Raw genomic sequence first — 55,141 nt, 5'->3', positions numbered from 1 at the left:
TTTTTTTTTTAAAAAAAAAATTTTTTTTTTTTTTTTTTTTTTTCCTTTTTTTTTAAATTTTTTTTTTTTTTTTTTTTTTTTTTTTTTTTTTTTTGAGACAGAGTCTCGCTCTGTGGCCCAGGCTGGAGTGCAGTGGCCGGATCTCAGCTCACTGCAAGCTCCGCCTCCCGGGTTCACGCCATTCTCCAGCCTCAGCCTCCCGAGTAGCTGGGACTACAGGCGCCCGCCACCTCGCCCGGCTAGTTTTTTGTATTTCTTAATAGAGACGGGGTTTCACCGTGTTAGCCAGGATGGTCTCGATCTCCTGACCTCGTGATCCGCCCGTCTCGGCCTCCCAAAGTGCTGGGATTACAGGCGTGAGCCACCGCGCCCGGCCTCAAGTGTTTTTCATATGGGAGAAGCAAGATTTCAGGGCTCTCACATTCTCCAGTGCAGTGCCGTCTTGAACATTCTTTGAATTGAGGATACTCATTAACTACATTGCTGCCACCAAACCCCCAAAAGCCTTGGCAGGGCCTCTGGGTGTGTGTGGGGAGAGGAGGTTTGGGGGGTGTGGAGGGGGCCTGGAGCCTAGGGCGGGCCCGGCGCCGGGCAGGGGTCTGGGCGTGGGGAGGTGACCAAGGTGTGACAAGGACAGCTGTGAGGAAGGCCCTGGGCATGGGAGAGTCAGATATGGGGTGGGGCCGGGACGTGGGGGTCGGTGGCCAGGGGGTGTGGGGGCCTGGAATGCAGGGGGCTGGGATACTGGGGGATTGGGCATTGGAGAAGTTCCTGGGCACGGGGAAAGGCTGGGCGTGGGAGGAGGCTCAGGCCATGGGGAGTGGGCTTGGGTGGCCTTGGGGAGAGGTTCTGGGTGTGGGGCGGGCGTGGGGTGCAGATAGTGGGCCGGGATCTGAGCTGGGTGGCTGGCTGTGGGTAGGTCGGGCGAGTGAACGGGGGACCGGGCGTGGGTGGGCCTGGCGCGTGGGGTTGAAGCTTCAGAGACTCTAGTAGTGCAGAAATGTTCCCGCCAAGCACTGTCTTTAACAGAAAAAAAACAAAAAAAACAAAAAAACAAGAACGACACATATGTGCACTGACAGAAGAAATGTCTCCAGTAACAGGAGAGACTGTCGCGGCGCCAGAGCGGGTTGGGACGGAATTCGCGGTGACCCAGGCACTGACTGGCACGCGCGGCTGCATGCGGGCACCGAGGAGCTGATGGAACGAGCGCGTGGAGCGCCGTTCACGCTGAGCTCCAAACTCTACAAGGAAGCCCCGAGATGGAGACGATGAAAAACAAGCGCAAGGTTCACTCTGGAGTCCCTTGGAGGCGCAGGAAAGGGAGAGGCGGCGCGCGGGGCGGCCTGCCGGGGTGGCTGTGAGTTGAGATTCGCTGAACACCGGGCACAGCGGCCGCTTGGAGAAGCAGACGCGCGGCTCATTCGGGGAGGGCGCGAAGGTGTTTCATGGGGGCGGCGCAACCAGCTTCTGAAGTGGGAATACAGGGATTGTTTCCAGGATTAGCAGCCATGGAGGGGGTGGGGGTGCAGGCTGGATACGGGGCCATTCTTGCGGATTGGCAGCCAGTTTGGGCAGCTCGGTTGGAGGGGTTGTTCTCCAGTATTACTGGCCATAGTTCGGGCAGCCTGGACTTTATGGGGGAATGCAGGGATTGTTTGGAGCAATCAGCACCCATAGGCTGGGCAGGCTCGATTCTTTTTTGGGGGGTGTCTTGCTATGTTGCCCAGGCTGGACTCAAATTCCTTGGCTTAAGTGATCCTCCCACCTCCTCAACCTCCCAAAGTGCTGGAATTACAAGCGTGAATTGCTGCACCCAGCCTGCTCAGTGACGTTGATGCTAGCAAGATTCCATCTTATCTATGGAAAACGGAAGCACAACAGGTGAAGTTGCCTGCCAAGTCAGCCAGCTGGTATGTGGTGGCACTAGAATTAGATCCAGGCGGTCAGGTTCCAGCATGTGGGTCTCTGGGCACAGGCAACAGAGTGTTTGTGGAAGAATGCTGAATGTGGCCTTGGGGTGGGGGAAGGTAAGAGGAAGATTGTAAGAAAATGTCATCTCCTGACTGAGGAGTTCACATCTCCTCCTTCCTCAGGCCTTACACGATGGACTTCCCAGCCTTCTTCAGGAGGCTGCACTCATGAGGAGGCAGTCCTGGTTCTGCTAATAAAGCCTTGGCCACTGGATGGGGGCAAGATGAGGCCACAGGGCTGTCCAGGCAGGTTGGGACAGGTTCTGTTCCTCAGTCAGGAAGGGGTCTTCATCAAAGCCCAGGAAAAGTCACTGACATTTCCAAGTCACAGTTCTTTAATTTGTATTTTTGTAGAGATAGGGTCTTGCTTTGTTGCCCAACCTGGTCTCAAAGTTTTGGCCTCAAGTGATCCCCCTGTCTCAGCCTCTCAGTGTTGGGATTAGGGGTGTGAGCCATCATGCCCAGCAAAGTTTTGTTTTTGTTTTTGTTTTGAGACAGAGTCTTGCTCTGTCACCCAGGCTGGAGCGCAGTGGCACCATCTCAGCTCACTGCAATGTCTGCGTCCCGGGTTCAAGCGATTCTCCTGCCTCAGGCTACTGAGTAGCTGGGACTACAAGCGTGAGCCACCACACCTGGCTATTTTTTGTATTTTTAATAGAAATGGGGTTTCACCATGTTGGCCAGGCTAGTCTCGAACTCCTGATCTCAAGTGATCCACCCACCTCAGCCTTCCAAAGTGCTGGAATTACAGGCGTGAGCCGCCGCACCCAGCCAGGTTCACAGTTCTTTATCAGCCTCAGTGGGACAGAGCTAGTTGAGAGGAAACCTCTCTCAACACAAAACCTCCATTTTTGTGTGAAAAGGCAAGCATACTCACCAGGAGAATGAGACAGCAAAGAGACATGGCAGTGGAATTTAGGAAACTGAGAAGCCTGCTGCCACAGAGAGAGTCCTAGCTCATCCTGGGGAAAGTCCCACAGCAAGCCCATTTGTACCAACGAATCCCAGAGGACTAGGATACAGAGCTCCTGGGAACTTCTGAAATCAGGTGTTGGGCTGGGGCGGGAGGACTGTCTGGATGCCACAGGATGGGGAGAGGAAGAGCTCTTCCTGCTGGGGGATCCCTGCTTGTCTCCGCTCAGGTCAGAGAAGATGCTTCCTTTTCCACCATGTCTCGGGGTGCCGGGCTGGGGGCCGGGGGGCTTCTGTGTGTCTCAGTCCTTCCGCATCTCTCTGGCTTGGTTGGTATCTGTCTGGGAGAGTCTCTCTCTCTTTCTCTGGGTGTCTCCCTGTCCTTGCTCCGTCTCTCTCTCTCTCTCTCTCTGCTGAACTGTTGTTTCCTTCTTTATCTCTGCATCTTTGCAGTGTCCAGGCATCTCCCAGTAACCCTGCATTTGCTTGTTTCTGAAATTTCTGTGGCTTCAGATGTCTGCCTTTGTGTCCCCTCTCCAGGCCAAACTCAGCAATGCCCCACCCTGGCCACAGCCCCACTAGGAATGAAGCAAGTGGTTAGTGCATCTTGTCACACACACACACAGGGCCCTTCCTGAGGACTGGCCTCAGCCTCTAGCCAAGAGAGGGCGATTTTTGTTCATGGAGACGGCTGAGCCCACCTCCTCTGTCCAGAAGGGGGCGGTCTAGGACAGTTTGGCATCAGTTCCACCCTCCTCACTGCTCTCCCTGGTGCAGACTCCCAGGATACAGGAAGCAGATTTTGGGTGTCTGCACGTTTGCTCAAGCCTGAAGTTTTCTTTAAAAATTCGGACTAGTCCACTAATTCTCATGACATTTTATTTATTTATTTATTTATTTTTGCAGAGACACTCCCAGATTAGGGAGAGTAGATTTTGAGGGTCTGCAAATTTGCTCAAGCCTGAAGTTTTCTTTAAAAATCTGGACTAGCCCACAAATTCTCATGACACTGTAAAGGTTTATAAAGTGGCTGGTGTGGCAGCTTTTCTTTTCTGTTTTTGAGACTGAGTCTCGCTCTGTCACCCAAGCTGGAGTGAAGTGGCAGGATCTCGGCTCACTGCAAGCTCCACCTCCCAGGTTCACACCATTCTCCTGCCTCAGCCTCCCGAGTAGCTGGGACTACAGGCGCCCACCACCACGCCTGGCTAATTTTTTGTATTTTTAGTAGAGACGGGGTTTCACCGTGTTAGCCAGGATGGTCTCGATCTCCTGACTTCGTGATCCGCCCGCTTTGGCCTCCCAAAGTGCTGGGATTACAGGCGTGAGCCACTGCGCCCGGCCGACAGCTTTTCTTTGTTGGGCCCTGGCTTCCTCTACTGTAACTTGGGGATGATGGAATCATCCACCTCAGAGTAGAGAAGATGAGATGAATAATGCCCCTGCAGGACTTAGGCCAGCCCTTCGAACACAGCATGCTCAGTGCACCTCGAATACCATAAACATCACATTCCTGTATTTCCCTTCCCTTCTCCCCACTGGCTGTGCTGCCCCCTCGGTGCCTGCCTCAACAGGCCCTCAGTTTCCCCACTGGCATCTTGATACAGGACTGGACAGGATCATCTGGAGATCTTGGTGGGAAAAGCATGTTTTCCTGGTGTCCAGTGCCTTAACTAAGCTTCCCTAACCATTAAGTATCTTGATATACATTTATTTAATAGCTGTATATATCTTATTTATTAAGAAATGTGTGACTGGGTGCAGTTGCTCACGCCCATAATCCCAGCACTTTGGGAGGCTGAAGCAGGTGGATCACCTGAGGTCAGGAGTTCCAGACCAGCCTGGCCAACATGGCAAAACTCTGTCTCTACTAAAAATACAGAAATTAGCCGGGCATGGTGGTGGGCACCTATAATCTCAGCTACTTGGGAGGCTGAGGCAAGGGAATCTCTTGACTTGGGAGGCGGAGGTTGCAGTGAGCCGAGATCATGCCACTGCACTCCAGCCTGGGTGACAGAGTGAGACTCTGTCGCAAAAAAAAAAAAAAAAAAGAGAGAGAGAAAGAGAATATATAGTATTTTTTTCCTGAAACAAGTTTTTGCTGTCTTGCCCAGGCTGGTCTCAAACTCCTAGGCTCAAGCAATCCTCCCACGTTGGCTTCCCAAGTCTGGGACTACAGTGCAGGCCACTGTGCCCCATGCTTTATAGTATTTCTATAAATAGTGTCCCTTTAAACATTATATTTATCCAACTGCTATATATATGCAAATGTATAACTTAACCACTTTATAGAGAGACATATGTGTGTATATTTGCATATCTATATCTATATCATTTCTCCACTTAGAATTAATTTTAGCACTATTCTACATTTTTTCATCATTCTTTCAATATTTATGTAACCGCTATAGTTATCCATTCTATGTATTTATGCATGGTGATTACTAAACTACTCTACATTTCTACATGTAGGAAGATAGATGTGTAATACATTTCTTGCATAGACAGCATGTAAATTCCCTCCATGTTGTATCCTATGTGCTTTATATCACTGATATGTGCACCTTGCCCTGCTCTTTGTGAGGCTCTCAGCCTTGCATATGTGGGCACTGAACTCTTGTGCTGGAAAGCGGCATTAGGAGCCGTCATCTTCTGGCAGGACCTCATGGCTGATACTATATTTGTATATATATGTGTATGTGTATATATATGAGTGCGTATGTATATACACACACACACTTTTAACTGTTTTATTATTATTATTATGATTGTTATTATTTTGAGACCGAGTTCTGCTCTTGTTGCCCAGGCTGGAGTGCAATGGTGCAATCTTGGCTCACTGCAACCTCTACCTCCTGGGTTCAAGTGATTCTCCTGCTTCAGCCTCCTGAATAGCTGGGATTACAGGTGCCCACCACCATGCCGGTTAATTTTTTTTTTTTTTTTTTTTGTATTTTTAGCAGAGACGGGGTTTCATCATGTTGGCCAGGCTGGTCTCAAACTCCTGACCTCAGGTGATCCACCCGCTTCGGCCTCCCAAAGTGCTGGGATTACAGGCATGAGCCACCACACCTGGTAAAAGTCTTACTCTGTCACCCAGGCTGGAGTGCAATGGCCCACTCTTGGCTCACTGCAACCTGTGCCTCCCAGGTTCAAGCAATTCTCCTGCCTCAGCCTCCTGAGTAGCTGGGATTACAGGCAACTTCCACCACACCTGGCTAATTTTTGTATTTTTAGTAGAGACGGGGTTTCACCATGTTAGCCTGTCTGGTCTCGAACTCCTGACCTCAGGTGATCCGCCTGCCTATGGCTTCCTGAAGTGCTAGGATTACAGGCGTGAGCCACTGCGCTCGGCATTTAACTTTTTTATTTTGAGACAAGGTCTCATTCTGGCTCTCAGGCTGGAGTGCAATAGTGTGATCATGGCTTACTGAAGCTTCAGCCTCCCAGGTTCAAGTGATCCTCTCACCTCAGCCTCTTGAGTGGCCGGGACCATAGGTGTGAACCACCATACCCAACCTTATTTATTTATTTAGCACTTTAATTTCTTTCAACAATGTTTTGTATTTTTCAGAGTACACATTTTGCAATTATTTTGTTAAATTTACTCCTAAGACTCTACTTTTTTTTTTTTTTTTTGAGATGGAGTTTGACTCTTATCACCCAGGCTGGAGTGCCATGGCATGATCTCCACTCACTACAACTTCTGCTTCCTGGGTTCAAGTGATTCTCCTGCCTCAGCCTCCCTAGTAGCTGGAACTACAGGCACCCACCACCATGCCCGGCTAATTTTTGTATTTTTAGTAGAGACAAGGTTTCACTATATTGGCCAGGTTGGTCTCGAACTCCTGACTTCAGGTGATCCACCTGCCTCAGCCTCCCAAAATGCTGGGATTACAGACTTGAGCTGCTGTGCCCGGCTGAGACTGTTATTCTTCTTAATGCTACTGTTAATGTTTTCTTGTTTGTTTTTGGATTTTATTTTATTTTATTTATTTATTTTTGAGACGGAGCCTTGTTCTGTCCCCCAGGCTGGAGTGCAGTGGCGGGATCTCAGATCACTGCAAGTTCAGCCTCCTGGGTTCAAGCGATTTTCCTGCTTCAGCCTCCTGTGATTACAGGTGTGTGCCACCATGCCTGTCTAATTTTTGTATTTTTAGTAGTGACACGGTTTCACCATGTTGATCAGGCTGGTCTCATACTCCTGACTTCATGATCCGCCTGCCTTGGCCTTCCAAAGTGCTGGGATTACAGGCGTGAGCCACTGCACCTGGCTGACACTTTTTTTTTGAGACTGTCACCCGGGCTGGAGTGCAGTGGCACAATTTCAGCTCACTATAAGCTCCGCCTTCCGGGTTCACACCATTCTCCTGCCTCAGCCTCCTGAGTAGTTGGGACTACAGGTGCCCGCCACCATGCCCAGCTAATTTTTTGTATTTTTAGTAGAGACGGGATTTCACCATGTTGGCCAGGATGGTCTTGATCTCCTGACCTCGTGATCCGCCCGCCTTGGCCTCCCAAAGTGTTAGGATTACAGGCATGAGCCACTGCACCTGGCCTGACACTGTTATTCTTCTTGATGCTACTGTTAATGTTTTCTTGTTTCTTGTTGGATTGTTAACTAAAGATGTATAGAAATACAGTTGACATTTGTATGTTGATCTTTTATCCTGTAACATTGCTGAATCCATTTATTGTTTGTTTGGTTTTTTTTAGACAGAGAGACCCTGTTGCCCAGGCTGGAGTGCAGTGGCATGATCATAACTCACTGTAGCCTCAAACTCCTAGGCTCCAGAGATCCTCCTGCCTCAGCCTCCTGAGTAGCTACAACTACAGGCATGTGCCATCATGCCTGGCTAATTTTTAAAATTTTTATTGTAGAGATTGAGTCTCATTATGTTGTCCGGGCTGGTCCTGAACTCCTTGCCTCCACTGTCTTCCCTCCTCAGACTCCCAAAGTGTTGAGATTACAAACATGAGCCACCGTGCCTGGTCCATTTATTTGTTCTAATAGCTTTTTTTAAGTGGTTTCTTTGGGCTTTCCTTCCCCTCCCCTCCTCTCCCCTTCTCTCCCCTCCCCTCCCCTTCTCTCCCCTCCCCTCCCCTTCTCTCCCCTCCCCTCCCTTTCTCTCCCCTCCCCTCCCCTTCTCTCCCCTCCCCTCCCCTCCCCTTCCCTTACCCTTCTCTTCTCTTCTTTTTTTTCAGATAGGGTCTGGCTTTGTTGCCCAGGCTGGAGTTCAGTGGCTTGATCACTGCAATCTCCGCCTCCCAGGTACAAGAGATTCTCCTGCCTCAGCCTCCGGAGTAGCTGGGATTACAGGTGCCCACCACCACACCCAGCTAATTTTTGTATTATTATTATTATTTTATTATTATTATTATATGGAGTCTCACTCTGTTGCCCAGGCTGGAGTGCAATGACACAATCTCGGCTCACTGCAACCTCTGCCTCTTGGATTCAAGCAATTCTCCTGCCTCCCAAGTAGCTGGGATTACAGGCGTGTGCCACCATGTCTGGCTAATTCTTTGTATTATTAGTAGAGGGGGCATTTCACCATGTTGGCCAGCCTGGTCTTGAACTCCTGACCTCAGATGATCCACCTGCCTCGGCCTCCCAAAGTGCTGGCATTTCAGGCATAAGACACCATGCCCGGCCTCCAGGATTTTCTATAAACAAGATTATGTCATCTGCAAATAGAGACAATTTTACTTCTTTTCCTATCTGGATGCCTTCTTTATTTTCCTTGCTAGAATTGCCAGAACAATTTGAATAGAAGTGGCAAAAACAGATATCCTTGTTTTATTTCCCACCTTAGGGGAAAGTAACTCTGAAAACTGATTCTCTTCTTGCCTCTCCTGTTTTGTTTTTGTTGTTGTTTGCTTGTTTATTTATTTTTTTGACTTCACTACTCTATTATAATGGAGTCAATTTCCCCAGCAACATGGAGCCTCTGATGACACTCCTCAGGTAGATAGATAAATACATATTTATAAAGAAATAGGCATTGGGAGGCCAAGGCAGGACAGCTTGAGACCAGCTGGGACAATATACTGAGAGCTCATCTCTAAAAAAAAAATTATCCATGCATGGTGTGGACGCCTGTAGTCCTAGCTACTTCAGGAGATTGAGGTGGGGGGATTCCTTGAGCCCAGGAGTTCGAGGTTGCAGTGAGTTTTGATTGGACCACTATACTCCAGCCTGAGTCATAGAGAGACCCTGTGTCTAAAAAATAAAATTAAATTTAAAAAAAGGCTGGGCATGGTGGCTCACACCTATAATGCCAGAACTTTGAGAGGCTGAGGTGGGCAGATCACTGGAGGTCAGGAGTTCAAAACCAGCCTGGCTAACATGGTGAAACTCCATCTCTAGTAAAAATACACAAATTAGCTGGGCATGGTGGCACACGCCTGTAGTCCCAGCTACTTGGGAGGCTGAGGCAGGAGAATTGCTTGAACCTGGGAGGTGGAGGTTGCAGTGAGCCGAGATCGCACCACTGACTCCAGCCTGGGCGACAGAGCGAGACTACGTATAAGAAAAAAAAAAAAAAAAAAAAAGAAGAAAGAAAGAAAATTAAAAAATTTAAAAAATAATGAAATGTAGATGTTATATATAATTCCATATTCATATGGGCATGTAGACATTCACCCCAGGGTGATCATGGTTTTAGCAGGGCTCTTTTTGACTATCTCTCTCTCTGATTTCTCTGTTAAGATGTTTGCCTCATTTGGTATTACACCCATATGTTAGGCTTCACTAATTACTGTATTATTTTTGGGAGTGTTCTGGGGCATAAATTGCTCAGCAGTCTGATACAATTAAATTTAGGCAAGGTAGTTCATGAGGCTGATCTTTGAGCAGGTGAGCGCTTCTTAGCTGTCTCCATTACTGGCTCTCTCTCGCGAACTACCTAGTTGATGGTTTAGTGCAGTGGTCCCCAGCCTTTTTGGCACCAGGGGCTGGTTTCGTAGGAGGCGGAGCTCAGGCTTGCCTGCCACTCACATCCTGCTGTGAGGCCTGGTTCCTAATAGGCAGCAGACAGGTTTGGGCACCGGTCCGTGGCCTACGGGTTGGGGACTCCTGGTTTAGTGTATTGTCCTTTTTTTTCCTTCCTTCCCCTCTTTTTCTTTTTTTCTTGAGATGGAGTCTTGCTCTGTAGCCCAGGCTGAAGTGCAATGGTGTGATCTTGGCTCACTGCAACCTCTGCCTCCTGGGTTCAAGCGATTCTCCTGCCTCAGCCTCCCGAGTAGCTGAGATTATAGGCACACGCCACTACGCCCAGCTAATTTTTGTATTTTTAGTAGAGACAGGGTTTCACCATGTTGGCCAGGATTGTCTCGAACTCCTAACCTCAGGTGATCCGCCCACCTCAGCCTCCCAAAGTGCTGGGATTACAGGCGTAAGCCCCCACACCTGGTGTATTACTCTTAATTTACAAGGAGCTTGGCCGGGCGTGGTGGCTCACGTCTGTAATCCCAGCACTTTGGGGGGCTGGGGCGGGCAGATCACGAGGTCAAGAGATTGAGACCATCCTGGCCAACATGGTGAAACCCTGTCTCTACCAAAAATACGAAAATTAGCTGGGTGTGGTGGCACACACCTGTAGTCCCAGCTAGTCGGGAGGCTAAGGCAAGAGAATTGCTTGAACCCGGGAGGCAGAGGTTGCAGTGAACCAAGATCACGCCGCTCACCCCAGCCTGGGTCACAGAGCGAGACTCCATCTAAAATAAAATAAAAATAAAAAAAGAGGAGCTTTTGTTTTCTTCCTTCCTTCCTTCCCCCCCTTCCTTCCTATTTATTTATTTATTTATTTATTTATTTATTTATTTATTTTGATAGAGTCTTGCTCTGTCACCCAGGCTGGAATGCAGTGTCACAATCTCAGCTTCCTGCAACCTCTGCCTCCTGGGTTCAAGTGATTCTCCCACCTCAGCCTCCCCAGAAGCTGGGATTACAGGCATGCGCCATCACGCCAGGCTAATTTTGTATTTTTAGTAGAGATGGGGTTTTTCCATGTTGGTCAGGTTGGTCTCAAACTCCGGACCTCAGGTGATCTGCTGGCCTTGGCCTCCCAAAGTGCTGGGATTACAGGCATGAGCCACCGCACCTGGCTTTTTTTTTTTTTTTTAAAGACAGGGTCACCCTGTTGCCCAGGCTGGTCTTGAACTCCTGAATGCAAGCAATCTACCCACCTTGGCCTCCCAAAGTGCTGGGATTACAGGTGTGAGCCACCTAGCCTGGCCAGGAGCTCTTGGTTTCCAGGGTGCCCTTAAACTTGAATTTCTCAATTTCTTTTTTTTTTTTTTTTTTTTTGAGACGGAGTCTTGCGCTGTCGCCCGGGCTGGAGTGCAGTGGCCGGATCTCAGCTCACTGCAACTCCGCCTCCCGGGTTTGCGCCATTCTCCTGCCTCAGCCTCCCGAGTAGCTGGGACTACAGGCGCCTGCCACCTCGCCCAGCTAGATTTTTGTATTTTTTAGTAGAGACGGGGTTTCACTGTGTTAGCCAGGATGGTCTCGATCTCCTGACCTCATGATCCGCCCGTCTCGGCCTCCCAAAGTGCTGGGATTACAGGCTTGAGCCACCGCGCCCGGCCAAATTTCTCAATTTCTTTCTTTTTTCTGGGTTTTTTGTTTTTGTTTTTGTGGTTTTTTGTTTTAGTTTTTTGTTTTGTTTTGTTTTGTTTTGAGATGGAGTCTCGCTCTGTCACCCAGGCTGGAGTGCAGTGGCATGATCTCGGCTCACTGCAACCTGCCTCCCAGGTTCAAGCGATTCTCCTGCCTCAGCCTCCTGAGTAGCTGGGACGTGCCACCATACCCAGCTAATTTTTGTATTTTTAGTAGAGATGGGGTTTCACCGTTGGCCAGGATGGTCTTGATCTCTTGACCTCGTGATCCACCTGCCTCAGCCTCCCAAAGTGCTGGGATTACAGGCCTGAGCCCCAGCGCCCTGCCTTTTTTTTTTTTTTTTCTGACGGAATCTCACTCTGTCGCCAAGGCTGGAGTGCGGTGGCTCGATCTCAGCTCACTGCAGCCTCAACCTCCCAGGCTCAACCAATCCTCCCACCTCAGCCTCCAGAGTAACTGGGATGACATGGACATGCCACCACACTCAGGTATTTTTTATAGAGACAGTGTCTTGCTATGTTGCCCAGATTGGTCTCAAACTCCTGGACTCAAGCAATCCTCCTGTCTCAGCCCCTCAAAGTGCCAGGATCACAGGTGTGAGCCATGGTTCTTGGCCACACATTCTGTTTCAAACAAAGTCAGTTCCTTTGGGAAGAGACTCAGAGCTTACTTTATATTTGTTTATTTAGACAGGATGATAGAGTTCGGATGTGTGTTCCTGCCCAAATCTCATATTGAAATGTAATCCCCTGTGTTGAAGGTGTGGCCTGGTTGGAGATGACTGGATCATAGGGGTGCATTTCTCATGAATGGTTTAGCACCATTCCCCTTGGTACTGCCCTTGAGATAATGACTGAATTATCATGAGATCTGGTAGTTTTTGTTTGTTTGTTTGTTTGTTTTAGACAGAGTCTTGCTCTGTCGCCCAGGCTGGAGTGCAGTGGCACAATCTTGGCTCACTGCAACCTCCACCTCCTGGGTTCAAGCGATTCTCCTGTCTCAGCCTCCCAGCTAGCTGGGACTACAGGTGCCCGCCATCACGCCCGGCTAAATTTTGTATTTTTAGTAGAGATGGGGTTTCACCATATTGGTCAGGTTTGTCTCAAACTCCTGACCTCGGGTGATTCACCTGCCTTGGTCTCCAAAAGTGCTAGGATTACGGGTGTGAGCCACCATGCCTGGCCAAGATCTGGTAGTTTAAAAGTGTGTGGGAACTCCTGCCTCTCTCTTGCTCCAGCTCTGGCCCTGTGACCTGCCTGCTTCCCCTTTACCTTCTGCCATGATTGTAAGTGTATTTTTAGTAGAGACAGGGTTTCACCATATTGGTCAGGCTGATCTCAAACTCCTGACTTCAGGTGATCTACCCACACTTGGCCTCCCAAAGTGCTGGGATTATAGGCATGAGCAAAGTTTTGCTTTATAAGTTATCCAGTCTCAGGTATTTCTTTATGGCAATGCAAGAATGGACTAATACACAGGGTCTCACTATGTTGCCCAGGCTAAGTTTTAACTCCTGGGCTCAAGTGATCCTCCCACCTCAGACTCCCTGGTAGCTGGGACTATAGGCATGTGCTATTGCATCCTTGTGTCTGGCTTCAGAGCTTTCTTTTTTATTTTATTTTATTTTATTTTATTTTAATACGGGGTCTCACTTTGTACCCAGGCTGGAGTGCAGTGGTACAATATCAGCTTGTTGCAATCTCCACCTCCTGGGCTCAAGTGATCCTCTGCTGTCAGCCTGCTGAGTAGCTGGGATTACAAGTGTGTGCCACTGTGCCCTGCTAATTTTTTGTCTCTGTGTGTGTGTGGTTTTTTTTTTTTTTTTTTTTTTGAGACAGTCTCACTCTGTCAGCCAGGCTGGAGTGCAGTGGCGAAATCTTGGCTCACTGCAAACTCCGTCTCTCAGGTTCAAGCGATTCTTGTGCCTCAGCCTCCCAAGTAGCTGGAATTACAGGCGCATGCCATCACACCCAGCTAATATTTGTGGTATTAGGAGAGATGGGGTTTCACCATGTTGGCCAGGTTGATCTAGAACTCCTGACCTCAAATGATCTGCCCATCTCAGCCTCTCAAACTGCTGGGATTACAGTCATGAGCCACTGCGCCTCGCCAATTCTTTGATTTTTTTTGTAGAGATGGTGTTTGCCCAGGCTGGTCTCAAACACTTGGGCTCGTGTGATCAGCCTGCCTTGGCCTCCCATAGTGCTGAGAATACAGGCATGAGCCACTGCACCTGGCCTTCTCTTTTATTTATATTCGTTTATTTATTTGTTTTTAGAAATGGAAGTCTTGGTATGTGCTCAGGCTAGTCTGGAATTCCTGGTCTCAAGCAGTCCTCTAGTCTCAGCCTCACCTCCTGAGTCCCTGGGATTGCAGGCGTGAGCCACAGTGCCCAGCCACAGCTTTCTTATTTAATTGGCTGCATCTCCCCCTGGATATCTGTGACCCACGTCTCAAGTAGCTGCGTGGATGTGGTAGCCTTGGCCTTCTTGGCTTCCTTCTCCTGGAGTGAACCTCTGCCCTGCCAGTGAGCTGGGTAAGGGTTGTCAGAACTTTATATTCTTCACCTGCTGTGCTTGTGGTAGAGCCTCTATCTTACGGGTCAAGAGAGTCCCTCACCTCTTGGTCACACGAAACAAGAATTTTGCCTCTTCACCTTGGAGTTGGAGACAGAAATGATGCTATCCTGCTCCTCCTGGTGAAGTACAGTAGCCCTTGATTGGGAGCTAAGGGGAGAGGGAGCCCTATTTTCTTTTTATTTTCTCTTTCTTTTGACTTTTCTTTTCTTTTCTTCTTCTTTTTTTTTTTTTTTTTTTTTTGAGACAGAGTCTCACTCTATTGCCCAGGCTGGAGTGCAGTGGTGCCATCTCGGCTCACTGCAGCCTCTGCCTCCCAGGTTCAAGTGATTCTCCTGCCACCAGAGCAGCTGGGACTACAGGCACATACTACCACACCTGGCTAATTTTTGTTTTGTATTTTTAGTACAGATGGGGTTTCAGCATGTTGGTCAGGTTAGTCTCAAACTCCTGACCTCAAATGATCCGCCCACTTCGGCCTCCCAAAGTGCTGGGATTACAGGCATGAGCCACTGTACCAGGCGGGAGACCTATTTTCTTGGCCGCAGCTGCCCAGGGTAGAGCTTGTGTCAAGCTGAGTTGGGGCAGGGGAGGGAGCGGGATGTGGTTCAAATGCCATAGACTCTTGCAGCTCTTGGCAAGTTCTAGTAGCTTTTTGTCTTCTTTTCTTTCTTTTTTTTTTTTTTTTTTTTTTTTTTTTTTTTGAGATAGAGTCTTGCTCTGTCGCCCAGGCTGGAATGCAGTGGCGCGATCTCGGCTCACTGCAAGCTCTGCCTCCTGGGTTCATGCCATTCTCCTGCCTCAGCCTCCCGAGTAGCTGGGACTACAGGTGCCTGCCATCATGCCCAGCTAATTTTTTTTTTTGTATTTTTAGTAGAGACGGGGTTTCACCATTTAGCTAGGATGGTCTCGATCTCCTGACCTTGTGATCCGCCCGCCTTGGCCTCCCAAAGTGCTGGGATTACAGGTGTGAGTCACCGCACCTGGCCAGCTTCTCTTGAATAAAGAAAAGAGAGCGATGAGACAGAGAAGCAAATGCCAGCCCAGCTTCAGAGCAGGAAGAGCGAGGAAGCAGGGACAGAGGGGACGCTGGGGGAGTCCGAGGGGGATTTTAGCAGTGCCCATCCCCTTCGCCATCCCACATCAGAAATTCCATGTCTCCTCCAGAGCCCAGGGTCAATTTTCCCTTCTCAGGAATGCCTCCTGATTGCTGGGATCGCACACTGCTCAGCTGTTTGTCTATACCTTTCTCTAATTTTTTTTGAGACAGGGTCTTGCTCTGTCACCCAGGCTGGAGTACAGTGGTGTGATCACAGCTCACTGGAGCCTAAAACTCGTGGGCTCAAGCCTCCTGCTTCAGCCTGCCCAGTTTCTGCACAATAGGCATGCACCACCATGCCTGACTAAGGTAAAAAAAAATTTTTTTTTGGTAGTGACAGGGTCTCACTATGTTGTCCAGGCTGGTCTTGAATTCCTGGCTTCAGGTGATCTTCCTGCCTTAGCCTCCCAAAGTGCTGGGATTATAGGCATGAGCCAGCATGCCCAGACACACTTTTCTCTTAACTTTACTACTCTGTCCTCTGTGACAGGTGGCTGCTTCCTCTGTACACCTCACCCCAAATCTGAAAGCTCTTGGAAGGAGCAGTGCCTCACACACACCACAGCCATTCTGGCGCCAGGTTGGAGCAGCTGCACATTTATAAATGCCTGCCCCATTGCCTGATCTCGGGGTGCCACTGAGGACGAGGGGCCTGTGCACAGCACGCGTGTGACGTGCACTTCTGGGTCACAAGAGTCCTGGGGAGACTCCAGAGGGAAAACCACCCACAGGCATTGTGCTATGACCACACCCATCGAGAACAGGACAGTTGTGACTCAGTCACCAGGGAGAACGCTGGCCAGAGATGAGAGATTCTGAGGCTGATTTTCTTTCCCTGACCTGATGAGCCAGAGCTCGGGTCACAGCGCCATCTCCTGGGGCCAGTTGAGGGAACTCCAGCTGCAGAGGCCCAGAGCCTTGGGCTGGAAGGCTGCCACTTGCAGGGCTTCTATTAAGAAGGAGACCACTACTACTCCTGCTGCCCTCCTGCCCCGACCTTGCCTAGTTCACAAGACAGGAGGAAAGAGAGAAAGCAAATAGTTAAAAAAAAAAAAAAAAAACAAAAGGAAGATAAATAGCCAGACAACCTTGGCACCACCACGCGGTCCTAGGAGTTAAAAAAAAGTAATAATAATAACATCAATCCCTGACCTAAACTACTTGTGTTATCTGTAAATTCCAGACACTGTATGAAAAAAGCATTGTAAAACTTTTTGTTCTGTTAGCTGATGCATGTAGCCCCCAGTCATGTTTGCCATGCTTGCTCGATTTATCATGACCCTTTCACACGGACCCCTTAAAGCTGTAAGCCTTTAAAAAGGCCAAGAATTTCTTTTTCGGAGAGCTCGGCTCTTAAGACGTGAGTCTGCGGAGGCTCCCAGCCAAATAAAAAACCTCTTCCTTCTTTAATCCGGTGACTGAGGAGTTTTGTCTGCGGCTCGTCCTGCTACACTATTAGGGACACAGAGGGCCAAACACCAATAAACTGCCCTCTGCTTGCTGCCATTAGGGTCAGCAGAATCAGTGCTGCTGGGACAACCTCGGCCTGACACACTGTGGACAGTGCCCTGCTTACGGTACTGGGAAGATACCAACATTTGTGAAATATGAGGCATGTTGTTTTCTACACATTTGGGGGCAAATGGCAACTGGAAAAATGACATAATAGGCCGGGCGTGGTGGCTCACGCCTGTAATCCCAGTACTTTGGAGGCCAAGAAGGGCGCATTGCTTGAGCCCAGGGTTTGAGACCAGCGTGGGCAATGTCTCGGAACCCTGTCTCTAAAAAGCATACAAAAATTAGTTGGACAGTGGTGCCTGCCTGTGGTCCTAGCTACTTAGAAGGCTGAGGCGGGAGGATCGCTTGAGCCTGGGAGGTGGCGGTTGCAGTGAACTGAGATCCCACCACTGCACTCCAGCCTGGGGGACAGAGCCAGACCCTGTCTAAGAAAAAAAAAAAAAAAAAAAGTAGCAGAGGGTGGAGCTGGACAGACCTGCTGTCCTGTGTTGGTTCTTATTACTGGTATTATTATTACCAGTGCCCACCTGCTGATTCGGACTCTTAGCGACGCCTCCAAAGCACTGTCCTGAGGGTGAAATGAGATCGGGGACAAAGTGCCACCAACTGGAAAAGGTGAACTCAACACCATCTGGCACCCGCCAGAGCTTCCTACACCGGGAGTGCGTCAGAACCACCCCAGGGTGTGAAAGCGGACACTGTCACACTGTCTTAGGATTCTAAATCATTCACTATTTACAGGAGCACAGAAATAAACTAGAATGAGATGTGTTAATTTTCTGTGTTAATTGTCACAGACCGCACTCTATACCCTGGCGGTTCTGCAGGTCGGAGCTGGGTATGCGCTCCTCCTGAGGCGGGCTCACGGGCCTGGCAGGCCCAGGACAAGGGGTGGGAGTAGGAGAAGGGAGGGCTGGGGCAAAGCAGCCTCTCCCCGGCCTCGCCCGGGCCCACCACGCCTGGCGACCCACCCCGCCACCGTCTCCATGGTGACGGTAAACAAGCCTCGTCGTTCGCCTACCCGGCGCCCCAGTCTCTGGTGGAAACCAATGAGATGGAACCCCGCGGTGAGGCACAGGTCCTGGGTGGTGGTGGAGGGGGAGGTGGGCGGAGGGCCCGGCAGGGCACAGGCGGCCTGGGCCCAGCGCAGCAGGCACTGGGGGAACGGGGCGGGGTGGGGGGGCCAAGCTTAGCCGGGCGAATGGAGGGAGGTGGCAGGGCCGGACCAGCCTGGGCCTCTGTTTTTCTCACCGCCTGCACCTCCTCAACCCCAGGCGCTGCAGCACTCCGCCGGCCCAGCCCCAGGACTCCACCCTGCGCAGCACCGGAGCGCTTGGCAGCCCGCACACGTTGTCCCGGACACCCTTTGCTGGCTTGCCTCAGCCACTCTCCCAAGGCATCTTCCTTCCCGACTCTCTGCACACTCGGTCTTGGTTTCTCCTGAGAGCAGCCATCAGGAGGGCTCCTACTCGCCCGCTGCATCCTCTGCCCACCTTCCTGCCTCTGGCTCCGGACCAGCCCGGTGTCCAGTGCGCCACGCGATGAGCCCCTAGCGCCCGCGTCCGCACAGCCTCCCTCCCTCCCTACCCTCCACTCCATCAGGTCTCCCCAGTCTCCTCACTCCAGGACGTCCTTCCTGCGCTTCTCCCCTTGGCCTTCTCCACGGAGACGGTACCCTCCGCATGGAAATACGCTGCTTTGTTTTCTCTCTCTTTTTTAATTTTTAGTTTTTAAAAGATTTAAGGGCCGGGAATTGTGGCTCACGCCTGTAATCCCAGAACAATTGGAGGCCAAGGGGGATGAATCGCTTGAGGTCAGGAGTTCGAGATTAGCCTGGCCAATATGGTGAAACCCCGTGTCTACTAAAAATACAAAAATTAGCCAGGCTTGGTGGCCGACGCCTGCAATCCCAGCTACTCAGGAGGCCGAGGCAGGAGAATTTCTTGAACCTAGGAGGCGGAGGTTGCAGTGAGCTGAGATCCGACCACTGCACTGGGATTGTCAGGGTTGGAACTTTTCTCTAAAACGTCCACTCCCATTGGTGACCTCATCCCTTCTTCCTGAAGGCACACGTTTCCCAAATGCGCCTCATACTAAAAAAAAAAAAAGAAAGAAAGAAAGAAAAAAAGAAAAAAAAAGATTTAAAAAACGAGGGTTAGATGCCAGAAGTAGGTGGGAGCACCTTAACCCTCTGTGTGTTGTCAGGCCCGAGGGCCTCTTCCATCCCTGTCAAGGGGAATGCCAACCTTCTTTCCCTTCATACAGCACGGTTTTCTCCTAAAACCCTCTCTTGACCCCACTTCCACTTGCAGCGACCACCTCACTGCTTTGTGCCCCTTAACAGCAAAGTCATGCTGTGTTGTCCACCTTCATTGTTTCCACTTTCTCACCTCCCACCCCAAGGCACTCTCCCTCGTTCCACTCCAACTCCATCTGCCTTTTCTGCCTGACCATATCATGGCTGATCATTTCTTTTTTTTTTTTTTTTTTGAGACGGAGTCTTGCTCTGTAGCCCAGGCTAGAGTGCAGTGGCCAGATCTCAGCTCACTGCAAGCCCCGCCTCCCGGGTTCACGCCATTCTCCTGCCTCAGCCTCCCGAGTAGCTGGGACTACAGGCGCCCACCACCTCGCCTGGCTAGTTTTTTGTATTTCTTAGTAGAGACGGGGTTTCACCGTGTTAGCCAGGATGGTCTCAATCTCCTGACCTCGTGATCCACCCGTCTCGGCCTCCCAAAGTGCTGGGATTACAGGCTTGAGCCACCGCGCCCGGCCAGATCATTTCTTTCTGAAATTTTTGTTTGTTTGTTTTTTGAGATGGAGTCTTGCTCTGTTGTCCATGCTGGAGTGCAGTGGCAAGATCTCGGTTCATTGCAGCCTTCGCCTCCCAGGTTCAAGCGATTCTCCTGCCTCAATCTCCTGAGTAGCTGGGATTATAAGCATGTGCCACCATGCCCGGCTAATTTTTTTTTTTTTTTTTTTTTTGAGACAGAGTCTGCTCTGTCGCTAGGCTAGAGTGCAGTGGCACGATCTTGGCTCACTGCAACCTCTGACTCCCTGGTTCAAGGGATTCTCACACCTCAGCCTCCCAAGTAGCTGGGATTACAGGCACACGCCACCACACCAAGCTTATTTTTTGTATTTTTAGTAGAGACAGGGTTTCACCATGTTGGCCAGGATGGTCTCAATCTTCTGACCTCGTGATCCACCCATCTCGGCCTCCCAAAGTGCTGGTATTACAGGTATGAGCCACTGCACCCGGCCTATGCCTGGCTAGTTTTTGTATTTTTAGTAGAGATGGGATTTCACCATGTTGGCCAGGCTGGTCTGGAACTCCTGACCTCAAGTGATTCACCCACGTTGGCCTCCCAAAGTGCTGAAATTACAAGCATGAGCCACTGCTGTTGCCCTGAAATATTTTTTTCTTGGCCTCCAGCACCTCTGTCCCATGGTTCTCTTACCTCGCTGACCAGCCCTTGGTCCTCACTAGTTCCTCATCACTGTCCCAATCTTTTAATGTTGAAACGCCCCCTGGGACTGTCAGGGTTGGAACTTTTCTCTAAAACTTCCACTGACATTGGTGACCTCATCCCTTCTTCCTGAAGACACACAGTTCCCAAATGCTCCTCATATCCTGGGCCTCTCTCCTCAACCCCAGGCTCTAATGCATTTGTTCCCCCAATGTCTCCACCTGGACATCTCCTAGACACCTTGAGCTGAATGTGCAGCTACTGATCTCCTTCAAACCAGTCATCACATTCGCCTAACCAGGATTCTTGCGAACGCCTCATTTCTCACACCGAGCACAGCACCCATAAGCAAATCCTTCCCATCAAGGCTGCAGGTACTTCCAGAAATAGGCCATGGTCACCACATCCCCCACTATGGCCTTAACAATGAGTCACAGTCTGTGCTTCCTGCATTCCCACCGGTTCCTGCCGTAGCCTCCTGACTGAATATCCTGTGTGTGCACTTGCTTTTCTTGTTCAGTTGTCAGCTAAGTCAGCAGCAGCTCAGTCATCCCCAGCCATGTCCCTTCTCAGCTGCAAACCTTCTGAGGGCGCCAACTTGCCTCAGAATCCAACCCGGAGTCTGCACAGTATTTCCCATGACCCTGTGTGAAGTTCATTGTCACCTCTCTGCCTTCACTTCCTCTTCCTCTCGCCTTTGCCCACTCTGTTCCAGCTGCACTTGCTTTTCCAGCCATAGCACCAGGCACCAGGAGCACCAGACCTCTACTGCCTGTAGAGTGTCGACACTGGTTCCCACCCTTGATAGCTCAGCACCTTCACATCTTCCTCTAATATTGCCTGTGAGACCTTTCCTAACTATCCTGTTTTAGAATGGAATTCTGCCACACTCCTCTTCCTTCCCGCCTAATTCTACCCGTAGCATTTTCACCGCCCCACACAACGCCCCAGGCCAGCCTCTCCCGTGGCCAGGGCTCCTGTCTACTGCCTCCTACCCCAGCACTTAAAAACACTCTAATCGTAGGCTGGGCGCGGTGGCTCACACCTGTAATCCTAGTACTTTGCAGGGCAGAGGCAGGCGGATTGCCTGAGCTCAGGAGTTTGAGACCAACCTGGGCAACATGGCAAAACCCTGTCTCTACTAAAAATACAAAAAATTAGCTGGGCATGGTGGTGGGTGCCTGTAAATCCCAGCTACTCAGGAGGCTGAGGCAGGAGAATCGCTTGAACCTGGGAGGCGGAGGTTGCAGTGAGCCGAGATTGTGCCACTGCACTCTAGCCTGAGTGACAGAGCAAGACTCTGTCTCAAAAAAACTACAACAGCAACAACAACAACAACAACAACAAAACCACTCTAATCGTTTCTACTCCAAAGTCCTCCCTCTCTCCCTGACCCTCCCCTACCCCACCCCGACCAAATTTCCCATCTTATTTCTCCGTTGGGCTCCTCATCCCCTTGGCTTTCTTCCTGTCTCTGTGACTCTCCTGCATACACACACGGCCCCTCCGGAGCCCATTGTCCTCCCCTACCCCACCAGCCCCTCCGGCGTGGACGCTTCTCCCCACTTCTGTAACAAGCCCTGTCAGACACTGCCAGCCCCTCAGGCTGCCATATGCATTCTTCTTTCCTTCTTGACACATTTCCGTCCTGAGTGTCTGTTCCCAGCGTGCATCTCCCCTTCTGTCCTCTTGCAGCAGTGTGGTTCCCAGCCCTGGCATCCCTGTGGGCTGTTTTGTCAAGGCTGCTCCTTGGTGCTTCTCGTTCCTGACCTCCTGGCCACCTCAACATGGGCAGTGTGGACTGGTGGTTAGGGAGGTGGTTCTAGCACCAACTCGGGTGCAGGTCCTGACTCCACTGCTGCGTGGGCCAGTCTCCTCCTCCTGGAGAGTCACATTCCCTTGCTGACAGTTGGAGATGAGGCCAGTGCCTCCCCACTGGCCAGCCCTTGGGGCAGGGCCCCCTGGACACACTAGCCAGGAAGCCCTGTGGGTCCCCTCCACGTGGCCCTGCCTCGGACCTCAGCTAGCTGGCACTTGGCCTCACAGTCCTTTCTGCCTCTTATGTGCCTGTGTCGCTCTCCTGACACTCCTGGAGGTTGGAGCTGTTTTTTGTCCCCGCTGGTACAGCCAAAGCTCAGGGAATGCAGAGTTATCCCCTCTTAACATCCATTATGTTAGATGGAATTTTCTCAAGCACTGCTCTAGCCATGTCTGGTCCCCACCAGAAAACCTCCCCCATGGCCTCCTCTTCTCCCAATCAGCTCCAGCCACAGCATCCCTCTGACCCCTCCCTGTCTCATCCACCCTGCTTCCCACCCGTGCAACAGTTCAAACCCACCGTGCGCTCGGTCGGCTTCACCCTTTGTTCTCTCTACAGTGGGTGCTGTCTGCCCGGCTGGTCCCATGGGATTTGGAACTGCTGGCACATCCAAAGCAATACACAGTTTAGGAGCTGCTCAGGGTTAGGCACAGAGGAGTCGTGCTCAGAGGGACTTTCCAAGGCCTCTGGTGCTCTGTTCCCACAGGCAAGATCCTCTCAGGACTGATGCACTCGGTCCCATAGCCACTGGGAAGAGTGGCTACTGGTGGCTCTCAGCTGAGTCCCCTGCAGGAATTGCCCTCGGCCCACAGTCATGCCCCTCCTTTTGCTATCTTAGCACCTCCAGTGGCCTGGAAGGGCAGAGTACCCTTGCCTCAAGGAAGGATGTCCCTGACCAGCCATCACAGCATCAGAGCTCCCCCAGGGATCGGGCGAGGCCTCCGTTGTGGCATCCTGTCTCCTTCATTCTACCATGGGGGTGGCTCCTCCCTGCACAGGACCAGCTTGAGTTTTCCAGAGATCCTGACCTGGGGCTTGGTTCCAGGGTGGGTGGAGGAAGCAGTCTCCACATGGGATGTTCGAGCTGCTTCACATCACTGCTGGCGCCAACCCTGGTGGTGGGTTGCAGGTTGATGCCCCTGGCATGCTGAAGTAGGTGAAATTGTTAGAACCTCCACATTTGGTGAATTAGAATGGGAAAACATGCACTGGGGATGCCATAGCTCAGTTGTCTGAGAGGTCCTGGGGATGGACGTCAATAAAGCCTGGAGTTGGATGGGTGCTGCTGAGACCATCAGTTAGAGAACGACAGTGAAAGGCTAAGCATGATTCACCACCAACCACACCACAGCACAGTGTTGGTCACGGGGCCTTCAGGCTGCAGCTAAAGAGACTATTTCCTGCTGCTGGCGGGCTAAAAATGCTGAGAATTGAGCCCAGGGCATAATTAGAGAAAATTGTGAACTCTCAGTCCTGGTCAGTTTAGCTCCCTCTGTGGGGACAGAGGCTCCCTGAAGTTTGGAATGGGGTCGTCTGAAGGGAAGCACACAGGTACCCAGCCGCCACTGACTTGCAAGGCAATGGCCACCCTCAGGTCCAGCCACCTGCTCCTGGTCACACCTGAACTTGAGACTACACTTGGCTGGGAAGGCACTGGGCTTGGTAAGAAAGGGCAGGGACCACATTCTAAAGAAGCTGCAGGACTTGGTCAAGGTGACTGGAAAGAGCGAGTGAGAGAGGGAGGTGTGAGTGTGCACCGGTGTGTGGGGCAGGCCCGAGGGTCCTGGGACAAGGTGGGGAGGGGGTAGAACATAAAGTTGGATAAGGTAGAATTTATTTTTATTTATTTACTTATTTATTTGAGACAGCGTCTTGCTCTGTTGTCCAGGCTGGGGTGCAGTGGTGCGATCATGGCTCACTGCAACCTTGACTTTAAAGCAGTCCTTCCACCTCAGCCTCCTGAGTTGCTGGGGCTACAGGCATGTACCAGCATCATGGGCTAACTTTTTCTATTTTTTGTAGAGATGGGGGTCTCACTATGTTACCCAAGCTGGTGTGAGAACACTATCCTAAGATACAGGATACAACATTCTAGAAAGAGCCCCGGAGGTGGGGCCAACATGCTGCCTCTAGCCCCTGGAGGCTTGGAGAAAGCATGGCCCTCTCTAAGCAGAGGTGCCAACATTGCTGTGGCAGCCGGGGACATCTGACCTTCCCAGAACTGTGGAGGTGGTGAATTGAGCAGGTTATTCCTGTGGCCAAGGAGGAGAACAGTCCACAAAGTCATTGCTTAATCTACACAACCAAAAGAAATCCAAGATGGGAGATGGAGGCTGAGGGCAGCCACCCCAGTGAAAAGCTTCAGACCAGAGCCCAGTGCCTGAAGGAGAGGCTAGGTTTCCAGAAGGAGCAACTCCTTCACGGCAGTGAGTAAGTGGTCGTGATTCCTCAATTCTTCCCCCACAGCACTAATGGCTATTTACTAGAGTTGCCACATACTAGGTAAAGAGGAATTTAAACATTTCAGGTGCCGGTAGACACAGAATCCATCTTGGCATTAATACCCAGGGACCCAAAGCCTTATTGTGGTCCTCTGTTAGTGTTGGGGCTATATGAGAGTTAGGCAATAGAGTTCTGACCCAGGCCCAACTCACGGTAGGTCCACTGCATTCAGGAATCCACCCAGAGGTCCCTTTCCCAGGTTCTATGCATGACTGAATAGACACATCTGGTGTTTTGAGACAACCCACATTTCTTTGTTTTTTTTTTCTTTTTTAAGACAGAGTTTCACTCTTGTTGCCCAGGCTGGAGTGCAAAGGCACGATCTTGGCTCACCGCAACCTCCGCCTCCCAGGTTCAAGTGAGCTCTGTCACCCAGGCTAGAACGCAGTGGCATGATCATAGCATACCGCAACCTCCACCTCCTGAGCTCAAGAAATTGTCCCACCTCAGCCTCCCGAGTAGCTGGGACTACAGGCATGCACCACCACATCCGGCTAATTTAAACAATTTTTCCCACAGATGGGCGTCTCACTGTGTTGCCCAGGCTGGTCTCGAATTCCTGGGCTCAAGGGGTCCTCTTGCCTCAGGCTACCAAAGTGCTGGGATTATAGGTGACAGTCACTGCACTCCGCCAAAATTGAAAGAATACGTATATATTTGTGTGTGTATATATATATGTGTGTGTGTGTGTGTGTATATATATACCTGTGAAATAATCACCACAATAAAAAATGACTACATCCATCACTGAAAACTTTCCTTATGCCCTTCTGTGATCCTTTTCTCCCTCCCGCAAGACTCCCTTGGAGAGGCAAAGCAATGCCACAGGCAAGCACTGATCTGCTTTCTGTTTGATTTGTTTGTGATTTCCAGAATTGTATATAGATGGAATCATACAATGTATACTCCTTTATCTGGCTTCTTTCCATTAGCGTAATTATTTTGAGATTTATCTGTAGTGATGTGAATATCAATAGTTTATTCTTTTTTTTTTTTTTTTCTTTTTTAGACAGGGTCTTGCTCTGTCACCCAGGTTGGAGTGCAGTTCATTCTTTTAAAATTGCTAAACAGTATTGCATAGTATGGACAAGCCATAATTTGTGCATTCTTCCGTTTTTTTATTTTTGCCCCTGAGATGGGGTCTTGCTCTGTTGCCCAGGCTGGAGTGCAGTGGCTGTATCTCAGCTCACTGCAACCTCCGCCTCCTGGATTTAAGCGATTCTCCTGACTCAGCCTCCCGAGTAGCTGGAATTACAGGTGTGTGCCACCACGAGCTTCTAATTTTTGTATTTTTAGTAGAGGTGGAGTTTCACCATGTTGGCCAGGCTGGTCTTGAACTCCTGACCTCATGATCCGCCCACCTCAGCCTCCCAAAGTGCTGAGATTACAGGCGTGAGCCACTGTGCCTGGCCGCATTCTTCTGTTGATGGACACTTGGGTTGTTTCCAGTTTCTAACTATTACCAATAAAGTGTCTATACATATTACTGTGCAGGTCTTGTGTGTACATATGTTTTCATGAAACCTGGGTAAATCCTTATGAGTGAAGTGACTGAGTCATATGGCAGGTTTAACTTTTTTCTTTTTAGAAACAGGGACTCGCCAGCTGGGCGCATGGCTCATGCCTGTAATCCCAGCACTTTGGGAGGCCAAGGCAGGCAGATCACCTGAGGTCAGGAGTTCAAAACCAGCCTGCCAACATGGTGAAACCCCATCTCTACTAAAATACAAAAATTAGCATGGTGTGGTGGCATGTGCCTGTAATCCTAGTTACTCAGGAGGCTGAGGCAGGAGAATCGCTTGAACCTGGGAGGCGGAGGTTGCGGTGAGTGGAGATTGTGCCACTGCACTCTAGCCTGGGTGACAGAGCTAGGTAGACTCTGGCTCCAAAAAACAAAAAACAGGGTCTCGCCATGTTGCCCAGGCTGGTCTCTAACTCCTGGGCTAAAGCCATCCCCCCGCCTCCACCTCCCAAAGTATTAGGATTACAGGTGTGAGCCACCATCCCTGGCTGTATGCTTAACTTCATAAGAACCTGCCAAACTGTCTTCCGAAGTGGTTGTGCCATTTCACATTCCCACCAGCAGCGCATGAATGTCCCAGTTTCCTCACACCCTCACTACCACTTGCCATGGTGATTCTCTTTGGTTGTAGCCATCCTAGTGGGTGTGTCACGGTGTCTCTTCGTGGTTTCAATGAGTGTTTCCCTAACGACTAATGATGTTGAGCATCTTTTCCTGTGCTTATTTGCCATCAGTTTATCTTCTTTGCTGAGGTGATTATCCAAATATTTTACCCATTTTATTTATTTATTTATTTTTGAGACGGAGTCTTACTCTGTCGCCCAGGCTGCAGTGCATTGTCGCGCTCTCAGCTCACTGCAACCTCTGCCTCCCGGGTTCAAGCGGTTCTCCTGCCTCACCCTCCCAAGTAGCTGGGATCATAGGCACGTGCCACCACACCCGGCTAATTTTTGTATTTTTAGTAGAGATTGGGTCTCACCATGTTGGTCAGGCTGGTCTCGAACTCCTGACCTTGTGATCCACCTGACTTGGCCTCCCAAAGTGCTGGGATCACAGGCATGAGCTACCACGCCCAGGCTACCCATTTTTTTAAAAAAAACAGAAACAAAAATACTACAGTGCAAGTGGCTGTTCACAGCCTTCCCTTTCCTTTGTGTCCTGAGGAGGTACGAGTGTTTGGCTGCTCCTTATGGGGCAGAGATGGGAAGAGCCCAGGCTGATCCATGTTAGAACAGACCTGGGAGTGCTTGCGGGAAATCCAGCAGTCCTGTTGGAGGGGATAGGAGGGGAGAGGAAGAGAAGGCTGGAAGCTTAGGGGGAGAGAAGCGGATGGGGAGAGAGGAGGAGATACTGGAGGATCTGCTTTAAAGCGCAGCTTTGGTCGTTGGTGGGAAGGACGACATCAGAAAGTTTTGCTTTGCATCCTGAGGTGGGAGCCTCCTCTCCACAGTTCTTCCAAGAAAACCTGAAGCAAAGCTCTCCTCGACTGCTCAGGGTTTTGGACCTGCATTATTTTTGCCTATGTCACTACACTGAGATGACGTGGAGAAGGGTGGGGGTGGTTTTATCTGGGTGTTACAAAAACACTGAGCAGTTGTAGCTTTATTCTTCAGTGCTGGCCTTCGTGGATCACTGCCTGAGATAGCAACAGAAGTGCAGCGGTGGAGAGGAGTGGGTGGAGAAGCATTTTAAAAATAATATATGGTAAGAATTTTAAAAATTGGGGCCGGGCGCGGTGGCTCAAGCCTGTAATCCCAGCACTTTGGGAGGCCGAGACGGGTGGATCACGAGGTCAGGAGATCGAGACCATCCTGGCTAACACAGTGAAACCCCGTCTCTACTAAAAATACAAAAAACTAGCCGGGCGAGGTGGCGGGCGCCTGTAGTCCCAGCTACTCGGGAGGCTGAGGCAGGAGAATGGCGTGAACCCGGGAGGCGGAGCTTGCAGTGAGCTGAGATCCGGCCACTGCACTCCAGCCTGGGTGACAGAGCGAGACTCCGTCTCAAAAAAAAAAAAAAAAAAAAAAAAAATTGGGCAGGGTGTGGTGGCTCATGCTTGTAATCCCAGCACTTTGGTAGGCCAAGGTGGGCGGATCACTCGAGGTCAGGAGTTCAAGACCAACCTGGCCAACATGGTGAAACCCTGTCTCTACTAAAAATACAAAAATTAGCTGGATGTGGTGGTGCATACTTGTAATCCCAGCTATGTGGGAAGCTGAGACAGAAGAATTGCTTGAACTTGGGAGGCGGAGGTTGCAGTAAGCTGAGATCGGGCTATTGCGCTCCAGCCCGGGTGACAGAGTGAGACTCTGTCTCAAAAAAAAAAAAAAAAAGTTTAAATTTTGAAATGATTACAGACCCACAGGAAGTTGCCAAAAAAAAAAAAAAAAGTTCAAGGAAGTTTCATGTACCTTTCACCCAGTTTCCCCCGATGATAACATCTGCTCTACCTATGGTTTAATATCAAAGCCAAGATGTTGATGTTGATATAGTCCTCAAGCTTGTTTGTACTTCATCAGTGTCACATGCATTCACTTGTGTGTGTTGTATGTATGCGTGTGAAGAGTTCAATGCAATTTTATCACGTGTAGGTTCGTGTAACCAGCACCACAATCAAGATACAGAACAATTATCACCACAGAAGTCCTTCATGCTAACCCTTTACCTATGTCTGTCCCCTCTTCCTCTGCCCCTAAACCCTGGCAACTGCTAATCTGATTTCCATGTGTCTATTTTGTCATTTCAAAAATGTTATATAAATGAAATCACACAGTATATGGCGTTTTGAACTGGCTTTTTTTCACTGAGCATAATTTGCTTGAGATCCATCCAAGTTGTTGAATGTATCAATTGTCAGTTCCTTTTTATTGCTGAGTAGTATTCCATGGTATGGGGGTATCAGAGTTTCTTTAACCATTCACCCACTGAAGAGCATTTGTGTTTTTCCCAGTTTTTGGCAATTGTGAATAATGCTGCTGTGGGCATTTGTGACCAGGTGTTTGTGTGAATAGTTTTCATTTATCTGTGATAAATGTGAATGTGGTTGCTGAGTTTTATGGCCAGTATATACTTAATTTTATAAGAGACTACCTGCCAGGCGTGGTGGCTCACACCTGTAATCCCAGCACTTTGGGAGGCTGAAGCGGGAGGATCACCTGAGTTCAGGAGTTCAAGACCAGCCTGGCTAACCTGGTAAAACCCCGTTTCTACTAAAAATACAAAAAATTAGCCAGGCATCATGGCGCACACCTGTAATCCCAGCTACTCGGGAGGCTGAGGCAGGAGAATTGCTTGAACCCAGGAGGTGAAGGTAGCAGGGAGCCAAGATCTCGCCATTGCACTCCAGCCTGGGCAACAAGAGCAAAACTCCATCTTAAAAAAAAAGAAAAAAGAAAGAAACTATCAAGCTATTTTCCAGGGTGGCTGTACCATTTTACATTACTTTTTTGTGAGATGGAGTCTTGCTCTGTTGCCCAGGATGGAGTGCAGTGGCCCAATCTCGGCTCACTGCAACCGCCACCTCCCGGGTTCAAGCCATTCTCCTGCCTCAGACTCCCGAGTAGCTGAGATTACAGGTGCCCGCCACCACTCCTGGTTAATTTTAAAATATTTTTAGTAGAAATAGAGTTTCACCATGTTGGCCAGGCTGGTCTCAAACTCCTGACCTCAAGTAATCTGCCTGCCTCTGTCTCCCAAAAAGGTGGGATTACAGGCGTGAGCCACCATGCCTGGCCACATTCCTAACAGTAATGTGTGGTCTAGTTTTTCTGCATCCTCACTGTTATTTGGTGTTATCACTTTTTTTTTTTTTTTTTTTGAGGCAGGGTTTTGCTGTGTCACCCAGGCTGGAGTGCAGTGGCACAATCCTGGCTCAATGCAGCCTCAATCTCCTGGGCTCAAGCAGTCCTCCCACCTCAGTCTCCCAAGTAGGTGGGACTACAGGTGTGAGCCATCATGCCCAGCTAATTATTATTTTTTGTAGAGATGGGGTCTCACTATGTTGCCCAGGCTGGTCTTGAACTGCTGGACTCAGGCAGTCTTTCCCCCTCAGCCCTCCAAAGTGCTGAAAGTTCAAGTGTGGGACACTACACCAAGCCACTGTGTTTGTGTTTAGTCACTCTGATAGGTATATAGTGATTGTGGGTTTATTTGAGTTTCTCTAATAGCTAATCATGTTGAGCATCATTTAATGAGCTTATTTGCCCATGTATACCCTTTTTGGTGAAATATATGTTTATGTCTTTTGCTCACATACGAACTGGATTTTTAAAAATTGGGTTGTTTGTCTTCTTATTATTGAGTTATAGGAGTTCTTTATGTATTCCAGATTCAAGTTTTTTGTTGGACATATATTTTGCAAATGTTTTTCAGAGTATATGGCTCCCCTTTTCTAACAGAGTCTTTTGAAGAGCCAAAGTTTTAATTTTAGAAAGTTCAATTTACTGATTTGTTGCTTTCATGGATTATGCTGTTTGTGTCTTATCTAAGTAATCTTTGCCAAACCAAAGGTTGTTAAGATGTTCTCCTATGCTTTCTTTAAGGAACTTGTGTTAATTACACGTTAATCACCCTAAGTGTTCAGCTGCTGAAAGGACCTGCAGGACTCAGTTTATACTTGTGCTCTTTTATAGGACAGTAGCAAAAGCAGAAGGCTATGCACTAAAGGGACTTTGAGAGCTAGGTATTTTTAACACTGGGACCCATAGGATGCACTTTGATTTCAGATCTTGCCCTTGAACACTGTGTGTGGAAGCACCTCGGTCCCAAGAAGCCTGAAGTCTGCTCATGGTGGGAGTGGAGGGTCTTAGAGTGAGCTGAGCACATAGATATGTTCCGACTTTGTGACCAGCTTTAGCTTTCAAAATTTTCCAGACCCCTCTAAAACCAAGTACGAATAGTAAATTCAATTGTTATTGAACAATGCTTACAGGCTGGTAGTCCTGCCCTGAAACAACTCACAGACTCATAGAACATCTTTATCTTTAGTTAATCCATTGCACAGCATTGGCCAAGGGTCAATACCTTGTAATAAGCATGTGTGTATTGGTCAGGGTTCTACAGAGAGACAGATCAATAGGAGCTATCGATAGATATAGGCATATGAGAGGGGGTTTATTAGGGGAATTAGTTCACTTGATTACAGAGGTTGAAAAGTCCCACGACAGGCTGTCTACAAGCTGGAGACTCTGAGATGCTGGTAGCATGGCCCAGTCCAAGTTCAAAAGCCTTAGCACCAGGGAAGCCAATTATGTAAGTCTCTGTCTGAGGCTGCAGTCCTGAGAACCTGGGGACAGGAAGAGGAGAGTGTCCCAGTTCCAGGAGAGAGAGGGGAAATCCTTTCCCTTCGTTTTTTGTTCTTTCTGGACCCCCAGCCAGTTGAATGGTGCCTGCCTACATTGAGGACAGATCTTCCTGACTCAGTGCAGCAACTCACACATCAGTCTCCTTGAAACACCCTCACAGACACACCCAGAAGTACTGTTTTGTCAGTTCTGTAGGTATTTCTTAATCCAGTCACGTCAACACCTAAAATTAACCGTCACAATGTGGTTAATGCAGATCAGCTGAGATTAACCCATGCCATGTAAGTCTCATAGTTTTAGCTAACACTAAAACTGTGGTTTAGGGGTATGATCCATTTTGAGCTAATTTAATTTTTTTTTTTTTTTTTTTTTTTTGAGACGGAGTCTCGCTCTGTCGCCCAGGCTGGAGTGCAGTGGCCAGATCTCAGCTCACTGCAAGCTCTGCCTCCCAGGTTTACACCATTCTCCTGCCTCAGCCTCCCGAGTAGCTGGGACTACAGGCGCCCGCCACCTCGCCCGGCTAGTTTTTTGTATTTTTTAGTAGAGACGGGTTTTCACCGTGTTAGCCAGGATGGTCTCGATCTCCTGACCTCGTGATCCGCCTGTCTCGGCCTCCCAAAGTGCTGGGATTACCGGCTTGAGCCATCACACCGCGCCTAATTTTTTTTTTTTTTAAGAGATAGTGTCTTTCTCTGTCACCCAGGTTGGAGTACGGTGACATGATCATAGCTCACTGTAACCTTCAACTCCTGGGCTCAAGGGATTTTTCTGCCTCAACCTCTCAAGTAGCTAGAACTACAGGTTTCTCAGGAGGTTGAGGTGGGAGGAGCCACCACACATGGCTAATTTTAAAACTTTTGGTAGAGATGGGATCTCACTATGTTGCCCAAGCTGGTCTCGAACTCCTGGCCTCAAGAAATTCTCCTTGCTTGGCCTCTGAATGCACTTTGAGTTTATTTTTGTGTACCTAATCGATTGATATATATATTGACCTTGTATCTTCCAACCTGCTAAACACATTTGTGGAGACTTCAGGATTCCAGTGGTTTGGGACATACTTGGACATTCCTTCCAAAGTAAAAGACAAGTGATTACATCTCATACCTCCCACCAATAAGAATAAAGCACAATGCTTATTAGGCTCCCTTGGGTTTAAAGGTAGCAAACCCCATGGGTGGGCATGCTGCTCTGGCCGCCTTATTGAGCTGTATGAAGGCTTTGGGCCCAGAGCTGGAAAGGGCTCTGTAGCAAGTTCAGGATGTGGGTCAGCAACCCTGCTCCTTGCATCATAAGATCCAGCAGACCTTATTGTATACGAGGTATCTATGGTAGAAAAAGAGGGCATTTGGAGTTTACAGCAGGTTCCCATGGGAGAATCACAATACAGACACTTAGGGTTCTGGATCAAGACCACACTATCTGTAACTGATAATCATACATATACCACCCAAAAAACCAAACCCAACCAGAACAGCTCCCAGCATGCTACCAGGCCCTGATGGAGACAGAGCACCCAGCAAGAGACATCAAGCGACTCTGCAGCCAGAACTGCCCATCCTGAGCTGGGTTCAGCTAGAACCCAAGTTATAAAGTCAGTGGTGGGCCCAACAGCCCCATTCACAGTACGATGGTGATGGTGCATTCCATTCTGGGCCAGAGCAAGGCCACATGGCAGCCAGGAGCTGCACAAGCAGGTGGCCCAGGCCCTATGTTGTCTGCAAAGGTTGCATCGCGCCCCTGTCTCACTCAGCTCAGAACCGGGGTTGAGGTGGGAGTAAAGGGGCCAAACTTGGGTCATGGCTTGATAGGTGGGTGTAAGCCCCAAATGCTGTTGTGCTATAGCCTCCATGGGACGGCCCTGAAAAACAGTGGTGGGGGAAAGTCCTCCCAATGGGCAGAAATTGTGACAGAGAACCCATCATTCACTATGTGGAAAGAAGCAGACTGAGGTTAAACATGAAACTGATGGGCAGGGGCTGACGGCTGGGCTGGCGATCAGGGGCCTAGAAGGAGAACGACTGGGAGGTGTGGTGGGCTGAAAAATGCCCCCCTGCAAAGTGTGTCCATGTTCTCTTCCTGAAATCTGTGAATGTGACCTTATTTGGAAAAAGGGTCTTTGCACGTGTGATTCATTTAAGCATCCTCAGGTGAGGGTCATCCCAGATTATCTGGGTGGGCCCTGAATGCCACCATAAGTGTCCTTGTGTGAGAGAGAGGTAGTGTGAGATTAGACACACACAGTTGGAAGGTCACGTGATGGTGGGAACAGACATTGGGGTGTACAGCCACAAGCCCAGGAACACCAGCAGCCACCATAGGCAAGGCATGGGTTCTACCCTAGAGGCTCTGGAGAAAGTGCAGCTTTGCTGACACCTTCACTTCAGAGTTCTGGACTCCAGGACCTGTGATAAAAAACTAGTCTGTTCTTTTTTTTTTTTTTTTGAGACGGAGTCTTGCTGTGTCACCCAGGCTGGAGTGCAGTGGTGCGATCTCGGCTCACTGCAAGTTCCACCTCTTGGGTTCACGCCATTCTCCTGCCTCAGCTTCCCCAGTAGCTGGGACTACAGGCGCCCGCCACCACGCCCGGCTAATTTTTTGTATTTTTAGTAGAGACAGGGTTTCGCCATGTTAGCCAAGATAGTCTCGATCTCCTGACCTCGTGATTCGCCCACCTCGGCCTCCCAGAGCGCTGGGATTACAGACATGAGCCACCGCGCCCGGCCTAGTCTGTTCATTTAAGTCACTAAGTTTGTGGTAATTTGTTACAACAGCCCAGGAAACTAATAAGAGAAGGCGAGGCAAGAGGAGGTCTTTGCAGAGGCCTGTGACAGAGCTGTGGAGTGGGCATGTGAGGGTCCATATGCAGTCTGCCTCTGTTGCAGTGCCCCAGCCTGCGACTGATGGGGTCAAGGAAGCTCCCAGCAAGGGCTTGCATTCATTCTCACGTCTCGCCTCTGCCTTGTGCAGTGTGCTGTGATCCTGCCCACCACCCATGGCTCACACTGCATAGGAACTAGCCGCCTCCTTTTTCAACCCTTGTTAAAAAAGAATTTGTCTGGGTGACATCTGTCCTCTCTCTCCTCTGATGTTTTATCTTCTCTGTCTGGTGTTGGGCCAAGTTTCTGCTGCCTACAGCCGAAACTGCTCACAATTTCTTTTTTTTTTTTCTTTTCCAGGAGACCAGGAAATATTTTATTGACAACCAGGGACACAGCCATAAGAGAGGGAAGCACACAGGACTGCAAACTAACACCCAATAGCCAGCAAGCGCCCTCTGGGCCAGGAATACTGAATCCTGGGGTCCTCACAGTCTCCCACCAGTAGATGTACAATACTGGGCATCCAGGGGAGGGGGCAGTGGCTCTGGTGTCCCAGAGAGTGAGAGGATATATGATGCCTCATTATAAGCGACACGGTATGGAGGTAAAATGGAGGGTCCATCACTGCCTAAGACCACTTCCTCCTCTCAGAGCCAACACCAGGTGAAGGACTGAACCACTTAAAATCTTGTAATCAGCTGCTGTCTTCTCATCATTCATCTGTTTGCCACTGTAGATGAGCCTCTGCTGTTGTGGGGGGATTCCCTCTTTCTCTTCCACACGCTCCTTGATCCGCTCCACCTTGTCTGTAGGTTCAATGTCAATCTCAATCTCCTCTCCGGTCAGCGTCTTCACTTTAATTAGCATCTTCTTTCCAGTTTGGGGCTGCACACGGATACATTGCTGCTCCTACCGCTCCGGTCGCCGCCGCCGCTACTGCTCACAATTTCATATCATCCCTTCTGTAAGGCAGGGCTTCTAGAACAGACGCCCCAGAAGTTCTCACTCAGGGGTCTGCTCCCACTGGCACGGAGCTTCCTGTTGCAACTGCTCCGGCATCTTCTGCCAGGCACTGTTTTCTTTGAGCCGATGGAGTTCAACTTTGTACCTGTCTGCACTTTGTTTAGCTTCCTCAGGAGGGTCTTTTAACCTCTAAATTTTTGGCCTATACAAATTTTAATAAAATCTTGCAACTGGGGCCAGGCATGGTGGCTCATACCTGTAATCCCAGCACTTCTGGAGGCCAAGGTGGGAGGATCGCTTGAACCCAGGAGCTCCAGACCAGCCTGGGCAACATAGTGAGACTCCCATCTCTAAAAAAATAAAAATAAAAAATAAAATTAGCCAGCTGTGGTGGTGTGCGCCTGTGGTCCCAGCTACTCAGGTGGCTGAGGTGGAAGGATTGTTTGAGCCTGGGAGGTCGAGACTGCAGTGAGCTATGACTGCACCACTGCACTCCATCCTGGGTGACAGAATGACACTCTCTCTTTAAAAAAAAAAAAAAAAAAAAAAAAATCTTGCCATCAGCTCATAGATAATCAGCTTTCAAGTATATTTAAAAAATCAGCCAGGTGCAGTGGCTCACACGTGTAATCCCAGCACTTTGGGAGGCTGAGGCAGATGGATCACTTGAGGCCAGGAGTTCAAGACCAACTTGGTCAAACATGGAGAAACCTTGTCTCTACTAAAAACACAAAAATTAGCTGGGTGTGATGGCACGTGCCTGTAATCCCATCTACTTGGGAGGCTGAGGCACGAGAATCACTTGAATCTGGGAGCTGGAGGTTGCAGTGAGCCAGAATCGAGCCACTACACTCCAGCCTGGGTGATAGAGCAAGACTCTGTGTTAAAAAAAAAAAAAAAAAAAAAACCAGGCTGGGCACGGTAGCTCACACCTATAATCCCAGCACTTTGGGTGGCCAAGGCGGGTGGATCACGAGGTCAGGAGATAGAGACTATCCTGGCTAACATGGTGAAACCCCATCTCTACTAAAAATACAAAAAATTAGCTGGGCTTGGTGGCGAGTGCCTGTAGTCCCAGCTACTAGGGAGGCTGAGACAAGAGAATGGCTTGAACACAGGAGGCGGAGCTTGCAGTGAGCCGAGATTGCCCCACTGCACTCCAGCCTGGGTGACAGAGTGAGACTCCATCTCAAAAAAAAAAAAAAAGAAAAAAAAAAATTCTGTTCTCTTTTGGTCTCCAAAAAGCAAGCCGATTTTCCACTCATCTTTAAGCCCTGATGCTTCCTCCAAGACATTTTTGTTGTGTACCTTACTTCCTTGAAAAGGTTTTGTTTTGGGTTTCTCTTCATTGTCTGATTAAACACTTAAACAATTTTCTTTTGCAATATATCTTCGGGCTGGGCGCGGTGGCTCAAGCCTGTAATCCCAGCACTTTGGGAGGCCGAGACGGGCGGATCACAAGGTCAGGAGATCGAGATCATCCTGGCTAACTCGGTGAAACCCCGTCTCTACTAAAAAATACAAAAAACTAGCCGAGCGAGGTGGCGGGCGCCTGTAGTCCCAGCTACTCGGGAGGCTGAGGCAGGAGAATGGCGTGAACCCGGGAGGCGGAGGTTGCAGTGACTTGAGATCCGGCCACTGCACTCCAGCCTGGGCGACAGAGCGAGACTCCGTCTCAAAAAAAAAAAAAAAAAAAAAAAATATATATATATATATATATATATCTTCATCTGTCGTTCAGTTATGTGCTGTCTTCCTCTCCCACCCCATACAGGAAAGTGAACTCCCTAGAAGAAAATGGCTCCCCAAAATTATATGCTCCTAACTCCTCCTGACAAACAGACTGAGGTTTTCAGGCAGAGGGGCCACTAGACCTCCGTGAACGCTCAGGAAGCGCGGGGCCCTGCCGCTCTGCCCAAAGGGAACCTGGTGGGCGGCCTGCACCACCCCCTCATCCCACTCTAGTCCCTCGGGGCTTCCCATTCTAGACACCCTAGTGCCAGAGCGTTATAATCGCCAGGTCCTCCTGGGCCTTCATCCTCTCTGTCGTCTGTTATCCTGGCTGTCTTTTGGGCTCCATCTCTAGCTGTTTCGTGGGTTTCACAGAGAAAGTTTCTTGGTAGGGAGGATGGGAGCCCAGAAGTGTCCAGTGGGAGGCATGACTTTGGCCTTAGTGACATTGCCCGGAAACAGTGCGTTTGAAGCCGCTGAGACGTCTCTGCTCTCTGCAGGCTCCCTGCTCTCTGTGGTGCCCCAGGGGAGTGGCGAGAAGGGGCATCCGTCCTCTCCCTCTGCCCAGCCCAGGCCGAAGGGCCTTCACCAGAGCCTCAGCTCCGCCCCCTCCGACTGACTCACCCTGCCCCGCGCCCAGACGGCCAATCACTGGCTTAGCTCCGAATGCTCCACCAAGGCGCCGGCAGTCCGGGCCCCTCCCCAGCCCAGGAGGCACTGTTGCCATGGTGACGGTAAACTGGATGGGTCTGAGTAGCCGAGCTCGCGCGTGAGACCCCTGCACAGGCTCTCAAGGGGCAGGTGAGGCGCGGAGGGGCCACGATTGCGAGAAAAGAGGTCCTCCAAAGCCCCTGCAGCTCTCCTTGTTGGTTAGTGAGATTTTGGCCCCACCTCGCGTCTCTTCACCGCTTCTATCATCTTCCCGGATTCCTTCAGCGTCTACCTTGGTCTCTTGGGGCTTTCACTCCTTGACCGCGAAAACAAAGTCGCTTCTTCCCTAAAAGTCTTCCTTTCTTCCTCAAAGTAATCATTCTTCAGGCATCTTGAGCAAAGTGCACAAAGAGCGGAGCCTCCCGAAGGCCGTTCCCTTTGTCAGGGATTGGAGTAGAGTTGGGCCAACTTGGCAGTTCCGCCCAATTCTGACTGGCAGGACCAGAAACCAAGGACTTTCTGTGTGTGGTATGGGAAAGTGGCCTTGGTAAATGACGTGCGGAGCTTCGGTGCCATCCATGACTTGGAGAGAAGAGCATCTTTAAGAAGCCAACCCCGGCCAGGCGCGGTGGCTCAAGCCTGTAATCTCAGCACTTTGGGAGGCCGAGACGGGTGGATCACGAGGTCAGGAGATCGAGACCATCCTGGCGAACACGGTGAAACCCCGTCTCTACTAAAAAATACAAAAAAAAACTAGCCGGGTGAGGTGGCGGGCGCCTGTAGTCCCAGCTACTCGGGAGGCTGAGGCAGGAGAATGGCGTGAACCCGGGAGGCGGAGCTTGCAGTGAGCTGAGATCCGGCCACAGCACTCCAGGCTGGGCGACAGAGCTAGACTCCGTCTCAAAAAAAAAAAAAAAAAAAAAGAAGCCAACCCCATCACCTAGTTTATGTGGTTTAGAGATATTCACACCCTGTTTTTGTTTGTTTGTTTGTTTTGTTTGTTTTAGACAGAGTCTCACTCCATCACGCAGCCTGGAGTGCAGTAGTGGGATCTTAGCTCACTGCAACCTCCCTTCCTGGGTTCAAGCAATTTTCCTGCCTCAGCCTCCTGAGTAGCTGGGACTACAGGAGCAGGCCACCACGCTGGCTAATTTTTGTATTTTTATTTAATTAATTTATTTTTTGATGAAGTGTCGCTCTTCCGCCAGGCTGGAGTGCAGTGGCTTGATCTCGGCTCACTGCAACCTGTGCCTCCCAGGTTCAAGCGATTCTCCTGCCTCAGCCTCCCGAGTAGCTAGGAATATGGGTGCACATACCATTTCCAGCAAATTTTTGTATTTTTAGTAGAGACAGGGTTTCACCTTGTTGGTCAGGATGGTCTGGATTTCTTGACCTGACTCTGCCTCCCAAAGTGCTAGGATTACAGGCATGAGCCACTGTGCCCGGCCTTTTCTTTCTTTTTTTTTTTTTATATGGAGGCTTGCTTTGTCACCCAGGCTGGAGTGCAATAGTGCGATCTCGGCTCACTGCAACCTTCACCTCCTGGGTTCAAACGATTATCCTGCCTGAGCCTCCCAAGTAGCTGGGATTATAGGTGCATGCCACCACGCCCAGCTAATTTTTGTATTTTTTAGTAGAGAAGGGGTTTTGCCATGTTGGCCAGACTGGTCTTGAACTCCTGACTTCAGGTGATCCACCCGCCTCGGCCTCCCAAAGTACTGGGATTACAGGCATGAGCCAGCATGCCTGGCCAACACCCTGTTGTTTAAGCCACTTTGGCCAGGATTTCCTGTACCTGAACCTGGAAGCATCCTTTATAATATGCCATCCTTATGATAACACCTCTGTCCCACTGTGAACACCCACGAGACTCCGGACCTCAGTATTACCAGTCACTGCACCGTCTCCGAATCTCCAGGTCAGCCATCTCCCTCCCATACCCTGCCCTGCTTTCTGGTGGACCTCACCATCTCTTTGAAACCCTTTCCTCACTTGACTTGAGACAGCATTCCCTGGTCTTCAGCCTTTCTCAGGGGGCCTCCCTGGGTCTCACTCTCTCACCTTTGTGGTGGCAGTGGTGCAGGCTCCATTCAGCTTTGGACCCTTCTTTTGATCTCTTCACCCTCCTTAAATGAAGGTATCGAGCCATGATTTTTAAATTCCATCTGCATGCTGACTCCCCAAGCTGCTGTCTCCAGCCTGTTTTTGTGAACACAGGCTCAACCAGCCAACTGCCTCACACACATCATGCTTGCATGCTGTATTAGTCTGTTCTCACACTGCTGAAGAAAGGCCTGAGACTGGGTAACTTATAAAGAAAAGAGGTTTAATTGGCTCACAGTTCTGCAGGCTGTACAGGAAGCATGGCAGCATCTGCTTCTGGGGAGGCCTCAGGGAGCTTTCACTCATGGCAGAAGGCAGAGCGGGAGCAGGCGTCTCACATGGCAGGACCAGGAGCAAGAGAGGGAATGGGGAGGTGCCCCACACTTTCAAACAGTCGAATCCCTCCAGAACTCACTCACTAATAGGAGAACAGCTCCGAGGGGATGGTGTTAACCCATTCATGAGAACTCCGCCCCCATGACCCAATCACCTCCCGCCAGGCCCCACCTCCAACACTGGGGATTACAATTGAACAGGAGATTTGGGTGGGAACACAGATCCAAACCATATCAGATGTCTAATGCCCATTTCAAATTGAGCATGTTCGAAGTAGAATTACTGATGTCTCATGCGTCCGTGTGAAGAGACCACCAAACAGGCTTTGTGTGAGCAACATGGCTGTTTATTTCACCTGGGTGCAGGCGGACTGAGTCCTAAAAGAGAGCCAGCAAAGGGTGGTGGGATTATCATTAGTTCTTATACGTTTGGGGATAGGCAGTGGAGTTAGGAGCAATGTTTTGTGGGCAGAGGGTGGATCTCACAAAGTACATTCTCAAGGGTGGGGAGAATTACAAAGAACCTTCTTAAGGGTGGGGGAGATTACAAAGTACATTGATCAGTTAGGGTGGGGCAGAAACAAATCACAATGGTGGAATGTCATCAGTTAAGGCTATTTTCACTTCTTTCCTGGATCTTCAGTTGCTTCATGCCATCTGGATGTATACATGCAGGTCACAGGGGATATGATGGCTTAGCTTGGGCTCAGAGGCCTGACAACTGATACGCACCTCCCACCACCGCCCCCGCAAAAAAAACAACAACAAACCAACAACAAAAAAAACATGACCCTCCAGCCGTGTTCCCTATTTCAGCAAAGGTGCCAGGCTTACCCGGAGGCCCAGACCTTGACCCTGTTTCCCATGTCCTCTCTGGTTCACATCTAAATTCATTGCCCCCACCACCTCCACTGCTCCTGCTCTGGTCTGTCTCACCTGAACTACTGTAAAAGTCTAAAGAAGGGATCCTCTTGCTGCTGTTCTTCTACATTTAAAATCCACTCAAGCACTCTAACAGACACCTCAGTTTTGTGGACCACTTAGTAATGTGCCTGGCAATGGCTCTCAGAGGGGCACTGGGATCCAGATCTCCAGGGCTCACTCCAGGTCCATTGATTGCCTGGAATTCACCCTCAGGTCTAACCACATAGAATGAAACTCAGCCACGGCCATTTACTCCCCTACACTGCTCCTGGGAGCAGAGATTCTATGTTGAAGAACTGGAGGCAAAAACAGAGGCAGGAATGTTAAATTCTCCAGTGGGGGGTGGTGGGGAGGTGTCCAGACAGGCACAGGCTCCAGCAGGAGCTGGGAGCTGCGGCAGTAAGGGGATGTTGTTCCAGAGACACATTGTAGCGAGTGGCCTTGGCAAAGCACTTACCCCTGATCTCAGCTGACCTCCAGGACAGAGCTGAGACGGATGGATGTTGGTCACCAAAGTTCAAAGGGACCCTCTTCCTCGAGGTCTCCAGCGGCACTAAATGAAAATGAGGGGCCACAGCATGAGCTCACTCATGACGCTGCACTGTTTGATACTCTTTGCGATTTTTTTTTTTTTGAGACAGAATCTCGCTCTGTCGCCCAGGCTGGAGTGCAGTGGTGTGATCTCGGCTTACTGCAACCTCCACCTCCTGAGTTCAAGTGATTCTCTTGCCTCAGCCTCCTAAGTAGTTGGGATTACAGGCACATGCCACCACACCTGGCTAATTTTTGTATTTTTAGTAGAGATGGGTTCTCACCATGTTGGTCAGGCTGGTCTTGAAGTCTTGACCTCCACGCCCGTCCCTTTGCACATATTAACTCATTGAAAATACACAACCGACCCATCAGTGGGGAGGCTCTCTTATCATTACTCTATAGAAAAGCAAACTGGAAATGCAGAGAAGCCACGGCCAGCTTGCGACTCTGTCTCCATCCCCTTCGCCAGGATCCCAGCTGGCTCCTGCATCCCCCTCACTGTTTTCAGCCTGGCTCTCAAACTCCTCCTCAGCATCCTTCCTTGCTGTGGGGCAAAGCAGAAGCCTTGTCTTGGCTGACCACCACAGGGACTTCTCGAAAACATGAGATTTCTCCTTGGCGATGATGTTCAGGCCTGAAGCAGAGGATGATCCCACAGGGGTGTCCCTGGGGAAGCTGGACTGCCGTGTGTCCGGAGCTGGACCCCAGGCATCTCCCCTGCGGGATAGGAGGCTGGGGCAGCAGGCATGCTCGGACATTACCCACTCAGTGCACTCTCTTCTCCACCCACGCACTTCCCACGAGTAGGGGAAGCCACACCACTATTGTTTGTCAGTCAGTGTGAGGGCCTATTGCTAGAAAAGGTGTGATTTTGCTCACCCCACACTGAGGGCACCGCAGTGCTAAGGCACAAAGTGACAAGATGCTCGCCTCTGTGGCTTCCCGAATGTGAGCTTGTACCCCAGCCAGCCATGAAGTCATGGGGAGTTGCTTCCTTCTGTTCCCTCCTGAGAGTCCTAGAAACCCTCACTTGGCTCCTGGGCACAATCTCACAGGTAACATCTGGTGCGAAGATGCCTGCACCACCAGCCATGTCCTCCTGGTGTCGTTTGCTGAGTGTCCAATCCGGCTCTTTCCCCCCTGGCTTTGAGACAGTCCTCTGTTGGAGATACAGTTTCTAGCTTTTAGCTTAAACTGAGTCTCCAGGCAAGCATGGCAGAAATGCAGAAACCATCTACCCCGAGGTGACCTGACAACCTGGTTAAATGATGACAGTAGCTGGCAACAGAAGAGTCGAGGGGAGAAGTAACCCCTCATGAGGTTCGACCCAGAGTGATTTGGTAGGGATTTCCCCAGGGGCACACAGCACAGCCAGGACATGGACATGGCCCCAGGCCTTCCTATTCCCTCTGGAAAGAGTACGATTTCTAGGGCATTTTATTAATATAACACTTTATTCATATCTTGTACATTTTGCATATACAAAATTAGCCTCTCAGCTTCACTTTTAGATTTTAGAACTTTTTCCACCCTGTGGGCTGCATAAACAGGTCAGCAGGTCAGCTCTTCGGTGAGTAGCAAGTAGAAAATGTGGAGCTAATTAAAGGTCAAGGACACCATGGTACCTGTTATTTTCAGGGCCTGTCTCATGTGGCTGCCATCTCGGGCAGTGAGGTGAGGGATCTGGCTGTCCGTGAAGCACCAAGATGGTTTGGGTGTAAAGCCATGCCGCCAGTCTTGGTGACTTCCTGAGTTTAGTGTCTGATCACAGGGAAGATGACATCACAAAGGCATGTCTGCAGAGGCTGGCCCCTTGGCCGAGTGAGGCAGGGACAAGACCAGGCACAGAGGAAGGGGGGGGCACATGAAACGCTCTGGTGTGTTTTTTCAGGGCATAACACAAAATAAAACTGCAACAAGCAGCAAGGAAACAGTTCACACCAAGGACGAGAGTGGAGTCTAGGGATGGGTCAGGGGATGCACTCACCTCCAAGGCTTGTGGGTTGCACCCTTGAGAGGCCACTCAGGCTCAGGCACACAGAGGTCACCTGAGGACATGACATGTTCTGCTTTCTATGCGGAGTTTTTCTATTAATTATTTATACCTTACCTTTATAACCTCTCTCACACACGATATCTTGTTTATTCTTTTTTTTCTTTCCCTTTTTGAGACAGGGTCTCACTCTATCATCCAGGCTGGAGTGCAGTGGCACCATCCCAACTCTCTGCAGCCTTGACTTCTTGAGCCCAAGTGATCCTCCCACCTCAGCCTCCAAAAGTGCTGGGATTACAGGCTTGAGCCACTACACCCACCCTCATTTATTCCTTTAAAGTGAGGAAAATGACCACATACCAAACTGGAATTGTAACAAAGCCTGCACAAGCCTAGAACACAGCCCTTGACCGCCCCAGCACAAACGTCCTGCAAAAACCTGGTTTGGGAAAAACTTACCTTTGGAGATAACGTAGGGACAAGGAACCAGCAAAGGATCATCCTGAAGACCCGGCCCACAGCAGAATGATGGGAACACAGGCAGGTGAGTCAGAGCACTGACCAGAAGTTGCGGCCACATGCTGCATGAACAGCAGGTGACACTGGCGGAGGGAGCAGCCATCACTGCAAACCGGAGGCATGCCTGAGAGTGCGGGGAGGCGGCAGGGCCTCTGGGGAGAGGGGATGCGGCCTGGCCAAGCTCCAGGTTGGAAAAGCCCAGTTCAGAAATGATTTCCTTGGGAGTAGGCTGCAGGGAACCCAGTGCCAGATATCTACTGAAAGATATCTTCCAAGCTCCTTACATGCAGAACCAGAACAGGAAGTCCTCACTTATTACCATTTTATTCTTGGGGCTCCACGCTCCTTAAAACATCAAATGAATAAGCAATGAACTGAACCAAAGTTTAAAACTATCTGCACAGAAATGCCACATTGCTGAATACTGCCAGGTTGAGGCATTCTGGCCAAAGCAGCAAAGTTACCTTCCGAAAACCTGAAAGGCTAGGAATGGGCCTCACTCAGGGAATCACCCAAGGCCTCTGGAAGCCAATCCAGGTGCACAGCGATAATCTGGAAGGAAGTTCTAGCCACAGGGAAGGAAGGCAGTTCAGGTGTACAGTCACAAGGCTGCACTCGCTGGGGCTCTGGCCTGCAGAGGCTCCCAGGGCAGGGAAGGCAGGAAGCACAGTGCTGAGGTGAATGGCAGAGAAGGCCTTCGATTCACAGAAAGGAAGAAAGAAAAGAAAAGGATTAGCTGGGCCAGGCATGGTGGCTCATGCCTGTAATCCCAGCACTTTGGGAGGCTGAGGCTGGTGGATCGCTTGAGCCCAGGAGTTCCAGACCAACCTGGGCAAGATGGTGAGACCCCATCTCTACCAAAAAAACTCAAACAAAAATTAGACAAGTGTGGTGGTGTGCACCTGTGGTCCCAGCTATGCGGGAGGCTGAGGTGGGAGGATTTCTTGAGCCAGGGAGGTGGAGGCTGCAGTGAGCTGATTGCTTCACTGCACTCCAGCCTGGGTGACAGAGTGAAACTCTATCTCAAAAAAAGAAAAAAGAAAGAAAAGAGAAAACAAGAATGTGCAGAAATAGAAAGGAATAAGCAAAAAATCATCTAGACAAAGACAGGAGACAAGAAGTGCAGGGAAAATGACAGAAAACTGTCCACTCATCCGAAATACAGGTGGTGTCCCTGTACCAAGACAGACTGTGACCTCCATGCTCCAGGGCCAGCTACCAGCAGGCTCTGAATGAGGAGGAGTTTTCAGAGAAGAACATCTCAAAATGGAAATATTTCAAAGACCAAGCAGTGTAAAAGCATCTCCAGGAAGACTTGGGCTTCAGACCCCTACTGAAGGGGTCCCAGGCCCAGGCTTCCCCTGGTGGGGGGGTGGAGGTCTCTGAGGCAGTACTTTGTCACCTTTTCATGGAAATATCATGGTCCTAGAATAGAATCTGGGCCTGAAGAGGGGCCTCCCCTGGCCTCCAGGGGATGGAGCACTTTCGTGTAAATGTAATTTTTTCAAGAATAGTTTTGTTTTGTGTTATTTTAACGCTCCCCAAGGCAATCTGCTTGCACACTCCAGTGCGGGCAGCATTCATCCTAGCAGTTCTATGAAAGGGATCCGGGTCTGAGGACTCGTAGTTCATTCTGGCGCTCCTGCTGGGGCCTGACAAAGGCACAGCACCGGCATCCCAGGCAGCCTCAGGATGGAGCTGTGAGGACGCGGGATCCCCAAAGGTTAATGAAGTTCTCTCACGACCTCCACAGCGAGGACATTCTCTATCAGGAGAACCAGCCCTGGATAACTCCTTGTGCTGTCCTAGTTCTGAGCACTTGGTGCTTTAACTCATTCAATGCCTACAACCACCAGTTTTGAAAAAGTGAGAGGAAGCCCAGGGACGTGGAGTCGCTTGTCCAAGATTGCACAGTTAGCATGTGGCCAACCCAGCGTCTGAAATCAGGCACTGTGAGTCAACGTCCAGCCCCATCCTCTGGCTCCTGGGACTTCTGTCACTTGTGCTCTCTGGGGTCCACTTCCTCATGCTGCCACCTCCGCCAGTCTCCCTAGGTGACGGGCAGGGTCAGTGTAGCCTGTGCTCAGCCTGAACCCAGGCTCTTCTCTACCAAAGCAGATTGAGGGGGGTAGGGGTGGCGAGCGAGTTGATACCAGATGTGTGTTCATGGTGGTGCAGGGGGTTCAGCTCAGGCGCTGCTGGGTGGGCAGCAGACGCAGGCTCATCCCTGTCTGCCTCGCAGAGGGCAGCCCTGCCCCCGAGGTCACAGAGGTGGTCCTGCCTTCTGACACTGTGCCCTTCTTGCTGTTTCTGTGAACTCTCACTCGGCTTTCTCTGGCTGGCTCTGCTTTCACGCTGTTCTTTCCAGAACGCTTGGCTGACGATCAGCAGGGCAGGAGGTGGGAGTGCTCAGGGCCAGTGGGGCTGTCAGTGAAGCCCAGCTCCTTCTGTCCTGAGTCACCTTCAGCCCCAAGCCATCCCCTGCCTCTGTGGCCCACAGCCCCCAGCCACTCCTCAGCCCCCTCCTGCCTGCTCCCGGAGGTGCGCACGCCTGTCCTTGTGTTGTCTCAATGCCCTGGGATGCCCTAGCTAAGGCAGGTTTTCTGTCCTCCTTCCAGAGCACTTCCAGGCTAGCAAAATGGCATGGACATCCTTTCCCCAGGATGAGCCTGTCCTGTGCACCATCTGCCTAACCCCTACTGAACGCTGGCCTGTCCAAGCACGTGGCCCAGCTGCCCTGAGTGTTGTCATCGTGATGAGTAGACATCCTCATCGCCAGGAACTGGGCAGTCTGGCAGTGAACTGATTCCGTGTCCAAGCCTCTGACTGTCTCCCCATTGGACCTGGCCAGCAGCTCGTGGCTCAGTAAAAACTTCCTCCCCACCAGGTGCCAGGCTGCCAGCCACCGGTCTGATCCTGGGAGGCACCAGGTCTGATCTGTGCTGCCTCCTCTAGGGTCTGAGGGGCCCATTAGCAGTCCTCAGAAACAAGTCTACCTCGAGGACCAGTCTCTACTTGAGGCCTATGGAGCCTGGTTTGTGAAATCGCGTTGATGCTGGTGTGCAAGGTAGGTGTATTCAGAATTGTATGTGCAGGTGACAAAGTGCATTTTCTGAGATAGCCAATTTGTTCAGCTCTCCAAGGGTCCGTGACCCCGGGGGCGTTAAGAGGCATCTATCGGAAGAGACTCATCCTGCTCTGGAAGGCCTAAGACAGACTCTTTCTGGGTCCCATTTTGCTCCCATTCCCAAAGGGCAGCGTCTGTGGGGAGCCTCAGGCCTGGGCTGGGGATGAGGGGTGTGGGAGGCAGGCCAGGGCCCCATGGTCTTCTGGGGCTCACTTAGGGACCTGCATGAATCACCGAATGCCCCCTACTGTAGCTTCAAGGCTCCGTGAGGGGCACTGCTGTGGGTCGGGGTGGGGGCGCTGTCAGTGAGGGGCCAGGTCTGTGCCCGCTGTGTTCCTGGGATAGCCAAGACGGCGTGGACTGGGGCTGGTCCCGCGTGTGATTTACCCTCAAAGTGGCTGAAGCAGGGAAGCATGCTGAACAGAGCACCTGTCCCTTGTTCAGTTTTCTATGGAACTCACCCAGGTTTGCTTGGTTGCAATCTCTTGTTCCTGGGCAACTGGACTCAACCATTAGGTGATTTTTTTAGAGCAGAAACAACAACAGGCCAAGCATCTGAAATGGAAGTCTCTCTGTCTTGATGTTCCTAAGCAGTGCCGGGGCTCTGGCAGGAACTGCTCTTTGCACTGGGCTGTCACTGAGCCTGGAAGGTGGCAGGGAACCGGTGGAGCCCAGGTGGAGGCGGCCTCACTCTCACAGGCCTTACAGGACCCTACCGCTTTCTTTTGCTTTAGACCTACCTGATGACTGGGATGCTGCAGATGAGCTGGGGTGGTGGCAACCCTGTAGTCTGAGCTACTCAGGAGGCTGAGGTGAGAAGGTCACTTGAGTCCAGGAGTTTGAGGTTGCAGTGAGCTAGAGTTGTACATGAGTTTTTTGTAGAGACAGGTTCTTGTTGTGTTTCCCAGGCTGGTCTGGAACTTCTGACCTCAAGCTCAGCCTCCCAAAGCACTGGGATTATGGGCGTGAGCCACCATGCCTAGCCCAGTGTTTGATTTATTATTTTTTTTTGAGAGTCTCACTCTGTCATCCAGGCTGGAGTGCTGTGAGTCAATCTCGGCTCACTGCAACCTCCGCCTCCCAGGTTCAAGTGATTTCCGTCTCGTGCCTCAGCGTCCCGAATAACTGGGATTATAGGTGCGCATCACCACACCTGGCTAATGTTTATATTTTAGTAGAGGCAGAGTTTCACCATGTTGGCCAGGGTGGTCTCGAACTCCTGACCTCAAGTGATCTGTCTGCCTCGGTCTCCCAAAGTTCTGGGATTATAGGCGTGAGCCACTGCGCCTGGCCCAGTGTTGGATTTAAAATGCTGTTGTGCAGGTGCTGCCCTGCAAATGATCCCAAAATGATCATCCAGCAAGGGGAGCAGAGGAACTGCACGGGGGCTGAAACGCCCGCCCTGTACGGCACTCAGCTGTGGGGAACTGCACGGATCGTCCCCTCACCGGCACTGTCCTCTGACCACGGGGGGCACCAAGGTCGAGCCCATGGCTCAGCATCCGCACCAGTGGCCATAGCTTTGGGGCCACCTTCCCAGCACAGCCCTGCTTTCTAGGAGACAACTTCATCGTTCATTGCAGCAACTGCCAGAAAGGCCCATCAACTCTTCGGTAGAAAACAGAAACAAGTTTAACCCTAGGGCTCTCTGAACCCTCACCTTGCTGTGTTTGCCACTTCTAAATTGCTGTATTGTGACCCTTACTCTAATCCTAACCAGCCCCACATTGAAAGACCCTAAACCAGACTTCATAGTCTGCCAGACAGCTCAGCCCTACCCTTCTGCCACCATGCGGCAGAGAAGCGTCTGCCTTTTCAGGTCCATCCTACAGAGAAAGAAGGAGAGCAGGGGAGAGAGGGAGGAGCAAGGAGAAAGAAAGAAGAAAAAGGGAATAAAAGGAAAAGAAAGAAGGAAACAAAAATAAACAACAGTAGGTCTTTCTTTCTTTCTTTCTTTCTTTCTTTCTTTCTTTCTTTCTTTCTNCAACAGTAGGTCTTTCTTTCTTTCTTTCTTTCTTTCTTTCTTTCTTTCTTTCTTTCTTTCTTTCTTTCTTTCTGTCTCTCTCTCTCTCTCTCTCTGTCTCTTTCTTTCTTTCTTGATGGAGTCTCGCTCTATGGTCCAGGCTGGAGTCCAGTGGTGCAATTTCGGCTCCCTACAACGTCTGCCTCCCTGGTTCCAGCAATTCTTCTGCCTCAGCCTCCCCAGTAGCTGGGATTGCAGGTGCCCACCACCATGCCCAGTTAATTTTTGTATTTTTTTTAGAAACTTGGTTTCACCATGTTGACCAGGCTGGTCTTGAACTTCTGAACTCAGGTGATCCACCCACCTCGGCCTCCCAAAGTGCTGGGATTACAGGCTTGAGCCACCATGCCCAGCCAATAGCAATATTTCTTTTTCCTTTTTAGATACAGAGTCTTGCTCTGTCACTCAGGCAGAAGTGCAATGGCGGGATCATAGCTCACTGCAGCCTCGAACTCAAGTGATTCTCCCACCTCAGCCCCCAAGCAGGAGTAGCTGGGACCACAGGTACAAGTCACCACACCTGGAAAATTTTTGTATTTTTTGTAGAGACCAGGTCTCACTGTGTTGCCCAGGCTGGTCTCAAACTCCTGGCCTCAAGTGATCCTCCCACCTCTACCTCCCAAAGTGCTGGGATTACAGGTGTGAGCCACTGCGCCCCGTCAACAGTAGGTATTTCAGATGAGTTCTATGATTGTTTTTCTATGTATGATGTAAGCAAATTAAAGAAGTAAAAAATAATCACCTAATATAAAACCGTTTGGAGGAATTAAAATTTATTTTTTCTTGTCCTTTCCAGTGTCTGTTAACACAACAAATAATTTTAAATAATCGAAGAGCTTATAAGCAAATCTTTATGTTTCTCAAACTTTAAAAAGAAATAAAGATGGGAAAATCCTGAAGCCACATCCAGCAGAGGAGAATGGACTGTACTCGTGTCTGTGCTGGTTTGGAAGGGATCATGTCATCCCTAAGGTTAATTTGAGAACAAAATCAAGATTTCAATGAAAGCTGTTCCTCTACTCTGAATGTCTCCTTTCCATGTTGACATTGGAGCATTGGGGTTTATGTAAGGAGCATTTCCTAAAGTTAATATCTGAAGGAAATTAATGAGATCATCTCAATATCTAAACATGTAGCATCACCATTTTCAGTGTGGCAATTTCCACATCAGGTCTATGTGGTGAACATCTGAGAGAAACCTGAAAGGCCACAGAGTGAAACATGTAATGTGGCTCTATGTTGGGAATTTAGGCGACTGCCACTGTTTTCCACCTTCTAGTTTGTTTGTTTTTTCTAATTTCTATAATCAACAAGTATTATGTAACAGACGCTAAAAAGGAAAATGAGAAGGAAACGGCAAAGGCCATCAATAGACAGCTCAGAGCTAGAAATGTGCATTTAGGCCTGGCGAGGGCTCAGCCTGTGATCCCAGCACCTGGGGAGGCTGAGGCGAGAGGATCGCTTGAGCCCAGGAGTTCAAGATCAGCCTGGGCAATATAGTGAGACCCCATCTCTACAAAAATATTGAAAAATTAGCCAAGCATGGTGGTGCATGCCTCTGGTCCCGGCTACTTGGGAGGCTGAGGCAGGAGGATCACTTGAGCCGAGGAGGCAGAGGTTACAGTGAGCTGAGATCGCACCACTGGACTCTAGCCTGGGCATCAGAGCAAAAAAAAAAAAAAAAAAAAAAAAAATGGCCAGGCATGGTGACAGGTGCCTATAATTCCAGCTACTCAGGAGGCTGAGGCAGGGGAATTGCTTGAACTTGGGAGATGGAGGTTGCAGTGAGCCAAGATCATGCCACTGCACTCCAGCGTGGGTGAGAGAGTGAGACTCTGTCTCAAATAAAAAAGGAAAAAAAAAGAAAAAGAAAATACTGAAGTTCTCTTTTTTCAGTTCTCAGAGGAATGGGTGTCTCTTTACATAATACCCAGGCTAAGATACAGCGCTGTGAGCCTGCTCATCATAAGTATACATGAAACCTTCCCAGTGAGGCAGAGCACATACAGGGGTGAGAGACAAAGGGAGGGGCTTGAGATTTTGTAAAATTCTTTTTGTGGCAGAAAAGAAATAGACAACTGTTAAATTTATGAAACAAATACAAGTAAATAAATGTAAGTGTGGATCTTAAGGACAACCACGATAAAAATAAACAGAGTGCATTGCTGCTGGGCGCAGTAGCTCACGCCTGTAATCCCAGCACTTCGGGAGGCTGAGGCAGCAGATCGCTTGAGGTCAGGAGTTCGAGACCAGCTGGCCAACATGGCAAAAACCTGTCTCTACTGAAAATACAAAAATTAGTGGGGTATGATGGCATATACCTGTAATCCCAGCTACTTGGGAAGCTGAGGCACAGGAATTGCTTGAACCCAGGAGATGGAGGTGGCAGTGAGCCAAGATGATGCCATTGCACTCCAGCTTGGGTGACAGAGCAAGGCGCTGTCTCAAAAAAACTCCAAAAAACAAAAAACCAGATTACAGTGCTTTTAAAGCACCACAAAAAGCCCTCAAAGCATGATCTATCTGGTGGATGCATGAAAGAAAAACAAAGAGACAAAGCCTCTTTGCAAACTACATTTATAAGGGAACTTCCTTTTCTTGTTAAGGGTTATCTACCAAGATCTGCAACTGCCACATTTAAGACTTTAGGAGCATCCCCTTCAAAATCAAGCAGGAGATCAGATGTGTACATCACTGTGCCATAGTTAGCCGAGGTTTGCAGGTGTTGTAATCATGTATGGAGAACAACTACCAAATGAAACAGCTGTCTCCTGCGTTTTTCTCTGGCATACCACGAGACTGCCCCTTCCTCGGGGCCCCCTGCCCCTGTGGGCATGCCCAGGCTGGCTTTAGGAAAGGAGGTGGGACACACTCAATGCTGTGGTTGTTCCCACAGCAGGAAAGTGTTTGTTTCCACCTCCGCATCCTAGGGGAATCCTAGAGGCAGCACGAGAGGCAGAAAGACAAGCTCCAAACGTCAGCTTTTCTATTTTTAATATGTATTTAATACCCTTGCTGTCAGTACATAAATAGCATGCGTGTGTGTATCACACATTCTTCCTCTCTCCATGCATGTGCAAACACACTCCTTGACCAAAAAAGTGCGAAATGGAATTGGAAAAGTGTCCACTCACGACACTGCATGTTGTGGGCCTTTCCGTCTCTCAGGTTTTGCGTCACAGAGATTACTGGGAAACCACATGCGCTGCTTGGGTCGGGAGGACGGGACCTTTGGATTCCATCCCATCCACGCAGTGAGCACACAGCCATGTGAAAGAGCGCTATTGTCAGTGAGCATATTGCTAAGAAAGAAGTGTTAACAGGCGAATTTATCATCCAAGCATAATTATTTGAGTAAACAAAATGTTAATCCATCAGGCCAATTGTGAGACTGAGATGTACAATTGCTAAAGAATTATTAAGCCACATGTGACACATAAACGCGAAAAAAAGATTGGAGTAGAACTTGGGAATGTCATAATTTCTAACTCAAAGATTAGTTCTCAATTGAAAAAATAAGAGGGAATGTAAGAGTTAAACAGAAAGCAGAGTTTCCATTGTCAACTCTGTCCACCATGTGCATTTTAAACACATAGATGCCCAGGGCCACACCTGGAGACATCAGTGCAGGACAAGGGACTGGGCTGGGGAGTAGATGTCTCATGGTCTTTCCATTGAAAATAGTGACACAAAGCTGACATTTCCTTTCCTCTCCAGAATCAGATCTGAAGAGTGTGACAATCTCCACGTGCACAAGGGGAGGTGTGCTGAGTAGGGCAGGGGAGGGCAGGTTCAGAATGGGCTGCAGGAAGAGGGGCATCCTGCCCCCCAAATTAAAACACTTCTCTTGCAAGCTCAGGAATGGGTGCAGCTGCCTTCTCTGAGAGGAAGAAATCATTTGCAATTAAAAAAAATATGCCACAGCATGGACACCCCTTTAAAAGGTCATGCTAAGTGACAGAAGCCAAACGCAAAAGGCCGCATATGATCTGATTCCATTTGCATCAAGTGCTGAGAGAAGGACATCCACAGAGACAGAAAGTGGTGTGGGGATGGGGTTGGGGGCTGATGAAAGTGCCTGAAAACTGGATCGTGGTGAGCGTTGCTCAACTGCGTATACTAGCTAAAAATTACTGATTTACACCTCAAATGGATGAATTCTTTTTTGAGACAGAGTTTCACTCTTATTGCCCAGGCTGGAGTGCAATGGCGCTATCTCAGCTCACTGAAACCTCCACCTCCTGGGTTCAAGTGATTCTCCTGCCTCAGCCTCCCGAGTAGCTGGGATTACAGGCATGTGCCACCACACCCAGTTAATTTTGCATTTTTAGTAGAGATGGGGTTTCACCATGTTGGCCAGGCTGGTCTTGAACTCCTAACCTCAGGTAATCCACCCGCCTCGGCCTCCCAAAGTCCTGGGATTACAGGCGTGAGCCACCATGCCTGGCCAAAAATGGAGGAATTTTATGCGGGAGAGAGGTGCAGAAACCCCCTCCCAGGAGCAGGTCAGGCGCAGGTGAGAGGCCCCAGCGTGGCTGGCAGGGCCAGTGGGGAGGCTCCGTGGCCTAGCAGCTAGGTCTGCGTGGGGTTCTGCTGCCCCTTGACAGACCTTTCAGAAGCCTCTTGTCATCGCCATAAGCTAGGGTGATGGCACTGCAGGCTGGCAGGCTACACTGGAGATGCAGTCCTCCAGGTGGGGAATGGAGTGATACCCCACCCTCAACCAGGAGCAGAGGGCCCTGTCTGGGGGCTCCTAGTGTGGCCCCAAAGTGCCCAGGGGCCACATAATCCAGCAGCATGTGGAACCCATATGCACACTCAGCTTCCCTAGTGACAGGTGAAGCCAGCTGGACTTTCTGGGTGAGTGGGTACTTGGAGAACTTTTATATCTAGCTAGAGGATTGCAAATGTGCCAATCAGCACTCTGTGTCTAGCTAAAGGATTGTAAATGCACCAATCAGCACTCTGTAAAATGGACCAATCAGCGCTCTGTAAAATGGACCAATCAGCAGGATGTGGACGGGGACAAATAAGGGAATAAAAGCCGGCCACCGGCTTCCCACCTTCCCCCTTCCGCCTCAGCCTCCAGAGTAGTTGGGGCCACAGGCATGTGCCACACCTGGCTAATATTTTTGCTGCTGTTGTAGAAATGTTGCTGTTGTAGGAATTGACTCTCCCTTTGTTGCCCAGACTGGTCTCAAATCCCTGGTCTCAAGTGATCCTCCACCTCAGCCTCCCAAAGTGCTGGGATTACTTTGGGAGGCTGTGAGCCACTACGCCCAGCCATAAAACAGTTTTTAACCAGACATTTCACATCCTTTTTTTTTCTTACAAAGTATTCAAAATCCAGTGTGTATTTTACCCTCACAGCACATTTCCATTTGGGCCAGCCGTGTTTCAAATGTCCATCAGTTGCCTGTGGCTCCTGGTCACGGTAGTGGGCAGTTGTGGGGGTTCACTCAGGCTGGTGGGAAAAATTTTAGTTATAATAGCCACAAACCCTCTTGAAAGACCTGAGAGTTTGCATAACTTCAGTAATAAATCTGACTGAAGGCAGCCTAGGCCCCTTACCTTTAGTTAAATAAATTAAGAGTAGAAACAAAGGAGTGTAGGGAGTTTATCTAACTAACTTGTTTAATCATGTGGTCTTAAGACTAACCTTTGTTCTACCAAGGGTGCTTAATTGTTTTCTACTTGGGAGGTCTGCAGTGTCAATTACCCTCTAGTGGTGTTGACTCAAACCTTTGTCAATTAATCTTTACTGAATAAATGCGAGTCTCGCTAGCTGTTCTGGTAGCAGTGGCAACTGTTTACAGCACTCTGTAAGCGGCCCAGAGGCTCAGCTGGACTGGCAAAGCAGAATATCTGTGTATCAGTGTACTTTATTCATCCATAGTTGGGTCAGGGTCTGCAGGACAGAACCCCACAGCGGGTGAAGGAAGGTGAAAAAGGAACCACGTGGTCAGTGAGTAATCAGTAAGTCATTGGTGCCCACTGGGGATTTCCATTTCCAAGTTTCGGGGAGATTGTTCATGCTGAGATTTCATCATGGGACAACAGTTAGCTCAACAGAAACAGTATATAAAAGTGTTGAAACAGTTGCTTAAG

At 49.8% G+C, this 55,141-nt stretch overlaps 1 non-coding gene and 1 pseudogene across 2 annotated transcripts; both read right to left on the bottom strand.

Moving 5' to 3' along the window:
• Positions 1-18,841: 18,841 nt before the first annotated feature.
• Positions 18,842-18,966, bottom strand: LOC112632291. The gene has a single exon (XR_003121349.1). It is a non-coding gene; the product is annotated as a U6atac minor spliceosomal RNA (small nuclear RNA).
• A 15,513-nt stretch (positions 18,967-34,479) lies between these two features.
• On the bottom strand, positions 34,480-35,058 carry LOC112631537 (annotated as a pseudogene). Its single transcript, XR_003121148.1, has one exon. The product of XR_003121148.1 is annotated as an NEDD8 pseudogene (transcript).
• Positions 35,059-55,141: the final 20,083 nt, after the last annotated feature.

The sequence above is a fragment of the Theropithecus gelada genome, chromosome 9, assembly GCF_003255815.1.
Source record: "Theropithecus gelada isolate Dixy chromosome 9, Tgel_1.0, whole genome shotgun sequence".
Classification (NCBI taxonomy): Eukaryota; Metazoa; Chordata; class Mammalia; order Primates; family Cercopithecidae; genus Theropithecus; species Theropithecus gelada.
Note: the sequence above shows the minus strand (reverse complement) of the source record. Positions and strands in the feature narration are given on the sequence as shown.